The sequence below is a fragment of the Lygodium microphyllum genome, chromosome 17 (assembly GCF_053477565.2).
Source record: "Lygodium microphyllum isolate KBCC chromosome 17, Lygodium_microphyllum_v1.1.10, whole genome shotgun sequence".
Classification (NCBI taxonomy): domain Eukaryota; kingdom Viridiplantae; phylum Streptophyta; class Polypodiopsida; order Schizaeales; family Lygodiaceae; genus Lygodium; species Lygodium microphyllum.
The window spans coordinates 59,111,205-59,183,293 of NC_141151.1; the positions used below are offsets into that span (position 1 = coordinate 59,111,205).

Here is a 72,089-nt window from a genome sequence, read left to right on the forward strand (position 1 = left end):
GCCTGTCTTGTGAGGTTTTAGGGTTTCTCGCTGAGTTGTCTTATCCGTTTTAGGTTTGTTCAGGGTCTTTGGCTCAACTAGCTATCGCTAGGACTCTGGGTCTCGTAATAGCCTACTTGTTGGGGTAAAAGGCCTTTGGATCTACCCGTGTATACTGTGACCGCCCATTCTTTATTTATATATAATATGATAGTGCAATAAGGCTGTCAGTTCAGTTAAACAACACCTACATTGTGTGTGCTTTTCTCTCTCGCATCTTTCTCTTCTCCTTCTCCACTACCATTGCATCCCGTTCAACTGGTATCAAAGCGGGTCTTCAAGAGCTCATCACGGCCTTCCACACGAGGTATGAGATCTTCATTTTCACTCTATTTTCAGCTCAACATGATTTTCACAGGTTGTGGGCAGCCATAGCTCACACCTCTTGGAGCTTCCTTCACCTGTATCTTGCTTCCAACCTATCAAGGCTTGCTAAGGCTTGGTGTAGGCCTTCTTTGGCCCCCATTTGTGCCCCCTTTGGGCCCCATTGTTAACACGTAGGACAGTAGACCACCCCAGCCAGCTCACGTTTTTTTTTTCACTTGTTTCAAAATTTGGCTCAAAAATCACTCTTTTTGCCATATCTTGGGCATTTGGAACCCGATTCAGGCAAGATAAGCGTCTAAGTTGGGGTTTTGGCATGCTCCAAATGCGATGGTGATGTCGGATTTGCCAAAATTTGATGATAGAATATTTTGCAACAGATTTCTGATCTGAGACAGCATGTATTTGTATGCCTATGGTATATGTGATGCTTCTACTGATGTCTATTGATACCGGATCACTTGTGGATGTTATGCCTCTTATAAAAGACGCATTTGGAGCTGATTTAGCTCAGCCATTGACTGTTTTGAACAATCCCAGATCTGTCCAAAACAGGGCAGCCACTTGTTAATTCAATTTTATGCTTACAGGTCTTGGCATTTGATGCCCGATTATGCCCGGTTGGTGCCTATACATACGGGAATGTATGCCTATGGTTTGCCTATGGATTTGAGCTTGGATTGAGCACTGATTTGCTCAATTTATAGAGGTTATATGCTACTGGAAACTTCAAGGCTGAAGCTATTTATGCTACAATTGGGTTATGCCTATTGGTCACGGGGTGCTCCCAGCTCCTCGATATGATGTCATGATGTATTTGGACTGAGATTAGAGCTTGATTTGGGTTTGACTGTCACTTCTTTGTAGCTGACATTTCATCTATGACATGGTTTATGCCTAGGCTACCTAGTACGGGTTATGATGTCTTAGTGAATGCTTTATGCTTTGGCTGTGGATGGCAGTTGTTTGAGCTCGTCTCGACATTCATTCATTTGAGTATTCCCTTGAGTAGTTGGACATTGAATTGGCTTTTTCTGTTACGACTTGGCTTTTTCCGTTACGACCTTGGATGCTATATGGGATTTGATGCTCCAATTATGGATCTTGGCCATTACTTGGATGCACTTACAGGTATTGAGCAGTGAGCTGCTCCCTTGTTTTGGCAGTTGCCTATTGAGCTGTGATTGCTTGTTTGCATTTGATGTGTGGGATACTTACTGATTAGTGGACTTGGATAGTGCTTGGGATTTACAGTTATGGCTTTCTTGCTCCTCTGTTGTCTAGCTTCTATGCTAGTTGGGCTCCTATTGCCCGTCCATGTTAAAGAGCAGATGCTATGTATGCTTACCCGTCTATGCACATGGTCTATTGTTGTATTCCCTACAGAGCCACTTATTTGGATGTTGTTGTATAGATGTTTGGGCTTCACCTGGAGCTTTACTCTTGCAGGATGCTTTGCCACCACTTATTGGTCTTTACTTGACTTGGATGTTCCTTGGTGGCATGATGTACTGCAGAGCTATGCATATGCATATGGTTATGGGCTGATTTCATGGTTGAATATCATATGCTCTTATGACAGATGTCTTATGCTTTACTGTATTGTGGTTGGTTATGTCATGCAGAGCATTTGTGTCCTTGATTGATGCCTTTATGTCCTCCCATCCATTGAGGCTTCATGAGCATTTGCAGCATGCTTCTACCATTGATGTACTAGTAGATGATTGTCTTTATGAGCACGTTCCCTATGTTGGGACAACCCTCGACTACTTGAGCTCCGTGGATGCTATGGATAGCCCTATTCATGATGACTTGGATTCCTTGTCATATTCTATAGGTTCTTCTACTTCAGGTGTTGTTTGCTTCCATTGTGGGAAGCTTGGGCATGTTCAAAGAAAATGCTTTAGACAGATCAGAGAGTAGTAGAGACAGAGACGGACTCGACATGAGCAAAGAGTCAGTGATGCAGCAGGTATTACCACTCTTTCTAGTGGTGAGATACATGCAGTTACCCATGATGATGCAGTTGAGTATGTCCTCATGTCATCTAGTTTCCCTACAGCTTACTTGCTCACTGATCAAGGCCCATGCCTTTGATTGGCTTTTCGACTCTATGGCATCTTGTCATGTTACCCCTCATAGAGCATGGTTCTCTTCTTACAGGGAGGTTGATGGATGTATTGATCTGGGCCTTGAGCAGACTTATACTATTGTTGGTACAGGGAACATACACCTAGCTTTGCCTAATGGGACTTCTCTTATGCTCAAGGATGTTCTATATGTTCCCATGCTCAGTAAGAGCCTGATTTTTGTCTGTCAGTTTTTGCATGATGCAGGTTACTCTATTTCTCTTCAGGATAGGTCATGGAAGATCTGTCATGGTTGCTTGGTTTTGGCCAGAGGTTCTCGAGTTGGTTCTCATTACCCAGTGCATGTCTCTCATGTGGGAGATTCTATGGTTGTAGTTATCCGGATACCACATGCATTGTTATGGCATTATCGCCTAGGCCATATGCACCACAGAGAGATGGAGATCTTGTCTTGTTCAGACTCATTGCTACCTCCTATGTCACTTACAAATCTTGATGCTTGCCCTGATTGTAGTCTGGGTCCTTACAAAGCCCCCTTGGCTTATGGTGATCATATGAGGCATGCTCCTCTAGATCTTGTCGATTATGTAGTATATGGACCTATGCCTTCCCAGTCACTTGGTGGAGCGTCGTACTTTGTGACCTTTGTTGATCATGCTGCCCATCATGTTTGGGCTTTTCCCTTGGTGTAGATTGAGGATGCTGCAGTTATGCTTAACAGGTTTATGGATTCTACTGGTAGCAAGCCCAGGTGCTTGCAGATGGATTATGAGAGTCATGCTCTCTCTCCCAGCTTTCGGACCTCTTGTCAACAGTATGGCATTGATTCCTTGTGCCCACAGTATTATGGGATTGCTCATGGCATGTGTCTGAACTTACAGGCAAAGGTTGCTTCTATGCTTACCACAGCTAGGCTGTCTTATGGCTTTTGGGCTGAGGCCCTTATGACAACAGTCTATTTCGTTAATAGGACGTCGTGCTTGACCTTGAATGATATTACACCCCATGAGGCATGGAGTGGCATGCAACCCTCCTATGATTACTTGAGGATGTTTGGTTGTACGTATGCCACATGAGCCTATGTCACATAGATGTATCCTCCTTGGTTATGGAGATGGTGACTTTAAGGCCTACAAATTATAGGATTTGGATGCCCAGCAGGTCATACACAGCCATCATCATGTCTTCTATGAGACGCAGACACCTCTTAGCCCTCTTGATGAGTGTTCAGTATGCTTTATGGCTGATTTTACAACAGTTACAGTGTGATTACAGCAAGCTATTTATGCTAAAAATGAGACACTTATTGACCCAGATGACATAGCTATGCATAGCAGTCAGGGTCAAGATGTTGGTGGTCAGTTGCTAGACCCCTTGTTGCAGGCTCATGAGAGCCATTTTCTTGTAGTTTTGCAAGCTAGACAGCTAGCCATATGTCATTCTTCTGCTTCACTGAGGCCACATGTAGTCTTGAGACCCCGTTGGACGAGTGTCCGGGATGTTGGCCCTCTTTTAGTGATTGACTCTGGAGAGTTTGACTGCTCTCCGTTGTCTTATATGCGCCACGCTAATGCTATACGCGACTCTAATGCTTTACAGCCGTGCACTGATGAGTTGTGCTTGCTTCATGAGAAGCATTCTTGGATTGCTCCATTGCATGGAGCTGCGGGATTGCTTATCTCCTGGATGTCATGGACTCGGGGATGCTTGACTCTTCTTCTGCAGAGGTTCCCAACACTTCTTGCACAGCTCGCTTTCCAATTGGGCGTTGGGTGAGATGTTATGATTCCTCACCTTGTCTTTTCTTTTCTTTTCTTTGTTTTCACTCCCTAGCCACATTGGCCTTTTAGTGGAAGGTTGTTGGGGTAAAAGGCCTCGGGGCCTACCCGTGTATTCTTTGTTTTCACTCCCTAGCCACATTGGCCTTTTAGTGGAAGGTTGTTGGGGTAAAAGGCCTCTGGGCCTACCCGTGTATACTTTGACCGCCCATTCTTTATTCATATATAATACGATAGTGCAATAAGGCTGTTAGTTCAGTTGGACAGCACCTACATTGTGTGTGCTCTTCTCTCCCGCATCTTCCTCTTCTCCTTCTCCACTGCCATTGCATCCCCTTCACTACTCAAGCTGCTAAAGTGGTTGCATCCTACGAATTTGCCTCTTCCCTATGCCAGAATCAAGTTATACGCATCGGGAGGACTCACGAAGGTTTACACGGCCGAACTCTAACCTCGCCTAATTTCCTGAAAATTTGGAAAAATCTTGACTCGGTCCAACTCGTCCGAATTGCAGGGGCCGAGTGATGGATTCGGACGAGCCGAGGGTCAAATGGAAATTTGGGCCGAGTGTGTCGCTCGGACGGGCCAATTTGTTGTGGCCGAGGGCCGAATGGGAAGCTCGGTCAGGGTGACTCGAACGAGGTGATTTGAACGGGCCGAGGAGATTCACTCAAATGGGCCGAGGGGGTCTATTCAGATGGACTGAGGCACCCCGGACCGAGGGCCAAGTTTCGATATGGCCGATATGGCTCACGCTCAACTGCCTATACCCACTAACCTCTTATTGTTCCAAGCGTTTCAAGGGAGCTCTCATGGCTATCTCTCACCTAGCCAATGCGCCGTCAATCCTCTCAGGGTGTAGTGAGCTTACCTTGATGCCAAAATGAGTTGCCTCCTCTCTCACTCACGCTGGTAGCTCCACGATCCTAGATGCTAGCTCAAGCATCCTCAAGCCTCCTCCATCTCCAAGCTCCATCCACCATAGCCACGCGCATGAGAAAAGAGAAGAGAAGAGAAGAGAGAAGTAGAGAGAATAGGAGATGGTGAAGAGCTTCACCCTCTTGATCCCTCACTCCGACACACTCACTCACTCCCTTACACTCTCACACTCCCTCTCTCAAGAGCACACACACAAGCAAGGTGAAGAGAAGAAGAAAGAAGAGAGGACACTTGTTAGCCACACACCAAAGAATGAGCTTCCACTTACTTTTTGAACTTTATATACAAAACCCTAAATCCCTTTTGGGCGGAGAGTGTTTAGAGTCTTTTGAGGTGCCTTTCATTTAAAATTGTGATTTTTGCCTCAGCTTAGCTTTAGAGGCCGCCTCTACGCCTTTGCTCTTTTTCCACTTTTTCCTTCATTTTTCCTCCATCTCGAATTGAGGTTAACAAGGATAATGAGGCTAAGATTTTAGCCACCATAGTGGATCATGAATCCCATGTATTGTTTTTCAAAATCCTTTGTAGAGGAATTGTATGAGGGTGAATGGCTACAAATTGATCGATACCTAAGTACATTGAGCAAGAGAGAGGAATGGATAGAGACAAAGTTCAAGAGAATTAGAAGGAAGGCTTATGGCTACTTCCTAAAAGCTAGGTTCTTGTGGAAGCATCTAAAGAGGAAAAGAGGATCACCATTGAGGGTGTCTGTAGTAGAGATACACACATTCATGTTATGAAGGATTTTAATGAAAGCTTGTGGATAGGACACATAAAAGTAAAAGCTATATTTGAGAAGATTAAAGAGCACTACTGGTGGATGTATCAGAGTTTGTAGAGTCTTGCAGAGTGATAGATGTACTCTTTAGTATGGCATAGATATGAGTTACACCCTACATATCCTTTATGCATGCATTGTAAATGGGTTGTTGACCTTGTTACTATTCCTATAGGGTTGTGGAAAGCAAGATACATAGTGCTTGCAAGAGAAGATCTGACTAGCTAGGTTGAAGGGAGAGTATTAAGGACCAAGATTATCAGTGCAGTATGTAAGTTTCTTCTTGAAGATGGTATAAATGTCAACTTATAATCCAAAGGGTAATGGAAAGATATATAGTGCTTGCAAAGAGAAGATCTGACTAGCTAGGTTGAAGGGAGAGTATTAAGGACCAAGATTATCAGTGCAGTATGTAAGTTTCTTCTTGAAGATGGTATAAATGTGGGATTGACTTCAACTTATAATCCAAAGGGTAATGGAAAGAGGAAAAGAGAGCATCATCCCATAGTGAAGGCCTTAGCAAAGGCTTATAGAGAAAGAGTCAGAGAGTGACTATGGTTAATACCTTTTTCTTTATGGCAGATTGTACCGCGCATAGTGCTATCGTAGGTTATATATCAACAGCTAAGCTCATGTATGGGTAGAAGTCAATGATGCCTATAGAGACAGTGACCACTACATGGAGCATGATTCCATGGGAAGAAGGTTTGACCAAAGAAGAGCTCTTAGCTCTTGAGATACGATAGCTAGAGAGGAAACCAAAATATTTTGAAGCTACAATGCAAAGACCAAAGACTATTGAAGAGGGTGTAGAGACTAAAAGAGGCAAGATTGAAGAACAAAGAGAGATTTGATAGGAGAGATAGGTTGAGACTAGAAGATATTGAAGTTGCAATGCAAAGACTAAGAGAGGAAATATTGAAGAAAAAAGAGAGATTTGATAGGAGACATAGGTTGAGACCTTGGGCTATTGAAGAGGGCAACTAGGTGTTGTCATATGATAGTAGTTTGGATAATCTACATAATATATTCAAGAAGGTATCCGAGAGGTGGTTTAGATCATATGTTGTGATGTAGATTTTTGATAATGGTACATATGACTCGTGTAGTTTTAACAATTTGCAAGCAATATCTAGTTTCATATCTAAATTTCTATTTTGCTTTAATACTAGCTGTAAGGTGCCTATCTAACAAATCATGATGGCATGTATTTTTGCTAGTCCATCAAGAGATAATCAGAGTAACTTTTGTTTGAAACTCCCTTAGAATAACCAAACATAGGTAACCTCAAACTACTCGAATCCATCTCACAAGGGAAGCTCCACCTCAACCTTACAAGGATTAACCTAAAACAAGGCCAAAATTAGTATTAAGGTCTCCTATCACCATTATCTAGTGTTAGTTTCAAGGTGACTCCTTTGTTATCATCCCTCAAATCCGAGTGAACCATTGTTCCACCCAGCTCAAAGAGTGAGAAACGAAGGGGAGCAATGCGCGACAGCCTCTCTACCCATAAGGTATTCCAATCATGGGCACTAACAAAATAAGACTAGACATTGGAAACGAGACCAGATAATTGGTATAACCCTAAAATAGCATTGGTCAAGATCCAGGATGACACACTAAGACAATCAATATTTCACACTTCCTAACTTGCCCTAAGTATTTGATTTTTATATAAAAACTCTTGACAAACCAAGTTAACTAAGACCACCTTATTATAAGAAAGATTCATCAAATGTCTAACCACCCACTTCCTTCAAAGGAGTAAATTTAGGTTCTTAATGAACCTTACACGATTTAGTCTGACATATAAAACAAGCTCTGTTAATTAGTCCATTAAACAATGTTCCTTCATGTAATAAAGTGTATATGCAAATATAAGAAGAATAATCCTTTTGGGATTTTTTTAAAAAATAGTCCAAATTCATTGCCTTAATTCCTATTACAATCATTGTTCTAGTCCATATGAGGATTCCACCCAAATACTAAAAGGAAATTCACCAACCTAGCCCTCAACTAGATCAAGGCCTTTTGAGGAAAGATCCACCCAAGCTCATTGGACATTAGCTACTCCTAGAATGCACATAAGAACTATAGCCAAAGCTCCTTGGCTCCTTAGCTTCTTCTAGTTGAATGCCAAGTCCCTATGAGCAGACCCCGCATGTTTAGTGTCGGTCCTAGCATCTCAAGTAGTAAATCTAGCTCCTTGGTAAATAGCTAATGCAATTAACCTTAGGAGAGGTCTAATGTGCACATCCAAGAGTTAAATTGTAGCATTGGATAAGTTATTTCTTAGAATCTACAAATACTTCAGACATTCCTTTCAATGGCACAAGTAGTATGATAAGTAGACCGATGCAGAGATGTTTCTATTTCAAGAACCGAAGGTTTCCTCTTTAGAAATATCAAAGTTATCTTTTTGTTTCAATTTCATCAAAATTTAGTTTTCTATTCGAGAGTGAAATACTCATCAAGATACCTTGTTAGACAAATTTTCTAGTAAAAAGGGTTTATGTTTTTCTAACCATTACTGGCTTGAGAGGTCAATCTCTCCCTGTTAGCTAGTCTTTAGCCAATGTCCTTAGTTATATTAACATCCTTTCATTTTCTTCGAAACAAAAGCTAACTTTTGGTTGCAAAAAAAATTCTTGATCAATCATTTCATCATCATAATATAAACATCTAATTGTTTAGAAAGTTACAAGCATGGACTAGGTACCATTATTCCAATTGAAAATTTCTCCTAATAAGCACCTATGTTTTTTAATCCATCTACTAGATTCTCAAGGGTCCACAAGGATCCTGGGACTCAGGTAGATGTCATCTATGTTGTTGTCATTAATTAAACTCATATTTATATTTTACTATATCAAAAATACTTTTCAAAATACAATGGAGATCCCTAGACTTGAGTTGGCATAATGGAAACATAGCTTGTATGCCATACTTCTCGTCCAACTCCAATGTTTCTTCATTTTGGGGCCATCTTGTGCACACCAATTCCTCCTAGCACATCCCTTGTCTCCCTTCTCTTTTGAACCTTTAATAGATTTCAACGCTTTGTGCATCCTTGAGTCAGGGCTGAAGGATAATCTCCAAGGAGTGTATAGAGTTTAAGTTGGGCAAGAAAAAAGCATTAACATATGAGTAAGCTTTGGTAGTAAGACACATAAAGGAGGTATAACAGATTGGAAGTTCATTAGAGGTCGTTGATGTAATTTTGAGTAGATTTAGGATGGAGAATAGGAGATGTCAAAAGGATAAAATAGTAATTGGACAAAACATTGAGATAGGGAATGGATAGGGAGTTAGTATTTAGTGACAATTGATTTGGATAGAGCGAGGAGAGTGATTCACAAAGCAAGGTGCTTTGTGAGGAGGAGGAGGATGAAGGAAGTAGCTCGATTTATTAAGAACTTGGCGTGTCCTTCTCTTCTCTCTCTCTCTCTCTCTCCCCTGCCTCACATGTCTCTCTTTACCTTCTTTCTCTCTCTATATCTCTATATGTGTATATATATTTCTCCCTCTCCCTCCCTCCCTCCCTCCCTCCCTCTCTCTCTATCTCTCCATCTTCTCATACACTTTTTATCTCTCTCTATCTATCTTCACACACACACACATTCTCTCTCTCTCTCTCTCTCTCCATCTTCTCACACACTCTTTTTATCTCTCTCTATCTATCTTCACACACACACACACACATTCTCTCTCCCTCCCTCTCTCTCTCTCTCTCTCTCTCCATCTTCTCACACATTTTCTATATCTCTCTTGCTCTATCTTCACACACACACACACACACACACACACACACACACTCTCTCTCTCTCTCTCTCTCTCTCTCTCTCTCTCTCTCTCTCTCTCTCTCTCTCTCTCTCTCTCTCTCTCTCTCTCTCTCTCTCTCTCTCTCTCTCTCTCTCTCTCTCTCTCTCTCTCTCTCTCTCTCTCAATGATAAGTTTTACACAGCCTTCAAGCCTTAGAGGCAAGGCTTTGTATAGCCTTATAGCCAACATTGCTTTCTCCCCCTCTCTACATATTTTAAGATGACACATCTAACTTTGCTTCTCTCTATTTAATAGGGAGCCTACAGAGAAACCAAGAAGAAAGAGGGCATGGATCATTGAAAATTTTTACTTTGGATGTATACAATGTCTACTCCAATGTGCTCAAATTCAAGGGCAAGGTAGTCTTGGTCTTCTTTACTAGTCAACCTCTGGAGCCCATGGAGATGGCAACATGGTTTAATGCAATCCTTCATGATGTTGGTGAAGTGGTTGATTAGATCTACTATGGTGGTAAAGGTTTCTTTGAGGCAATCTTCAGCACTAAAGATGTAGCTAGGAAGGTATAATCTCAGGGATATATTTATGGGGTCTTGATCTTGTATACATTATGCCTTGGGAAACCTATTGATATTTGTACAGATAGCCTCAAGCATGACTTCCTAGTGTGGGTTGAACTCGTCAACCTTCCAAGATATTTGTGGAATATGCTACCTAACATTGCTAAGGGCTTGGGGAAACCCTTATATATTATACCACTAGCCAACCCTTTTAGGAACTATATGCGTCTTCTTTGGAACATTGGTGAACAACAACCTGAATCCTTGAGTGTGGAGGTGTCCTATGTTGGGGAGCTATGATTCAAAATCTAATGGAGTAAGTTTGTTGGTTCTTGTCATAGTTGCGGCCAATGGGGCCATTTTTTTGTGAATGTCCTAATGCTTGTAATGATAAAGGAGAAGTCAATTAGGAAGGGGGGGAAGCATCATGAGTTGAAGTTGCCAAAACTAATAAAATAATAGCACCAAATAATGTTGAAGCAAAAGAGAATGTAGAGAAAAGGTGGGAGACTGTTAGAAAAATAAAAAAGGAAAAGAAATGTCTAATATTGTAGTCCCTAAAAGTACATGGGCCACCCCAATTTAGGAATTTTTAGAATTGCATGGTTGTACCTAAGTCTAGGTGAAACAAAGCCAATGCTTTCACCAATATTAGCAAAATACACCTTCCCTCATATGTCTCTTGTTTCTCTCTATCTATCTCTATATGTGTATATTTTTCCCTCCCTCCCTCTCTCTCTCTCTCTCTCTCTCTCTCTCTCTCTCTCTCTCTCTCTCTCTCTCTCTCTCTCTCTCTCTCTCTCTCTCTCTCTCTCTCTCTCAATGATAAGTTTTACACAGCCTTCAAGCCTTAGAGGCAAGGCTTTGTATAGCCTTATAGCCAACATTGCTTTCTCCCCCTCTCTACATATTTTAAGATGACACATCTAACTTTGCTTCTCTCTATTTAATAGGGAGCCTACAGAGAAACCAAGAAGAAAGAGGGCATGGATCATTGAAAATTTTTACTTTGGATGTATACAATGTCTACTCCAATGTGCTCAAATTCAAGGGCAAGGTAGTCTTGGTCTTCTTTACTAGTCAACCTCTGGAGCCCATGGAGATGGCAACATGGTTTAATGCAATCCTTCATGATGTTGGTGAAGTGGTTGATTAGATCTACTATGGTGGTAAAGGTTTCTTTGAGGCAATCTTCAGCACTAAAGATGTAGCTAGGAAGGTATAATCTCAGGGATATATTTATGGGGTCTTGATCTTGTATACATTATGCCTTGGGAAACCTATTGATATTTGTACAGATAGCCTCAAGCATGACTTCCTAGTGTGGGTTGAACTCGTCAACCTTCCAAGATATTTGTGGAATATGCTACCTAACATTGCTAAGGGCTTGGGGAAACCCTTATATATTATACCACTAGCCAACCCTTTTAGGAACTATATGCGTCTTCTTTGGAACATTGGTGAACAACAACCTGAATCCTTGAGTGTGGAGGTGTCCTATGTTGGGGAGCTATGATTCAAAATCTAATGGAGTAAGTTTGTTGGTTCTTGTCATAGTTGCGGCCAATGGGGCCATTTTTTTGTGAATGTCCTAATGCTTGTAATGATAAAGGAGAAGTCAATTAGGAAGGGGGGGAAGCATCATGAGTTGAAGTTGCCAAAACTAATAAAATAATAGCACCAAATAATGTTGAAGCAAAAGAGAATGTAGAGAAAAGGTGGGAGACTGTTAGAAAAATAAAAAAGGAAAAGAAATGTCTAATATTGTAGTCCCTAAAAGTACATGGGCCACCCCAATTTAGGAATTTTTAGAATTGCATGGTTGTACCTAAGTCTAGGTGAAACAAAGCCAATGCTTTCACCAATATTAGCAAAATACACCTTCCCTCATATGTCTCTTGTTTCTCTCTATCTATCTCTATATGTGTATATTTTTCCCTCCCTCCTCTCTCTCTCTCTCTCTCTCTCTCTCTCTCTCTCTCTCTCTCTCTCTCTCTCTCTCTCTCTCTCTCTCTCTCTCTCTCTCTCTCTCTCTCAATGATAAGTTTTACACAGCCTTCAAGCCTTAGAGGCAAGGCTTTGTATAGCCTTATAGCCAACATTGCTTTCTCCCCCTCTCTACATATTTTAAGATGACTCATCTAACTTTGCTTCTCTCTATTTAATAGGGAGCCTACAGAGAAACCAAGAAGAAAGAGGGCATGGATCATTGAAAATTTTTACTTTGGATGTATACAATGTCTACTCCAATGTGCTCAAATTCAAGGGCAAGGTAGTCTTGGTCTTCTTTACTAGTCAACCTCTGGAGCCCATGGAGATGGCAACATGGTTTAATGCAATCCTTCATGATGTTGGTGAAGTGGTTGATTAGATCTACTATGGTGGTAAAGGTTTCTTTGAGGCAATCTTCAGCACTAAAGATGTAGCTAGGAAGGTATAATCTCAGGGATATATTTATGGGGTCTTGATCTTGTATACATTATGCCTTGGGAAACCTATTGATATTTGTACAGATAGCCTCAAGCATGACTTCCTAGTGTGGGTTGAACTCGTCAACCTTCCAAGATATTTGTGGAATATGCTACCTAACATTGCTAAGGGCTTGGGGAAACCCTTATATATTATACCACTAGCCAACCCTTTTAGGAACTATATGCGTCTTCTTTGGAACATTGGTGAACAACAACCTGAATCCTTGAGTGTGGAGGTGTCCTATGTTGGGGAGCTATGATTCAAAATCTAATGGAGTAAGTTTGTTGGTTCTTGTCATAGTTGCGGCCAATGGGGCCATTTTTTTGTGAATGTCCTAATGCTTGTAATGATAAAGGAGAAGTCAATTAGGAAGGGGGGGAAGCATCATGAGTTGAAGTTGCCAAAACTAATAAAATAATAGCACCAAATAATGTTGAAGCAAAAGAGAATGTAGAGAAAAGGTGGGAGACTGTTAGAAAAATAAAAAAGGAAAAGAAATGTCTAATATTGTAGTCCCTAAAAGTACATGGGCCACCCCAATTTAGGAATTTTTAGAATTGCATGGTTGTACCTAAGTCTAGGTGAAACAAAGCCAATGCTTTCACCAATATTAGCAAAATACACCTTCCCTCATATGTCTCTTGTTTCTCTCTATCTATCTCTATATGTGTATATTTTTCCCTCCCTCCCTCTCTCTCTCTCTCTCTCTCTCTCTCTCTCTCTCTCTCTCTCTCTCTCTCTCTCTCTCTCTCTCTCTCTCTCTCTCTCTCTCTCTCTCAATGATAAGTTTTACACAGCCTTCAAGCCTTAGAGGCAAGGCTTTGTATAGCCTTATAGCCAACATTGCTTTCTCCCCCTCTCTACATATTTTAAGATGACACATCTAACTTTGCTTCTCTCTATTTAATAGGGAGCCTACAGAGAAACCAAGAAGAAAGAGGGCATGGATCATTGAAAATTTTTACTTTGGATGTATACAATGTCTACTCCAATGTGCTCAAATTCAAGGGCAAGGTAGTCTTGGTCTTCTTTACTAGTCAACCTCTGGAGCCCATGGAGATGGCAACATGGTTTAATGCAATCCTTCATGATGTTGGTGAAGTGGTTGATTAGATCTACTATGGTGGTAAAGGTTTCTTTGAGGCAATCTTCAGCACTAAAGATGTAGCTAGGAAGGTATAATCTCAGGGATATATTTATGGGGTCTTGATCTTGTATACATTATGCCTTGGGAAACCTATTGATATTTGTACAGATAGCCTCAAGCATGACTTCCTAGTGTGGGTTGAACTCGTCAACCTTCCAAGATATTTGTGGAATATGCTACCTAACATTGCTAAGGGCTTGGGGAAACCCTTATATATTATACCACTAGCCAACCCTTTTAGGAACTATATGCGTCTTCTTTGGAACATTGGTGAACAACAACCTGAATCCTTGAGTGTGGAGGTGTCCTATGTTGGGGAGCTATGATTCAAAATCTAATGGAGTAAGTTTGTTGGTTCTTGTCATAGTTGCGGCCAATGGGGCCATTTTTTTGTGAATGTCCTAATGCTTGTAATGATAAAGGAGAAGTCAATTAGGAAGGGGGGGAAGCATCATGAGTTGAAGTTGCCAAAACTAATAAAATAATAGCACCAAATAATGTTGAAGCAAAAGAGAATGTAGAGAAAAGGTGGGAGACTGTTAGAAAAATAAAAAAGGAAAAGAAATGTCTAATATTGTAGTCCCTAAAAGTACATGGGCCACCCCAATTTAGGAATTTTTAGAATTGCATGGTTGTACCTAAGTCTAGGTGAAACAAAGCCAATGCTTTCACCAATATTAGCAAAATACACCTTCCCTCATATGTCTCTTGTTTCTCTCTATCTATCTCTATATGTGTATATTTTTCCCTCCCTCCTCTCTCTCTCTCTCTCTCTCTCTCTCTCTCTCTCTCTCTCTCTCTCTCTCTCTCTCTCTCTCTCTCTCTCTCTCTCTCTCTCTCTCTCTCTCTCTCTCTCTCTCTCAATGATAAGTTTTACACAGCCTTCAAGCCTTAGAGGCAAGGCTTTGTATAGCCTTATAGCCAACATTGCTTTCTCCCCCTCTCTACATATTTTAAGATGACACATCTAACTTTGCTTCTCTCTATTTAATAGGGAGCCTACAGAGAAACCAAGAAGAAAGAGGGCATGGATCATTGAAAATTTTTACTTTGGATGTATACAATGTCTACTCCAATGTGCTCAAATTCAAGGGCAAGGTAGTCTTGGTCTTCTTTACTAGTCAACCTCTGGAGCCCATGGAGATGGCAACATGGTTTAATGCAATCCTTCATGATGTTGGTGAAGTGGTTGATTAGATCTACTATGGTGGTAAAGGTTTCTTTGAGGCAATCTTCAGCACTAAAGATGTAGCTAGGAAGGTATAATCTCAGGGATATATTTATGGGGTCTTGATCTTGTATACATTATGCCTTGGGAAACCTATTGATATTTGTACAGATAGCCTCAAGCATGACTTCCTAGTGTGGGTTGAACTCGTCAACCTTCCAAGATATTTGTGGAATATGCTACCTAACATTGCTAAGGGCTTGGGGAAACCCTTATATATTATACCACTAGCCAACCCTTTTAGGAACTATATGCGTCTTCTTTGGAACATTGGTGAACAACAACCTGAATCCTTGAGTGTGGAGGTGTCCTATGTTGGGGAGCTATGATTCAAAATCTAATGGAGTAAGTTTGTTGGTTCTTGTCATAGTTGCGGCCAATGGGGCCATTTTTTTGTGAATGTCCTAATGCTTGTAATGATAAAGGAGAAGTCAATTAGGAAGGGGGGGAAGCATCATGAGTTGAAGTTGCCAAAACTAATAAAATAATAGCACCAAATAATGTTGAAGCAAAAGAGAATGTAGAGAAAAGGTGGGAGACTGTTAGAAAAATAAAAAAGGAAAAGAAATGTCTAATATTGTAGTCCCTAAAAGTACATGGGCCACCCCAATTTAGGAATTTTTAGAATTGCATGGTTGTACCTAAGTCTAGGTGAAACAAAGCCAATGCTTTCACCAATATTAGCAAAATACACCTTCCCTCATATGTCTCTTGTTTCTCTCTATCTATCTCTATATGTGTATATTTTTCCCTCCCTCCCTCTCTCTCTCTCTCTCTCTCTCTCTCTCTCTCTCTCTCTCTCTCTCTCTCTCTCTCTCTCTCTCTCTCTCTCTCTCTCTCAATGATAAGTTTTACACAGCCTTCAAGCCTTAGAGGCAAGGCTTTGTATAGCCTTATAGCCAACATTGCTTTCTCCCCCTCTCTACATATTTTAAGATGACTCATCTAACTTTGCTTCTCTCTATTTAATAGGGAGCCTACAGAGAAACCAAGAAGAAAGAGGGCATGGATCATTGAAAATTTTTACTTTGGATGTATACAATGTCTACTCCAATGTGCTCAAATTCAAGGGCAAGGTAGTCTTGGTCTTCTTTACTAGTCAACCTCTGGAGCCCATGGAGATGGCAACATGGTTTAATGCAATCCTTCATGATGTTGGTGAAGTGGTTGATTAGATCTACTATGGTGGTAAAGGTTTCTTTGAGGCAATCTTCAGCACTAAAGATGTAGCTAGGAAGGTATAATCTCAGGGATATATTTATGGGGTCTTGATCTTGTATACATTATGCCTTGGGAAACCTATTGATATTTGTACAGATAGCCTCAAGCATGACTTCCTAGTGTGGGTTGAACTCGTCAACCTTCCAAGATATTTGTGGAATATGCTACCTAACATTGCTAAGGGCTTGGGGAAACCCTTATATATTATACCACTAGCCAACCCTTTTAGGAACTATATGCGTCTTCTTTGGAACATTGGTGAACAACAACCTGAATCCTTGAGTGTGGAGGTGTCCTATGTTGGGGAGCTATGATTCAAAATCTAATGGAGTAAGTTTGTTGGTTCTTGTCATAGTTGCGGCCAATGGGGCCATTTTTTTGTGAATGTCCTAATGCTTGTAATGATAAAGGAGAAGTCAATTAGGAAGGGGGGGAAGCATCATGAGTTGAAGTTGCCAAAACTAATAAAATAATAGCACCAAATAATGTTGAAGCAAAAGAGAATGTAGAGAAAAGGTGGGAGACTGTTAGAAAAATAAAAAAGGAAAAGAAATGTCTAATATTGTAGTCCCTAAAAGTACATGGGCCACCCCAATTTAGGAATTTTTAGAATTGCATGGTTGTACCTAAGTCTAGGTGAAACAAAGCCAATGCTTTCACCAATATTAGCAAAATACACCTTCCCTCATATGTCTCTTGTTTCTCTCTATCTATCTCTATATGTGTATATTTTTCCCTCCCTCCCTCTCTCTCTCTCTCTCTCTCTCTCTCTCTCTCTCTCTCTCTCTCTCTCTCTCTCTCTCTCTCTCTCTCTCTCTCTCTCTCTCTCTCTCTCTCTCTCTCTCTCTCTCAATGATAAGTTTTACACAGCCTTCAAGCCTTAGAGGCAAGGCTTTGTATAGCCTTATAGCCAACATTGCTTTCTCCCCCTCTCTACATATTTTAAGATGACACATCTAACTTTGCTTCTCTCTATTTAATAGGGAGCCTACAGAGAAACCAAGAAGAAAGAGGGCATGGATCATTGAAAATTTTTACTTTGGATGTATACAATGTCTACTCCAATGTGCTCAAATTCAAGGGCAAGGTAGTCTTGGTCTTCTTTACTAGTCAACCTCTGGAGCCCATGGAGATGGCAACATGGTTTAATGCAATCCTTCATGATGTTGGTGAAGTGGTTGATTAGATCTACTATGGTGGTAAAGGTTTCTTTGAGGCAATCTTCAGCACTAAAGATGTAGCTAGGAAGGTATAATCTCAGGGATATATTTATGGGGTCTTGATCTTGTATACATTATGCCTTGGGAAACCTATTGATATTTGTACAGATAGCCTCAAGCATGACTTCCTAGTGTGGGTTGAACTCGTCAACCTTCCAAGATATTTGTGGAATATGCTACCTAACATTGCTAAGGGCTTGGGGAAACCCTTATATATTATACCACTAGCCAACCCTTTTAGGAACTATATGCGTCTTCTTTGGAACATTGGTGAACAACAACCTGAATCCTTGAGTGTGGAGGTGTCCTATGTTGGGGAGCTATGATTCAAAATCTAATGGAGTAAGTTTGTTGGTTCTTGTCATAGTTGCGGCCAATGGGGCCATTTTTTTGTGAATGTCCTAATGCTTGTAATGATAAAGGAGAAGTCAATTAGGAAGGGGGGGAAGCATCATGAGTTGAAGTTGCCAAAACTAATAAAATAATAGCACCAAATAATGTTGAAGCAAAAGAGAATGTAGAGAAAAGGTGGGAGACTGTTAGAAAAATAAAAAAGGAAAAGAAATGTCTAATATTGTAGTCCCTAAAAGTACATGGGCCACCCCAATTTAGGAATTTTTAGAATTGCATGGTTGTACCTAAGTCTAGGTGAAACAAAGCCAATGCTTTCACCAATATTAGCAAAATACACCTTCCCTCATATGTCTCTTGTTTCTCTCTATCTATCTCTATATGTGTATATTTTTCCCTCCCTCCCTCTCTCTCTCTCTCTCTCTCTCTCTCTCTCTCTCTCTCTCTCTCTCTCTCTCTCTCTCTCTCTCTCTCTCTCTCTCTCTCTCTCTCTCTCTCTCTCTCTCTCTCTCTCTCTCTCTCTCTCAATGATAAGTTTTACACAGCCTTCAAGCCTTAGAGGCAAGGCTTTGTATAGCCTTATAGCCAACATTGCTTTCTCCCCCTCTCTACATATTTTAAGATGACACATCTAACTTTGCTTCTCTCTATTTAATAGGGAGCCTACAGAGAAACCAAGAAGAAAGAGGGCATGGATCATTGAAAATTTTTACTTTGGATGTATACAATGTCTACTCCAATGTGCTCAAATTCAAGGGCAAGGTAGTCTTGGTCTTCTTTACTAGTCAACCTCTGGAGCCCATGGAGATGGCAACATGGTTTAATGCAATCCTTCATGATGTTGGTGAAGTGGTTGATTAGATCTACTATGGTGGTAAAGGTTTCTTTGAGGCAATCTTCAGCACTAAAGATGTAGCTAGGAAGGTATAATCTCAGGGATATATTTATGGGGTCTTGATCTTGTATACATTATGCCTTGGGAAACCTATTGATATTTGTACAGATAGCCTCAAGCATGACTTCCTAGTGTGGGTTGAACTCGTCAACCTTCCAAGATATTTGTGGAATATGCTACCTAACATTGCTAAGGGCTTGGGGAAACCCTTATATATTATACCACTAGCCAACCCTTTTAGGAACTATATGCGTCTTCTTTGGAACATTGGTGAACAACAACCTGAATCCTTGAGTGTGGAGGTGTCCTATGTTGGGGAGCTATGATTCAAAATCTAATGGAGTAAGTTTGTTGGTTCTTGTCATAGTTGCGGCCAATGGGGCCATTTTTTTGTGAATGTCCTAATGCTTGTAATGATAAAGGAGAAGTCAATTAGGAAGGGGGGGAAGCATCATGAGTTGAAGTTGCCAAAACCAATAAAATAATAGCACCAAATAATGTTGAAGCAAAAGAGAATGTAGAGAAAAGGTGGGAGACTGTTAGAAAAATAAAAAAGGAAAAGAAATGTCTAATATTGTAGTCCCTAAAAGTACATGGGCCACCCCAATTTAGGAATTTTTAGAATTGCATGGTTGTACCTAAGTCTAGGTGAAACAAAGCCAATGCTTTCACCAATATTAGCAAAATACACCTTCCCTCATATGTCTCTTGTTTCTCTCTATCTATCTCTATATGTGTATATTTTTCCCTCCCTCCCTCCCTCCCTCTCTCTCTCTCTCTCTCTCTCTCTCTCTCTCTCTCTCTCTCTCTCTCTCTCTCTCTCTCTCTCTCTCTCTCTCTCTCTCTCTCTCTCTCTCTCTCTCTCTCTCTCTCTCGGAAGTTCGACATGCATGACTAAAATACAATAGATATGGGCATCAAACCTTGAGGTATGTACTTACAAGATGGGCACTATGGTAGCATGCACCCTAGATCAATGATAGGACTTAGGATTGTAGCCCAAATACACTTGGAACTATGGTGGATTGAGAATACACCCCTAGCATGGTGGAGCTCATATGCACATGAAGTTATGGTGGATTGGAACCTTAGATCAATGACAATACTTAGGACTACATGCCAAACACACTTGGAGATATGGTATATTGAGAATACACCCTTAGCATGGCGGAGCTCATATGCACTTGAAGCTATGGTAGATTAAGAATACACCCCTAGCATGGTAGAGCTCATATGCACTTGAAGCTATGCTAGATGGAAGTAGCCAAGCTCATATGCATCTAAAGCTGCAATGGATGGTACTAACCAAGGATAGTATTAAAGAGGTGTTCCAAGTTCACAAAGATTTCTTTATTACGTCTAGGTTGATGGTTAGTGTTGGAGAGACAAAAGTAGTCTATCTCTCTTTTCATCTAATCCTTGCATGGGTGGAGGTGCTAGCTTTCAAAATCATTAAAGTTGGCACGATATTCCAATACCTTGATTGCCCAAATTGACTTGGGATCTCTATGTCTTAGCAAATTGAGTGACTACTAGAAAGAATAAAGGAAAGATGATAAGGTGGAAGGGACAAACTTGGATTATAATAGGTTGTTGGTAGTCAAAACAATATTTGTATGGGGCAATATTGCCTTTTTCCAAGGCTCATTGGAGTAGTATGGAAAGAATTTTCAAATCCTACACACGATCCTCTAGGATGGGATGCTATAGCATGGGAACAAGGCATTGCAAGAGGATTGGTTCTAGAGGGTCTTCAACACAAGTCCAACATGCTTGTATTCTCCCTACTATGGAGAATGCATGTGATCCAACTCTAGGATAATATTTTCAAATTTTCATCTCTATAAACTAGGTGCAATTCAATAGGAGTAATAGTTTATCGTGGGAGGACAAGGTTTTTACAACAAAGCTAAAATTGATGATTAATAGCTCTAGTGGTATTGATGCGATTATTGCTTGTTAGAGATCTTTGCTAAAAGAGGCCATATAGTTTGGAAATGAGAGGGCTGATCCTTCCCTACTACTCTCAACATGGGTTCAAGATGTGGTCTTTGTGGGTGGTTTATTCCGATCAAAGATCATCCAAGTTTGCCTACAAGCATGCTTGATAAGGGGCTTCAAGTGGGTGCATGTATATGGGATTGCCATACTCTAGATTGTATAGCCTTGAATATGATTAGAGAGGACGAATGAGCTATAATGGCTATTGGAGGTGACATAAAAGAGTAAAGAGGAGTAGTCTACCTTAACTGGGGAACCTATAGGTCACCCCTTATGGTGTTGCTTGTCACACACTAGAACTAAATTGTTGAAAGCCAAGGGAAGGAAACACTTTCAGAAGGTGGATAAAAAATTTATGCTCAAATTGCAAACTATTAGATGGAGTAGTTCCAAAATGATTCACTAATGCTTGGAGGAGGAAAAATAAGAGAGGTTGGAAATCTATGCCTTCAAGCAAAAAGCAAACTTCTTCCTACGGAAGTTGTCTACGAAGGAGCAACTAGCAGATTCAACTTTTATAGAAGAAAGGAGAGCGTGCAATATGTATTTTGGGAGTGTGGGCATGTGAGGGAGACTCTAGAAAAAGTTTGAGAACACCATGAATGAGGTAAGATTGTGTAGTGTCATTGGCTGCAAGTAGGCTTTGTTTGGTGATAGAGGCAATATGCAATGAGGTCTCAAGCAAAGTTTGGGCAATCATAAGAGCAATGGTACTGAAGAGGATATAGTTCATAGAATTGCTCGGGCAAGTGGCACCTGATCATAAACTCTGTAGATGAAAATGAAAAGATTAAGGCGTGCACATGGACCAATGAGTCAAAGGACATGGTGCAGTTTCACTTTGGCCTAGTTATACACAACATCTCCATGTAGTAATCGAGTAGACCCCCTAGTTATACACATCTCCCTGTAGTAATCGAGGAGACCCCAATTTGACTCGGAGATGCTTGCCATATCAACAAACGTCTTTCTCTCTTTCCTTTTTGGGATGGCCAATGTCTCATGTGTGAAGCCTACCAAATTTGAGGAGGAGGACATACCTAGATAGTGTCTTTGAGCTGCGTCTTAAGATTCCGGGACCCTAAAGGCTAAAGCGTTTTAAAGCCTTTCCGAAGGTAGTTACCTAAGCTGACCAGTCTCTCTAGGTTGCTTATAGGTAAGGCATCCCTTACGGGAGTTAGATTTCGTTTACGGAAATATAATTTGAGTGTCCATTTAAAACTACAAACAGAGAGGAGGGAGCCTACCTACATAGTAAGCAGTCTTTTCTACACGTCCAAATCTCCCCCTGCAATCGTCCTCTTCTTATTACAACACACACCCCCACTCTCTCTCTCTCTCTCTCTGACCACCCGCCTATCTACGTATAGCGATCAGTCGTTTCTTCGCGTCTCTTCCATCGCTCTCCTTCTTCTTCCTCTTATAATGTCTCTCTTTCTCCACCGCTCTCCAATCTTTTTCACATTGTAGATCAGGCCTGCGCCATACGGATCCGGGAGCTAGCTCGGCTTCCCCGTAGACCTTGATGTGGCCATTGCCCCGTGAATGGAAACGAGGAACTGGTCGATTGGATCGCAAATCGGTGCTGCCGTTTTCTTCCGCAGGAACAATAGTTCACGTTCTTGATCATGAGAAGCCGGTGGCCGTAGCTGAAAGCGGCACGCACTGTCTCTTCTTTGGAGCCGCAGTGGCTTACATTTCCAATCAGGAAGAAGGCGGCCATAGCTGAAGGCTGCACAGAACAGAGAAATATTGGACCGGCAGAAGGAGGAAAAAGAAAAAAGAAAAAAAATATCGGTCAACATTTGCGCCTTTTTTTTCAAACGATGTTTGTTTAGTATAGCAATTTCCAAATACCGAAATACAGAGAGACACAGATATCTCTTTCATAGTCCGACTTCGACGTGTGAGAATGGCAATTCAACGGTGGCACTTCGTTATTGCAAAGGCTGAACGCAGATGATGTTGTCTGCCATTGTGCCTTCTGTCTGTACTTTGAGCTCATGAAACCTGCACAGACCGCCATGAGAGGAAGGGCTAACAATGGTGCGGGTCGAGGTGGATTCACCACCTTCACCCTGTTGTTTGTCTCGTGCCTTGCCTCCCTGTATGTGGCTGGCAGGTACAGATCCTCTACTGTAATGCTCTTGTTTGCTCAAATATTCTGCAAAAGTGAACTCTACCAATGTTGCCTGCACATACAGGTTGTGGCAGGATTCAGAGAGGCGTTTGATCCTTCGCAACATGCTAGAGCAAACAAAGGGAGGGGTAAGCCTCATTTGTTTTGCTAATTGGATGTGCTTTTTGTGATGGCTTATTACTGAGTTTGAACATGGAACATGTGTCACAATGGTCGCATATTCTAATAGTAGGAGGCATTGATGGATTTCTGTAAACTGTTCGGAAACAGTCTTCACGTGCACTCTGTGTCAGGTTGTTCAGACACTAATTTGCACATCCATTGCTATTACCAGTCCATTCTGCTGGTTTGAACACCTCGAATATTTGTTATGACAGGCAAACAAACCAGTTACTGTGGAGGATAAGCTGCAAATTTTGGGTTGCAGGTATGAAAATAAATTTCATTTTTTGGATGTGGAGAAGATAGATTTGATACCATTGTTTCCTCTTCCAGTGACCTACCATTGGAGGTCTAAGAACTGTTTTTATTGGGCAGGGATCTACAGGGGAAATTGGAAGAAGCTGAACTAGAGTTGGCTGCTGCCAAAAAAGAGGGTTTTACTCGCAATTGGCTCACTGCCAAGAACTCAAGTGATACTAACAACAGGCTTAAAGCTGTCATAGGCATCTATACTGAGTTTGGCAATCGTCTAAAGAGGGATGCTATCCGCAAGAAATGGATGCCCACAGGTCACTTTTGTATACCTATTGATATCTGCGCACTGATAGCATGTGGCTCTGTTGTTTCACCTCACTCAGCGTACATGTGTGTAGGCTCACAAAAGAATGTGCTTGTGTATATGTTGAGAAATTGTGGTACCTCGATGTCAGGCTGAAATGGGATCACTTTGTATGCTGTAATTTGCTGATGTGGTTTGTCCATTTATGAATGAGGTTTTGAATGCTAGACAAATACTTGAGTCGTGTTTATCTTATTTTGGATGCCTGTGACCCTATCTCACTTGAGGAATCGTTGCGAGGAGGAGTTTGGTCATGTTATTGAAAAGCTTGGTAAATGGAAGTTGCATGGTCGGGATGTTCTTGCTGTTGAACTTTATCAAATTTTCTGGTATGCTTTAAACACACTTCATTCTTTGTGGTTAATGATGCATGACAGAGAGAATAGCTACTACCTTTCCAGAAAGGAGCTCTTATGAAGTTGTTTCTTAAAAAGAGCAATCAGCTCTCATATTGGCTGACTGGCAGCCTATCACTTTTATGCTAAAATTATTGCTGACAGACTAAAGGAAGTCCTTCATATTTGATAATATTGAGTTGTCATCTTTCTACAAAGGTCTCATACAGCTGTTTCTCAAAAAGCAGCTAGCTGGGATATCAGCTGACCGGCAGCCTATCACTCTTATGTAAAAGGCATATAAACTTGTTACCAAAAGGATTTCCAGCAGCCTAAGGGAGTCCTACATACTCAATTGCATTGGGCTCAACAAGGTTGCCTTCCTAGAAGGCCGACTTTTGAAAACATGACAGTTATTTATTTGCCATATTGAGTATGCTAAGCATACCAATCAACTTACTGCAACTTGATGTAGAGAAGGCCTTTGATTTGGTGTGTTTAGACTTCATTGCTCAAATGACAGCATAATTGGGCTGCAAATGTTGAGTGTGTGCAACAAAAACATAAGAACATTGAGAGAAGAGGAGAGTATGAGAAGCTGAAACACGAGAAAACCAAAGTAATATCATCTGATCTGAGTGCAAACACAGTCTGCAAACAGTCAGCCCTTGCACATGCATGCACTATGTCAGTGAGCACGCCTGACTGATGGCAGATGATGAAGATGATGGAGGTGATGATGTGACAGTTGAGGTGAAATGCTGCTGCGTAAGCAGGACTGATAGTGTTTGCCTTGAATAGGCAAGGGAATAAAAAACAGGCTGTGACCTCATGCCATAAGCATCAGCTGACTTGGTAAGAATGAAGCTAGCTAAGGCAGATAACTGGCTGCCCGTAAATGCGTTGAAATATTAGAGTGGGAGCATGAAAATGTGTGCATGAGAGGGAGAAGAGAGCTCAAGTATAAGAAATAGATCTTGCTTAGTAAGCTGCTGATGTACAACTAAGGTACATTGTCTCATCTACTTGAGAGTGACCTTTAGGCTGTTTATATAGCCTCATTGTGGGCTAGGGTTAGGGTTTCCCTTGCTGCTATATTTCTAACACCCCTCCTCAATGCCAAATTGGCATTGGATTACATAGCATGTAAATGGTTCCTCCCCTTAATGAATCAGTGGTTTGCCTTTATAAAATAGGCTACAAGGATGTTTATGGAAAGTTGATACAACATAGACAAAAAAAGACAGTAATCAGATGCTTTGGAGACATCGCTGGTTTCCAAGCGAACAATAGATGCGGAAGCAAATGAATGATGTTTAAACTAAGTAAATAGTAGTGTGAAAATAACGGATGTGTAATCAACCAAATAAGACGAGATGAAGAGATGAAAATGGTTAATGTGTTTATATCTGACATATAGCCTTGCAATAGCCAAGTAAGATGATGATAGTTAAGCACTTGATGAATATGCTTAGGACCTAAAAATCTTCAGATTGTTGAGATTAACCAGCAAGCAATGATCAATAGTTTGATCAGCAATGTTCAAAAACACTAGTATCCAAGCTTAGTGAAGTGTTTGTGTTGGAGTTTGGTTGAATATCGGCCTGAGAGTCACCTTTAGGGCAAGAAGCTCTAAGTTTTGAGCTTCCAAATTTGCAATGGACTTGGATCTTGCTCATTTAGTGATTAGAATCATTGTTCATGACTTTAGTAAGAAGAAAACTAAAGAAAACCAAGCTTCAAGCTTTTTGGCTATGGCTGCCAAATAGGGTGACAGTTAGGGTTTTGCCACAATGGCCAGCAGAGGAGGAATTTTGGGAAACCCTTTTAGGGTTAGATAGCCTACTTGGGGGGACTAACAAAGCTACAACGCGTGGGAACTGTATGAAGTTGTTGATGTCCAAATTGCGCTTGAACTAGGAAGAATGGTAATGCTGAGCTCTTGCGTGCGTGATGTTAACTAGAGATATGATGAGTAGTTGCACCTTGAGTAGAGGGAGAAGTCTCCAGAAGAGAGCAAGCTAAGATATGCCCTCTTTTCGCCACACCAGCTCCTCCAAGGTTTGTAGGTCCAGATTGGCTATGGAGGCTAAGAGATATGGTTGAGAAATGAACTTCTCATGTGCACGTAGGTTGAGATATGGATAGGGGAAGCTCAATGGATCAGAGGTGGCTCTGATACCATGCTGAAATATTAGAGTGGGAGCATGAAAATGTGTGCACAAGAGAGAGAAGAGAGCTCAAGTACAAGGAAAAGATATTGCGTAGAAAATTGCTCAAGTACAACTAAGGTACACTCTCTCATCTACTTGAGAGTGACCTTTAGGTTGTTTATGTAGCTTCACTATGGGCCAGGGTTAGGGTTTCCCTTGTTCTTACAGTCCATTCACACCTCACCTTTCCTCATGCCCCCTTGCTTACATAGGGTTTCCAAGCTATACTTCTAACAAAATGTGTATCCTATTGCCTAGGTTGCTATGTGGAAAAATTGAAATGCATCTCATAGATCAAGCTGTATATAGTGTGAATAGATTGAAACAAGCAATAAATGGTGAATTCTAATGCATGCACATGCAATGACATGTTAGAGATTCTCTCTTTGCGAGGTTGTAACAGAGCTCACAACCAAGAGATGATAACAGAACACAGAGAATACTAACACCCCCTCTTAGATCCTTAGAGTGGTTGAAGACCAAGGAGATGCATATGATGGAGCATAGAAGGCAATGGAAGGGCCTTCTTGTTGGGGATAAAGACGTCTCCGCCTAGCCGCCTGTGTATTAGTACACTAACAGTATCCGCCATTGCACACTGCAGGTGGCGGGCGCCCGTCACAGTCACTTATTCTTTATTCTTTTAGTGGCAGTTTGAATAAAGGAAGGCCCAGCCACACATTGTGGTTGTTGGAGTTTCCACTTTTGTGCGTGTCTCTCTCTCTTGGCTCTTGCTCTCCATCCGCCATAGCTCTTACTGCCAAGCTTCTTCCTCTTGGGTTCTACTTTCCTTTCAATTGGTATCAAAGCGAAGGCATTGGAGCTTGCTCGGCATTCTCTTCAGTCCGGATTTGAAGAGCTTTAACTCAAGCTTCAATGGCAGCCATGGCACCTTTATTTGTAGGTATGTTTTGATCTCCTGTCTCCTCCTCGAGCTTTCGGACCTTCAACGGCTTCTTCTCGGGCTGTATCGAAGCTCCCTCGTCATTGCCAAGTGCCCTTGAGGGCTGTAGGAGATTCCCTAGCCCCCAGGAGCAGCCAACGCAAAATGCGGCGGATTTTTAGGGGGGTTGGGCTGATCCCCTCCTGGCATTTTCAGCTCCTTCCTCGGCTTCCCGGCATTGTTTGCAACCTTCCCGACATTCTTCGAACTCCCCAGCATTGGATCTTGGCTTTCGATGATCGATTCGAGTACTTCCTCTTTAGCCCTTTGCTATATACACAGTCCCAGGACTGTCAAACCAGGGCAGCACTTGACATTTATTGTTTAATGCTTCTTGGTATTGCCCATTTGATGCCTATTGATGCTCGGTGATGCTCCGATGTTCTGGGATGCTATGTCTATGCTTTGGGACTGATTTGGAGTAGATTGGAGCACTGTTTGAGCTTCATATAACAATAAATTGCTTGCTGTAATACAGTGGACTGAAGCTCATTTACTTGGTGTATGCATTGGTTTATGGATACGGGGTACTCACTGGAGGTTTGAATGATCATACCGATGTATTTGGAGGTTGTCAAATGCTTCTTTTTGGTTTTGGAATGCTTTTGAGCTTGTATTAAGCTCCGACTTGGTTGTTCTTCAATTGGCATGCTTTGGACCAGTCTATGCCTATTGTCACTGCTTGACATTTAGGCTTTTTGCATTTATGCTTTGGTTAAATATGGATGTCACTTGGTTTGCCCATGCTTGACAGTTGCTTGGAGCTTCATCTTTCGATGTATTTGAGTATTTTGGATCTACTGGGTATTACATTTGGTTGTCAGTTACATGCTCTTTGAATGCTTTCAAGCTTATGCTTTATGGGTCTGAGATAGCTTGGGATTTATGCTCTGGATGTACCCTATTGAGATTTGGTATGTTTGATGCTATGTATTTGATGTATTAGAGCGTTGCTTGCTCTCTTTGCATCTGACTTAACTTCCAGTGGGAGCCTCTTGGTATATTCAGATGTACACAGAGTCTTATTTACAGATGAGCTTGAGCTTGTGGGATAGTTACATGCATTTGCTCTCTTGAAAGCTTTATGTCTGCAGTCTGTCTACAGTGGGCTGATTTGATACGACTATTGGGACAGACACCTATCTCTGTCACAGGTTTGTCAGTTTATATGCATCTTGGATGGTTATGTATTGAGCTTCTTGCTCTATTAGTTGTGCTTGTGCTCGGTCTCTTCTCTTACCTCAAGACCCATTACATGCATAATTTTTGGACCTATGAGATGTCTCTTGCCTGACAGGTTATTGGTTTGATAGTTCTTGGTATCCTCTTGCCCCTGGAAACTCACTGTTGGATGTATCTTGTTACCTGGCGGTTGGAGTGACATATGTATCATTGATTGCTTCATTTTGGAACAGTTTTACATATTGTTGTCATTCATTACAACAAGCTGAAATCTGCAGATTTTGAGCACTTTTACGAGGGTAATGCTTTCTATTTGATGTTATCTTGGTCATATTTGGTGGATAGCTGCTTCTCTTGGTAAAATCCACTCTTTCAGCTAGTTTTAGCAGTGGTTTTAGTGCATTTTCTGCTAATTACAGCAACCTGCAATCTTATTGTTTTGCATTGATTTGGGACAGTATGGTTGGTCATTTGAAAGATACAGCTCTCTTTAACATTGCCAAGTTGGATGGTACCAACTATGGGTATTGGAAGTTTCAAATATGGCAGGTTTTAGTGTAGAAATTGCATATTAAACCCTTGTGTTTCAAGGGTGTCAAACTTGAAGATATGGATGATGATGTTTGGATGTAAGTTGATGAGCTATGCAAGTCTAGCATTATTTTGTCACTCTTAGAAGAGGTCCATCATAATGTTGTTGAAGATGAGAGTTAGAGTGGATGGGACTTATCGAAGAAAATTCAGGAGCTTTATGTGCAGCAGAGTCCTGTGTCACAGATGTATTGACTGAAGCAGTTAATGGATCTTCGCATGAAGGAGGGGTTATCTCTATCATCTCATTTCAATCAGTTTCATGCTATCATGAAGAATCTGTTGTCACAGGGTATTGAGTTCAACGATAACTTACACGCGTTATTTTTGCTTGGCATCCTTCCTGAATCATGGGATGTATTTCGTACTGCTATATGGACGAACAAGCTTGATGGGTTGAAAATCAAAGATGTTGAGAGTGCTTTATTAACTAAGGAAACATGAGAAACAATGAGGCTTTCCTCTCTTCACATGCATTGACCGTTAGAGGTGGCATAAATGGTAGGTATGACAATGATCATAAGGGCAGGGACTCTCAGAAGTCCAGGTCCAAGTCATGTGGTCGCAGTAAGTCCCGTGGACGGAAGTCTGATCTTACCTGTCATTATTGTGGGAAAGCAGGACATGTTAGGCGGCAGTGCCATAAAATGCATGATGATAAGCGCAATGAAAATGGAAAAGATAAAGTGCAAGAAAAGTCTTTTGAGCGCAGCATAGTACCTGTAAAGTCTAGTGTGAAGATAGAAGAGGTTAATGTCACGCAGGCCACTGATTCAGATGACGATTATATACTTGCAGCTTCTTCATGCAATGCCTTAACAGACTTTTGAGATACACTCTATGTATGCGCAGTGTTGGCTCTTGGATTCGGGTGCGTCATTTTATGTGACACCCTGTAGAGATTGGTTTCATACCTATCTTACCATGTTTGGTTTTGTGCGTCTTGGTGATGACATGTCTCTTGACATTGTGGGCATTGGAGATGTTAGGCTGTAGTTTCCTTCTGGCAGTTCTTTTATTTTGCATGATGTACGCCATGTACTTGCGTTGACTCGTAGCCTTATGTTAGCTGGACAACTTGATGATGCAGGGTATTTTGTGTCTTTTGGAGACTTTGCATGGAAGATTACTCGTGGCAGGCTTGTGCTTGCAAGAGGTGCCAAGTCTGGGAGCTTCTATCCCTTGTATCTGAAGCTACATTGGTTCATGTTTTGTCTGTGGGTTCTATTTTTCATATATCCCTTAGGGATGTTCGTTTGGGGTATATGTCTCTTAAAGGAATGAAAATGCTCCATTCTTTGGCAGTATATTCCGCCTTTTGACTCTTCGTATTTTGATTCTTGTGATTATTGTTTGTATGGCAGGCAGACTAGAAATATGCATAAAAAGTTTGGTAAGAAACGTATGGGTGAGCCCTTGGCTCTTGTATACTTAGATGTATGTGGACCCATGTCTTGTTAGTCACTTGGTAGAGCAAAATACTTTGTTACTTTCATAGATGATTACTCACGTAAGGTTTGGGCTTATTCTATAAAGAGAAAATCTAATGTCGTAGACACCTTTTAGTGTTGGCTTGCATTGGCAAAAAACCAATTTGAGAAACGACTAAAATGCCTAAGGTCAGATAATGGGGGTGAGTATGTATCACGTGCTTTTGAGCAGTTTTGTGATGAGCGGGGTATTAAGTGTCAGTTTACCGCCCCTTACACCCCACCCCAGAATGGTATGGTTGAGCGCATGAACATAACCATTCAGGAAAGGGTTTGTAGCATGCTTAGCAAGATTGGCTTACCGCAATACTCTTGGGTTGAGGCAATTACTACTGCAGTGCATCTCATTAATAGGTTGCCTAGTAGTGGCATTGACTTTCAGGTTGCAGAGGAGGTATGGGCAGGTAAGCCCCCCTCTTATGATCATTTGTGTGTCTTTGGATGTGAGGCATTTTGCCACGTGCCCAAGGACAAACGCAATAAGCTAGATTCTAAAAGTGTCAAATGCATTTTCATTGGCTATGGAGATGCAGGAGAGATGGGTTATTGTCTATGGGATCCGCAGGCGCGGAAAGTGATCCGCAGCCATGATGTCATCTTTCATGAGGACAAAATGCATATGCAGCCTGAGAAAGTGGTTGAGGTATGCAGGATTATCTTTCAGGAGGAGCTACCTACTCCCGTTCAGCTCGCTTCACGTGATGTTATGAGGATACAGTGTGAAAAAGTATGGAATGCATCATCATCCGACTTCTTTATTGATCTAGAGAGTCAATGTGATTTGAGCCATTAGTACTAGTGCGAGTTGCATGGATTATCCAAAAATACTAGATTTTTGGATAATTTTAGTCTATTTTTTATATGATTTATTGTAAAAATTCGAAAAAGTTAAAAAAAGCTTTTAGATTAGGATGGCATGCAAAAAGCTAGTTGCTTTTTCAGCCAGTTAGGAGATTTGTAATAAAAAAGACAGATTGACGAAATCGTGCGCATTGCGATCGCTGTAAACAGGCTGAAAACTACAGATTGAATAAAAAGAAGAAGGAGACTTCTGCATATCTCCCTTTCCAAAATTCAAAGCAAGAGGTAATCCTGTTTCTTGTGCATGGATCTTGCCATCTTTCCAAAAGATAAGCTGTCATACCAAGGCCTCCTGATAGGCAACACAATCCTTTCTCTCATGCTACAAACTGTCACACCACATACATCTTTTTCCAAGTTTAGGGGCTGCTGCCCGTCCCCTTTTCTCGTCCTTTTTCGTCCAATTTTGCAACCTTCAATTGAAGATCCTGCATTTCTTTGACTAATTCATCCTTTGACCAATTCATCCAAGACATCTTCCCTAACAGAGCAAATAATAGCAGGTACAACCATAGGGTTAGCCACAGAAGCGAGTGGCTTACTGGATACTTCAACTGTTTTGCCCGTAACAGTGGGCAAGCTAGAGACATGCAATCTTTCTCTTTTTCTATGCTTCTTCACAAGTGCTGTAACAGCTTCCTTGACATGTCTTCACTCTGTTTTCAGACCTGTCTCTGTAGTCTGATCCTCCAGCAAATCATCAGACTTCTCTTGAAGCTCAGGATCAGCTACGTGTAGAAACAATTTAATTTTCTGACTTACAAAAGCTTGTTGTTCTGCAAGATCCAACTGTTCAAATCGACTTTCAAATTCTCTTAATAATTATGTTGCCACAAGACCCTTATTGGGTTGTAAAACCCACTCTTGAAAAGTCTTGCGCGTAATCAAACTGGTGTCCTCAATGTAAAATTCTTCCCTGAGTGTCTTCTTGAAGGCTACCTAGACTATATCCTGCAAGTATAATTCAGTAATCCGTGCTTTCAGTTCATGAACAGTAACACATACAAAATATCGGCTCCATGCAGATTGAGCCACTCCAAAGAATTCCATCTTCTGAGCATAGGTATGTACATATGCAGATACATTACTGCCATTGAATAACTTCACCTCACGCTCAACTGCTTGCAAAGCATTCATCACAACACTTTCTATTTGAGTTGAAGCTTGCATCACCTGTTGTACCTGCATAAGCATATTCATATTTGGAAGACTTGGCTGTCCGAAATGCTTATGCGGCAGTACATGCTTTTACTTTTGGTTTACAGTTGGATAGAATGCATGGCCAAGTGATGGTTGGTCCAAAAGCTGAAATATGGACACATGCTTTACATGCAACTGAAAAGAGAAAGGTCATTGATAGTGAAATGTCTCATGCAGGGCAAGACATTCGTGGCATAATTGGTTGGGAATCATCGGTAGATGCATATTCAATGTATGCATATTTAGCAAAGGTACAAAACACGGATGTACTTGTGGAAGAAAAATGAAAAAGAGATGAAGATATTGCAAGGACATCTAAAAGAATGACAAGAAGAAGTGTGGATCAGCCTAAAGCTGCAAATCAGCCACCTTCCGAGCATGTTATGGAAGAGGTCAGTCAGGAGCAAAAACACTAGGGGGCATATAATCGAACAAATACAACTAGACCTCAGACCACATGCGGAGCACACTTAGAGTGGAGAAGGCAGTCAGAGACACAAGGAATGCGATGGAACTTGGTTGGAGCACATAGGTGCAATTGACTACAAGCAGGCAGGCCTAGATTTGCCCAAATGATACACCAATGCTGCGAACGGACTCACCTTTTGAGCTATGATTGCCAAGGGAGAGCCCCTCTTCACTAGAAGAGGGAGAGTTCGATTCCAAATCAGAAGTCAGCTTAGATAGTGATCCTGAAATACCTCGACCTCCCAAGACTAGACATACCAAGGGGGACCTACCCATCCACCTAAGACACCAACGGCTGAGGGAGGAATGATGGAATCCGACAACGGTCAGCTAGACACTGCGCAACATCACCTAATGCTCATGGCCCAAATGTTAGACATGCTGATGTTAGACATGATGTTGGTCATGCAGTAGAGCTTGGATTGAAACGTTCTACTAGAGATAGACGACCTCCTAACTGTTTTGCGTCCTCTATGGATTATGTACTGGTTACAGATGCAAGAGAGCCTCTTACTTATGATGAGGCTATGCGCAGGGGTGATTGTCACTCTTGGGAGATGGCTATGTAGTCTGAGCTTGACTCATTGCATAAGAATAAGACTTGGGATTTGATTTCCTTGTCTTAGGGTAAAAAGGCCTTGTCATCCAAGTGGGCGTACAAGCTGAAAAGTACCCCTGGACACCCCAATCTGGCATACAAGGCTCGATTGGTTGCTAAGGGTTTTAAGCAGGAGCATGGTGTTGACTTTGATGAAGTCTTTTCTCCTGTGGTCAAAATGACCACCCTACGCTTAGTCCTGTCCTTGGTTGCACAACTTGACCTGGACTTGTATCAGATGGATGTCAAGACGGCTTTTTTACATGGGGACTTGCATGATGAGATTTACATGGAGCAGCCTAAGGGCTTTGCAGACCCTGGCAGGGAACACCTAGTGTGCAAACTAAAAAAGAGTCTATATGGCTTGAAGCAGGCACGTAGGGAATGGTACCATAAGTTTGATGCATTCATGCAGTCACAGGGCTACAACCGCAGTGCTATGGATCCATGCTTGTATACGAAGAAAGCCCGTGATGGTTCTTTACCGATTTTGGTACTCTATGTGGATGACATGCTTCTAGCAAGGATAGCTCATGAGGAGCTAGATGCTCTTAAGGCTCAGCTCAAGAAGAGCTTTGAGATGAAAGATCTAGGACAGGCCTGTTATATACTTGGTATGCGCATTACGCGCGATAGATCTCAGGGACTACTCTATTTGTCACAGAGGGAGTACATTCATAAAGTCCTTGAGCGCTTCCACATGCAGGATGTTAAGCCTATTGGCTATTCATTACCTTCTCATGTGAAGGTTTCACAGGCCGATTGTCCGCAGACAGTTGAGCAGAGGGCCGAAATGGCCAAGATTCCCTATGCCTCAGTCGTGGGCAGTCTTATGTATGCCATGATAGCCACCCATCCAGTTATTACTTTTGCAGTTGGGGTTGTGGTACGTTATATGGCTACACCTGGCAAGAAACATTGGGATGCCGTGAAGGGTATCATGAGGTACCTGAAGGGCACAACAGATATGTGTCTTTGTTATGGCAGCCAGGATACAGGAGTCGTGGGGTACATTGACTTTGATTATGTAGGACATGCAGATAGTAGGAAGTCCACTTCTGGCTATGTGTTCACTTATGTTGGAGGGGCTATTTCTTGGATGTCCAGGGCGCAGAAGTGTACGGCTCTTTTTACTACAGAGGCCGAGTATATTGCAGCCATAGAGACTTGCAAGGAGGCTATCTGGTTAGGCCGTTTGATTGCAGACCTTGGTATGACAGATGCTATGCCTACACTGCATTCAGATTCTATGAGTGCCATTCAATTGGCCAAGAATCCGGTCTTCCATGCAAAGACGAAACATATTGAGGTGAGGTATCACTTCATTTGTGAGGTCGTTGAGGACAGGTGTGTTGACCTTGTTAAGATTCCGACTGAGCAGAATCCTGTAGACTTGCTCATGAAAAGCCTCACTATCGAGTGCTTTGCCTTCCTCAGGAGATTGATGGGCATTGGATGAGATGACGTATTTTTCCTCATCTTGATGTACATGTGTATATGTTGTACTGCCTTTTTTTTTTCTCTCTCATTGGGGCAGATTCGCCTTTAAGTGGGAGGTTGTTGGGGGTAAAAGCGCCTCCGCCTAGCCGCCCGTGTATTATTACATTGACAGTACCCGCCACTGCACATTGCAGATGGCGGGCGCCCGCCACAATCACTTATTCATTATTCTTTTAGTGATACTTTGAATAAAGGAAGGCCCGGCCACACATTGTGGTTGTAGTTTTCACTTTTGCGTGTCTCTCTCTCTCTCTCTCTCTCTCTCTCTCGGCTCTTGCTCTCTATCCGCCATACCTCTCACCACCAAGCTTCCTCCTCTTGGGTTCTACTTCCCTTTCACTTCTTGGGAATGTCCACAAGATTGTCCTTCGTGTGACAATAGACCAACTCTAGCTCGCTATCCAATACGCACTCTTGAACGTAATGATATTGGACCTTAATGTATGTCTTATAAACACGAAACATTGGGTCCTTTACGAGAGCCAGAGTGCTTCAATTATTGACTTGAAGAAGAGTAGGTCCATCCTATGGAAATCCAATGTCTATTAACATTTCCTAAAGCTTGATTGCCTCTTGAGCAATGGAGCACATTGCATGATACTTTGTCCTTGTCAAAGAAAGGGCAATGGCAGGCTGCTTCTTATTTGCTGTAGGGAATGGCATTGAATCCAATGTAAATACTAAAAGATACAACATGTGGATTTATGGGTGTTGATGTTGCAAGCCCTATTTGATGGAGCACACATTGGTTGGCCTTCAATCAAAAGTAAAGGTTGGGGTCTTGATTTAATATGTACAAGCCACATTGAAGAAAAAGCAATCAATCCATTGGTATTGAGGCTTAGGATTAACATATATCTCCTCATGGGACATTGCTAAGGAAAGTGAATTTGATGTCCATTTGGTACCTTGGCAATGATAATGGGCAGTAAGAGATTAGACCATCCAAATGGTAGACATTTGAGCGTTAATAGGAAATGTCTTTGAGTAGATTTGGTTGAGCAATCAAAATCAAGGTTAGTATTTATATGTAATTAATGTGTGTTTGGGCTCGACTATTGCCCCGAGTCTCAAAAGATTTATTTATAATTAGAAGACTTATATTTGCACAAAAGGGCAAATGTGGCTTGCCTTGAAACAACCTATAAAAGGGCATGTTGTGGGCATCCCATTGCTACTTTCTTAGGCTATTGACACCTTCAATCATTCTCTTAGCTATACTCTCTCTTCTTTGAGTGCTTGCCTCCTCTTCTTGCATGTGCTTCGTGAATGCTATTAGAGTGAAGTTGTTGTTGCCGTATTTGAAGCATCTTGGTGCTATGCCATCTTAGGTTGCCTTTGCTCGTTCTTGTTGACGCGTTGGCCACCTGCGCTTTGCATTTGGAGGTTTCAATCATTGCCAATTGCTGCATCTTTGCATGTGATGTATCTATAGGTTGTTGGCTTCTTGCTTCTAGCAGCCCTCCATGTCATCATTTCTACCTTTAGCCACACCTTGTGTTTTTGCATGTTGGGTACTGTTTGAGCTGGTGCTTGATGTAAATGCCCTAAACAATTAACACAATTATAATATTTGCTTGTTTTCAAGACTTACTATTTTAAGAAAATGGAGAAAAACAAATACTTAAAGTTGAGTACGACAATTAATGAGAAAATTATAGCCATGGAAATGTAAAAGAATGGAGACAAGGTTGAGGGTTGCCACACAAGGTTGCTCAATCCAAGTCCCTCGGGGAAGAGCTCAGGGGAGGAGCTCATTCAACTTGAGAGTGAGAAAAAACATTTCTCACTTTCAAAAGATCATATAAAAAATGTACATGCCACATGTATCACTTGCTATGCAATAGAACAAGTAAATTCTTTACAAAGTGAGATTAGGAAGAGAGATAAAATTAGCTCTTCTTCATGGTGGATCAACTATGCATCGCTATGACTTTCTTTTTGATCTTGAGATGGAAGAGAGCTCAAGAAGGAGGTGCTGTAATGAATTTGCATGTGTGTTGTCCCGCAAAATAACAATGAAAGATGAGGGAATATTGAGATATTTGATGATGATGGAGTGGAGAATAATGACAGTGATGGTTGAGACTAACTTTGGACTATCTTCAATTGTACACGAGTTTACGACAAGGAAAATTGATGTAGGAGGAGGAAATAAGCTCTTTTGATAAGGGAAAGGGAGATGCAAAGAGATAAAGTGGAGTAGCACAAGACAAGTATCTAGCTACATGTCATGAGACGTGACAAGTGGTGGGATACTTGAAAGCTTGTGTGTCAAGTGTCTTGATACTTGTCTTTTCTTTACGCTTTTCTTTTTAGATTGAGAATTGTCAAAAATAGAAACATCCAAATTTAGCAAGTAGTGCTAGAATATAACACTTATTATTCTTATAATATCATTCCTATTGTTTAGGAGTAGTATTTTAGGCTAATCTAAGGCTCCTAAAATTTAGGGATCCCTTTAAATTTAGGGAACCCCTAGTATGGGTATGATGCAAAAGCTCTTTTTGAGTACATTACAAAAGCAACGTTGGAATTTTCTATGCAAAAATGTGTGTATTCTAAACATTTAGCCTACATAGGTACATTGTACAAACTTTTCGTGATAATCCCATCTTGCTAATTGTAATTGTTTGTTTGATGGATCTAGTCCACACTTCAAGGCATTCCTTTTTGTATGCGAGTTTGATTGTAATATGCTTGAGTTCTTGTCACAAGCGCCCAATCGGGTTATATGGTTGGAAGTGTGTACCATCTTTTTTCTTACCCATTGCGTGGGTCCACTATAACTTGTGACCATTCATTAGTAGTTATCTCTAATGCACTGTTCTAGATATCTACTCTTCTAGTAATTAAACATGCAAATCACCGAGAGGATACAATTTTTTGTTCTATTGTGTTGTGACACTTGATTATTTAAATTGTCCACAATCTTATCTACAAGAGAATACTTGTATGTTTTAGATTGAGTATCATACTCGGTTTTGTAGTTGTTGCTTGGTAGTTTTGATAGGTTTTTTATCATTTTAGGGAGTTTTCTTTTTGGCAAAGTTAGATTTGTTGGCCCAGGTGTGGAGTAATTGCATGATTAATCGATAGAGAATGAAATGTAATGAATAGATTAATCAATGCACAATAACTCAATCTCAAAATGAGGAGCGATGTATTAATAAATCTTATTCATAGGTGTTGCCACCTAATTAGCGAGGATAGTGCTGTCATCTTGAGCCATCACATCAACTCTAGACTCCATGATTTAGGCCTCAGCCCTGGTCCCAAAGACATAGAGGCCAGGGGTCCCCATTATTGTTCATCATAGGCTTCATGGTTCAGGCCTCAGTCACGGTCCCAAAGGCAGAGGCCAGGGGTTCCTGTTTTGTGATTTCTGACTTCACTCACTCTTCATGTTTGCTGTACATTCTGTTGTCTCCACTGTGAACACAATCATTTCTTTGCCTTCTCTCAAAGCGTTCTTATGGTTCCCCTTTGTTTTCTTCACATGGTATCCTAGTAGAGTTGCCCAAAGCTCTAAATATCCTCATTCTTTGTGAGCTGTGCACATTGCAGAGAGCGACAAGGACCATTCCAAATTCCTTCACTCCATTCGGTTGCCATGCTAAGGATGATTGGATTTTGCTCCCTCCTGTTCGATTACAGGTTTGCTGCATAATGCATTGGTGCTATGGCTTCTTCCCTATAGGATGGAGAATGGACTGAATCTTGCATACATGGTTTTCTTGTCTATAGAATATGCATGTTGCCTTGTCTAGATCAAACTGCTGCTCAGCTCCAACAGTCCCAAACCACGAATTTTTCATAAACCAAGATTTCAATGCATAGTAACATTGGATGGGGATGGAGGAGTGGGATGACATACATGTACCATAACATTGTAAATTTAATATTCGTTAGACATATGCATGTGATGTGTTGGGTGGAGGTGCACTACCACAGAATGTGTGTGTGCATCCATGCACATGCACGTTCTCCATTGTGGTAAAAACTCTTTGCATGTGTGATGTGGGCTAATTTAGGACAATGGTTTGTTGATATTGTATGTGTGGGAACAAGGGAAGAACAAAGATAATTGACATACTAAATTTACTGGACATAAAAGCTGAAGGATGAAGAATGCTGTAAAATAACTAACTGTTCCCTGTCAGTCATCTTTGATGAGGAGATGGTAGGGGACAGCTACAATGGGGGCAATGATTATTGGGGATGGGATAGCGGATGTTCCCTGTCCAAATTTGGCATCCCATCTACCAGGCTTGTTTAGGATGGCGTCCTAGGGGTTGGGATGGCTTGTCCCTTGTTACTATCATTGTGCAGTACTTGTGTTCGAACGCCTGCTAAGAAAGATGAGGAGAGAGTGATGAAGATTGATGTTGTTGAAGAGAAGTTGTTTTAAACTCGACCAATACACTGTTTGACCAATCTGATTATTATTATTATTATTTTTTTGGCTTCAATTTTGAGACCTGCTTGAGAGACAACTAGTTTGAAATAGTTGACATCAAGCCCATTAGATTGTTCTCCCTACTAGCACTCTAGGTGTTTCTAGATGCATATTGACTTGGTGCTATGCGTCTTGTTGGACCCAAGCCAAGGCAAAGATTATTGTGAAAGTGAGACTCATCCTATACACTACCTCTGCATTGGCTAACCCTTGAAGTTAAGCAAATATTGGAGTAGCTTTTTTGCTATACCTGTCTTGTACGGATGATGTAGCACTTGGTCTTGGCATTACGAACTTTTGAAGGCTGTCAACATCCGTTAACTATGGCTTATTCTGTGAGAGTGCGCAGCGAAAGAAGAACACGAACACAGAGGAGAGGAGAGAGGAAGCAGAGAATGAAGGAAGAAAGTCTGCACTGACTGAGATGAATGCTGAATACACTGGAATGGACAGAACAGTCCCTGCACGCAGCCCGGAGCGTCAGTGAGGGAACCAGGACAGACTGGAAGCAGAGGCAGCACCAATGCTGGAGACGGAGACGGAGGGAGCAGTGCTGTACCTGCAGAGAGTGAATGCTGGACTGACTGGGGGGGCTGCTATAAATAGCCCCCAGCAAGCAAACTGGCCGACCTGGCCAGATTTGGCCGACCAGCCAGATCTGGCCGACTATGGCCAGATCTGGTCCGACTGCCCAGAACTGGTCCGACTGCCCAGAAAAATGGGCAGTTAGGGCAAAAAACAGCCCAGTTTGGGCTGGAACAAACCCAGGACTGTATGCTGCCTAGAGCAGCCACAAAACTGTCCTGACAGAGCTCCTCTATCTCCTGTCAGACTCTGACAGGAGCTCACAACCAAGAGATGACAGACTGAGACTGAAGAAGAGCAGGCTAACACCCCCTCTCAACTCCTGGGAGAGACTGAAGACCCAAGAACCGCATGTGATGAAGCAAAGAAGCCTGAGGCAACGGCTTCGTAAAGAGATCAGCTGCATTGGCCGCCGTAGGACAATAGACCACCACCAGCTCCGAATCCACGATCCACTCTCGAACATAGTGATACTGAACCTCAATGTGCTTCGTACGAGCATGAAACACCGGGTTCTTGGCCAGAGCAAGAGCACTCTGGTTATCCACGTGCAGCTCCGTAGGTCCGGTCTGGGAAAAGCCAATCTCCGCGAGTAAGCGATGGAGCCAAACTGCCTCCATAGTGGTCGAACATAGGGCCCGATACTCGGCCTTTGTAGAAGAAAGTGCCACAGTAGGCTGCTTCTTGCTGCTCCAAGAGACAGCACCAGATCCAAGGGTGAAAGCATAACCTGTAGTGGATCGTCGCGAATCCACATCACCTGCCCAATCAGAATCACTCCATCCAGAAAGGGTAATTCCATCTCCATACATGATCCCAAAGGATCGAGTCCCCTGCAAATAGCGAAGAACCCGCAAGGCCGCCTGCCAGTGATCCTGGGTAGGAGTCTGCATAAAGGAAGACGATAAAGCCACCACAAAAGAGATATTTGGCCAAGTGTGAAGCAGCCAGATAAGAGAGCCGACAAGGCACCTGTAACGGGTGGGATCGGTAAGAGGAACTCCAACTGTCAAAAGCTTGGACTCAGGGTCCATAGGGCATGAGATAGGCCGACACTCAGCCATATCAAACTTCGAAAGAAGCTCGGAGATGTACCGGTGCTGCGAGATAAAAATGCCCTGTGCCATCTGATAGATCTCCAGACCTAGAAAGAAGTGAAGGATCCCTAGATCCGTCATGTCAAACTCCTGCTGTAGAATGGACCGTGTATGCTCCACCTGCTGAGTGTCGCTCCCTGTAATGATAAGATCATCCACATACAAGATGAGGAACACTGAAAGAGAATCCACAACTCGTAAGTAGAGGTTGGGATCATAAGCGGAGCGCGCAAAGCCACTCTGTAGAAAGAAGCGGTCAATCCGTTGGTACCAAGCACGAGGAGCCTGCTTTAGGCCATAAAGAGCCTTCCGCAGCCTGTAGACATGATCCTCCTTCCCCTGCACAAGAAAACCAGGAGGCTGTGAAACATAAATCTCCTCCTCAAGAACGCCATTCAGAAAAGCAGACTTGACGTCCATCTGGTAGACAGGCCAACGGTGGTGAGCAGCAAGAGCCAAAAGCACTCGGATGGTGGACATCCTAGCTGTAGGAGCAAAAGTCTCAAAGTAATCCAACCCTGCACGTTGGGCAAAACCCTTGGCAACAAGCCTAGCTTTATGCTTGTCCAAGGAGCCATCTGCAAGATATTTGGTCTTAAAGACCCATTTCACACCAATCACCTTCCGTTTCGCGGGACGCGGAACAAGCTCCCACGAATGGTTTCGCTCGATGGAATCGAGCTCGGCCTGCATAGCCTGTCTCCAAATATCCTGTGCAAGAGCCTCCTCCACAATGGAAGGCTCGGAATCCTGAAGAATCTGTGACATAAGAGCATAGTTCACACATAGTGAACTGTCCCGCTGGGCCTGTAAACGGGCTGATCGACGTGGACTTGTAGAAGAAGCAGGAAAGTGAGTAACACTTGAATCCTGCATGAGCCGGCGATACCATAAAGGAATCCTGAGAGACTCCTGCTGCTGTGAGGGAGACCGGGGGGTCTCCGGAACCTGTAAAGCACCCAAATCGGAGAGGGACTTCCCCTCACCGAGTGAAGGGAGATCCTCCGCATCTGAAGAAGGCTGTATATCCCGTGAAGATCCCGAAGTGACGGTAGAAGAGCTCGTAGAAGACGAAGGCACATCCACCAAAGGGGAAAGGGAAGCCGAAGGAGGAGGAATAGGGGGGGTGCTAAGAGGCATCCTGGAAGGAAGTGAAGGGAGAGAAGGTGGGGGGGGGTCCGTCGATGATGAAGAAACATCTAAAATAGAACCATCAATCGGATCCTCAGAGGCCGAAGCCTCATCAAAGATCACATCCCTGCTCACCTCAACCTGCCGCGTCGTCGGGTCGTAGAGCCGATATCCCTTCGTGGTCGTACTATAACCAACGAAGATAAGCTTTCTCGACTTAGAGTCGAACTTCGTCTTCCTCTTCTTCTTGTCCACATGGACAAAAGCATCGCACCCAAAGATGCGAAAATGGGACACGAAAGGCTTCTTCCCAAAGAAAGCCTCATATGGAGTCATGTCCTGTAATGCCGAAGTTGGAGAGCGGTTGCGTATATGCACCGCTGTAGCCACCGCCTCACCCCAAAGGAAATGAGGAAGACTCCTATGCTCCAGCATAGATCGGGCCATCTCAATCATGGTCCGATTCGCACGCTCCACCACACCATTCTCTGATGGTGTGTTCGGATGGGAATACTCCACTCGAATACCATGATCCCTGCAAAACTGAGAGAAAAGGTGAGAAGTGAACTCTCCACCGTGATCAGCTCGAACACCACGAACCTTGGAAGTTGTTTGGGTCTCCACAAACACCTGCCACTCACAGAAACGGGAGTACGCCTCGCTCTTGTACTCCAAGAAATAAGGCCACATATAACGACTAAAGTCGTCCACAATCAGCATCAAATACTTGGCCTTCCCAAGGGAGGCCGTGCCCATAGGTCCGCAAAGGTCGGTATGAACCAACTCAAGCGGAGAAGTAGCCCGCCTAGAAGCAACCTGCGGGTGAGGCTGCCGGTGCTGCTTGCCCCTCAAGCAGCTAGGGCACAAAGTGTGAAGAGGAGGGAAGTCAGGAAGTCCCTCCACCATCTTCCTCCTAGAAGCCCGGCGAAGAGAATCGAGGTTCAAATGACCATACCGAGCATGCCAGAGCAGCCCAAGCTCATGGGAAGTCCGCGCAGCCAAGGCTGTGAGCATATAAAGCCCACCCTCCTGTGTACCTGTCCAAAGAGCATCACCTGTAGAAGCATCCTCCACTGTGACTGCATCCTGTGTAAAAATGACTCGGGTACCTAACTGAGTAAGACCATGCACAAATAAGAGGTTAAAACCCAAATCAGGCACATAGAGAACTTTGGCGGAGGAAGACCGCCTGTCAGAAAACATAGGTAAAGTCCCCACTCCTCGAACAGGAACTGTAGAATTGTCACCAATGGTGACTGTATCCCCTCTGGAACAAAGATCCTGAAGCCAATCCTGACGGAAGGTCATGTGTGAAGATGCTTCACTGTCGACGAGCCAAGGCTTCTCCTGTGTGGTAGAAGCTAGGGCAGTGTCTTCCTCAACAAAGAGATGCACAAATGCAGATTCTGTTGTGGCTAGGGCCGCCTTCGAGTCCTTCTCCTTAGGCTTCAAATGGGGATACTTCTGCCAACACTTCTCCTCGGGATGAGTGCCCTGCCCACAATGGGGACACTTGGGCTTCTTCTCCTTCGCATCCTTCTTGTCCTCCTCCTTCTTGTCCTTGGCCTTCTCCTTCTTTTGTTTCTTCTTCTTGCCACCACCTGTGCCAGCCGTAAATGCCTTGGTGGAGCCACTGGCTCCCACCTCTTTGAGTCGCTTGTCATGCTCCAAGACAAGCGGGGAAAGCTCCTCCCATAGGAGAGTCTCACGGGTCCTCGAAGTGATGAGGCTGGTGTAGAAGACATCATAACGGGGTGATGGCAGCTGAGTCAACAGAATCATCGCCATATCCTCAGACGATATCAGACGACCAAGAGAGGCTAGCTCCTCGCATATCCTCCATCTTTGTGATGTGCTCCTTCGTGGAAGAAGAACCATCAAGACTGAGCATCCGCAACTACTTCTCCAGGGAAATCTTGTGGGCAAATGTCTTGTGCTGATACAAAGACGCAAGCTTTGTCCATACTTCCGCCGTGGTCTTTAACCTGTGAACATGTACAAGAACAGAATCATGGAGACTCATAAAAAGAAAGGAACGGGCTCGAGAGTTGAGCCTATCCCATAAGGCTGCACGGTCCATAGAGGTGCCATCGGACGAATCCACGGGGGGTCGGTCGATGGGCGAAGAAACAAGCTCCCAAAGATCAAAGGTATCAAGGATGCAAGCCACCTTGCATGACCATAGGGAGTAGTTGGAACCATCCAACTTATCTTCCTTCGGAAAGGAAGGGAGAATCGGCACCTGGATAGAGGGAATCAAGGAAGGCATCCGCACATCTGATGCAGTCTTCATTGAAGAAACCTTCGCAGTAGATGGAACCCTCTGAGATGCATGGACTGAAGAAGGACGAGTGCGAGGAGGGTCTTCCCGATGTCGAACTTCACGCTAGTCCCGCCTCTGCTCAGAGGAATGATGAGAAAGAAGCTCATCCTCTGAGTCTTCGAAGCCTGAAAACTGGTAAGACATCTTCCAATCTGCAAAATACCAAAGAAAGTTGTGCCGCTGACGAAATAGGACCAGCAATGTGGTCACCAACCACCAAGACGCAGGCAGAGAGTGCCTACAATCACCTGGATCTGCAAAACGCAAATAGATCTGATGTCGGACACCAGAAAAGAGACCACCAGCACCAGGAAACAGCCCGGACAGAGGTCGCCAGCAGGAAAGGAGCAGCCTGGGGTGGAAGCGATCTGCAGAGCAGCAAAACGCAGCTTGTAGGAAGGTCGCCCAGCAGTAGGAGAAGCCGCCTGGCTGCAAACGCAGGGATGCTGCGTCGCTGGATGACGTGGCAGCCCCTGCAGTCAGCGTGGACAGCAAACGCAGGCTGAACAGCCTCCTGATGCAGTCGCCTGGCTGTTGTGGATCTGTTGGCAGCCTCCTGAAGCAGTCGCCTGGCTGTTGTGGATCTGTTGGCAGCAGCAGTAAGGTATATCTCTCCTGAAGGTATGTCCTCCGTGCTCTCAATCAGGCGATGATACCATGTGAGAGTGCGCAGCGAAAGAAGAACACGAACACAGAGGAGAGGAGAGAGGAAGCAGAGAATGAAGGAAGAAAGTCTGCACTGACTGAGATGAATGCTGAATACACTGGAATGGACAGAACAGTCCCTGCACGCAGCCCGGAGCATCAGTGAGGGAACCAGGACAGACTGGAAGCAGAGGCAGCACCAATGCCGGAGACGGAGACGGAGGGAGCAGTGCTGTACCTGCAGAGAGTGAATGCTGGACTGACTGGGGGGGCTGCTATAAATAGCCCCCAGCCAGCAAACTGGCCGACCAGCCAAACTGGCCGACCTGGCCAGATTTGGCCGACCAGCCAGATCTGGCCGACTATGGCCAGATCTGGTCCGACTGCCCAGAAAAATGTGCAGTCAGGGCAAAAAACAGCCCAGTTTGGGCTGGAACAAACCCAGGACTGTATGCTGCCTAGAGCAGCCACAAAACTGTCCTGACAGAGCTCCTCTGTCTCCTGTCAGACTTTGACAGGAGCTCACAACCAGGAGATGACAGACTGAGACTGAAGAAGAGCAGGCTAACATATTCGATTAGGGGTTGCAGTAGGAATAGGACCATGGTACTCTGCATTATCACATATATGATTTCTTGGATACTTTTATCATTTAGAGGGTACTCCAATTTATAGATCAAGCCAATCAGGTTCTTAATGGTGCAAAAAGGCCCCTTCTTTGTTGGGAGCTGACTTGGGTGGTAGTTCCCAGTTGTTGCTTTTGTATCTTGAGATACCACTATTAGCCCTTGCAGAAGATCAACTCATATTGATGCTAATCAGCCTCCTTGTGATAGGTCATGTCCATTAGCTTGTCATTAGTGTGGAAAGACACCCTTTGTGGAGCTAACTTGGTGAGGACTCCCCCAACTGCTGCTTTTGTATCTTGAGATAGCATTAGAAAACCTTTCAAGTTGATACTTATCATTGCACTTGCTTTGCTATTTCTATGCTTATGCATATTCTTCCAAACCTGTTTCAGTTCATGTCCTTGGTCAGCTGATCCGCCATATAATTATGTGCAGAAGTCTCTAATGCTTTGTTGAAGCTATTGCTGACTGCATGCTGGAGACTTTCGAACAGCATCCACTTGGCGGAAAGTGAACCATATCATTGATTGCACCCTTGACCACTGATGTGTACTTGACCCATGCTGCTTGATAATCCTAGCAACAGCAACACATTGGATAGTAATCATAGTGTGCTGTAATTCCCTACAGTTCCCCTTTGTCTGAAATTGAATGCCGTGGAAAATTGAACTGTGTGCCATGGCCCTAGAAGAATGCCTGTGATGGCATCCATTGGTGAACTTAGAATCTCTCGTACACGATCCTCTTGCCATGCTTTCTGAAGTCGAAATTGAACCTGAAATAGCAGTTGGTTGAAGTGCTCAGCCTTTGAAGTTTAAAACTAGTCCTCTGATTGATCTTAAATTTTGGTATATAGGAGATGCATTAAAGAAGCTTGAGGTGGAGAAAGGAATAGTTGTGCGGTTTGTGATCGGAAGAAGGTATACTTCATTTTGAGCCATTTGTATGCCTTATGTTGTATATGCATCAGTATATTTAGTCGTAGGTCAAGTACTAATCTAATTTTAGGATGACTGATATATTGAGTTATTCAGTGCAAACAAGGGGGATAGCTCTGATCGGCGCATTGATGCAGAGAACCAAGATACAAATGATTTTCTTATAGTGGTAGGCTCTCTTTTACCGGCTGCATTTGAAGTGGATGTAAGTCTGGAGTTCCAGTTTGTCGTGCATTGTTTGAAGTTGTTTCTGTTCTAGTTTATGATTTGTTGTTTCATTAAAAGATGGTGCTATGATTTGCAAAATTTATGACAGGCTGGACTCTTTGATTGTGAGACTTGAGTGATTGTTGACATGTTATAGGACAAGCATGTTGAGATGTCAGAGGAGTATGCAAACAAAGCAAAATATTTTTTCAGTTTGGCCGTTGAAACATGGGATGCTGATTTTTACATAAAAGTTGATGATGATATTCTTGTGAATCTTGGTAAGCCTTTCAAAATTTTAATTTGAAATTAAGTATAGCTGTAATAAGGATGAAGTGCATTCCTAGAATGCAGAGAGAACAGATTTCAACAGTTGCAGGAGAATTGTGTTAGGAAACTTTACACAAATGGCTGCCATAACATGAATACAGATGAGCTAGGGAAGCTACTTGAAAGCCACAGCAGTAAAACAAGAATGTATGCAGGCTGCATGAAATCTGGAGATGTCATCTCTGAAGAGTAAGATTTTAATTTTAATGCACATAGGGCTTATATGTACTTTTATCAACGTGTGAAACAATCTTCTCAATGGAGTCAATTTGTGTATTCTTGATGTGGGTGCAGAAGTCAACGGTGGTATGAGAAGGAGTGGTGGAAATTTGGTGATGGAAAGTCGTAAGTTCTTGCTATTCAAGTTTTCACTCCATTATGATCATGGATAATCAATACATAGGGATGGATCATTTGCCTTAGAACTCCGGCATTCAGTTCTTCTTGTTGGGATTATAGACACGAGTGTCCTATGGGCCTTCAACTAGCGTATTCTTGATCCTGTCGAATGTGAAACCACAGTTATCACTGAAATTACAATAACAACCCCCTAACTGGCAATGCAGTATAAATATTTAAATGCCTAATACGTCCTTGATTTATGTTTTGACATTGCTTTTAACCAGACAATTGACAGAGATGGTATTGTCAGCATTAAATTATTGCTTCTGTTGCTTGGGGTGAGAATTTGTGAAACTGGTTCTGTGAATCTTCATGTTGTTCTTGAGCACAAATCTCCTTTGTCTGTCCAGGTACTATCGTCATGCTGGTGGGCAGTTTTACATACTTTCTAGAGCTGTCGCTCAGTATATTCATATAAATAGGTAATCAAGACTAACTTTTCAAGTGAACTCATTATTTCTACAGTTAGTGTGAGGTGAGTTTTTAAAATAAATGTGGGTCTGATTGTGCAGGGACTTTCTGCATGCGTATGCTCATGAGGACATCTCTGTTGGTGCTTGGATGCTGGGCTTAGATGTTGAGCATGTTGACGAGAAGCGTACTTGCTGTGGAAATCCTCCAAAAGGTATCTTTCATTTTTCGTTCTCACAGACACAAAATGTGCACACTCTATCCTCCTCTCTCCCTCCCTGCCTCCCACACACCCCCAAAAGAAAGGATGCATTGCTCATACTGTCCAATCCTAACTAACAACATCTGCACATGCGTACTTGCCAAGGCGTGGGTGTTCAGTTCAGGAAGTTGGACGGATTGGGCCCATGCTAAATGGACATGATGAACCATCATCTGTCATGTGTCTCCATCCTCCACCAAAAAAAAAAAGAGAAGATAAAGAAAGACCCCAAAAAGTCAAGTTGTATTATGTAGGACATAATGCAATTTTAATGTATGGTAGATACTAGAATTGTTGATGAACTTGTGATACTTGTGAGGGTTGGGGTTGAACAACTAACATAAACTCAGGATTAGGATATCTTGCGAGTATGGCTGGTGTGGGTATTTTCAGCATATAGTGAGCCTGATCTTTATCATTTGAAAGGGTGCCTTAAGTGCTTCTTTGGAGATGGGTTTGGATCTCTATGCTGATCGCATAGTTCCTAGATCATAGATACCAAGCTTTTGCAAATTCATCCTTTGTTGTACAATTCTTGTTTGCTAGTATTCTTTGTTGCATGGTTCCTAAAACCTATTTTTATGGTCATCCTCCAAACCTACATCACAATTCTTTCTTTGGTAAGTTGTGATAGAAGGTTTAGTCCTTAATGTGACGCATTAGTGGATCATATAATGAGATTGACACATTGATCGAATTATGGTCAACCTTGAATAGAAACCCATTTTATATAGTTTAAACACACACACACACACACACGCACACACAATGTTTTGCATGTAAGTGTTTCGTAGCTGTAAAGGATAGAAGCTAGGTTAAATACCATGGAGTTGCACATGACATGGAACCAAGTTGCTCATCCTTGTGAGTAGTCTTAGGGTATGTCCTCAAGACTAACAATTGAGGCATATGGAGGGATATTCTATAATGAAATCTCGTGTAACACTAATGATAGATATGCCAAAGCTGCATTGTGAAGCATCTATATCCTGAACCCACGTCATGTACATGTTTCTCTTAGATTACCTCTTTGTTGAAGGCAAACTATGCTTTGGAATTGAAATGCTGTCATCAAGCTCTTTTATTCAATGTACATTGATGTTGCTTGTGTGTGTATTTGCTTTGTATCTAGTTGTTGTTCTCTTGCTCAAAGCGTAGCTGCCCTCAATTGAGTCAATTGCATTGTTTTCTCATTTTGATTCGCAAACCAACAATGAGTTTCTTGAAGAAATGCCACAACGCACCAAGTGTTGGATAGCAAACATACCTTAAACAATTGGCTAGTGCCTTCATACTAGAAGTCTCCAGAATCAAGTGTGACTATTACTTTTGTTGGGCGTAAAGTCTCTTCGGATGTAAAGTCCCTTAATTTTTTGCGTATAAACTTATACGGGTGTGAACATGCCCTTATTTGTACCCTAACATATAAATACATTTTATTCTGTGTACTGTGACTTTTTGGTACACTCATCTTGGGATTCTCTCACTCTCACTCTCAACATTGCTCCTGCTCCATTTTTGTCTCCCATTCCATTGCACACTCATCCCAACAAATTGGTGTTAGAGCTGCAACAAGGTGTGCGTGTTTCTCGAGGCAGGCGATGGTTTGCCAATAGTGTTTCAGGCTTGTTTTTTGCTTGTATAGGTCAGTTTGTCATCTTTCAAATACGTGTACCAGGTGAGGTAGTCGACAGGACTAAGCGGACCAAGTGGGCCAAGTAACAATAGGCGATGGTTAGTTTTGACCAAGCAGACTAGGAGATAGGTCAGGTTGTGTAGGCAACTTCTTTTTAGGCGAGTGGAAGTCAACCGCAAGCAGGTGACGGCCTAGCAAAGACCATGCGATTGCAAGCGACTGCTTAGGGCAAGCCAATGGTTGCTTTTCGTCACATTTTGGGCAGTCTTTTCTTTCGTTAAATTTTTAAAAAAATCTGCAAGCAAGCCCCTTGTTCACTAACAGGGGTTTACGCGTGTAAGCACAATTCCTAAATTTGTGCCTGAAAACTTGGGACTTCTCCCAAATTTGATGTTGTTCATGCATAACAATGACATTAGACTCAGAATTTGCAGAAATTGTACACATTGGCCTTGAAAATTTTGATGTATTAGTGAAATTTTGCTCAGTTGAGCCAAATTTATTGACATTGGTGCACATTTGGACCCGTGAAATTTGGGGCTTTTGTAAAATTTACCTATTTCATGCTCTCAGGAACATGTATTAATGCAATTGGGATAGATTGGTCAGTGAAATATTAGGGCTTTTATTGAAATTTCTGAATTTTGGTAAAATTGATGTGTGAAATGCACATTGGGGACATTGTTAAAGCAATCGTGGTGCTGTAAGCAGTGAAATTCGAGTTTATTATCTCCCACTTGTGAGATTTTGAAGAAATTGCAGATAATTTTGATATTTTGTGTATCGAAGTGCTTTTGGGCACGTGTATATAGTACACATGTTAGGCAGCTCCTATTGAGTTGATGTTTTGCTGAATATTCATGGTGCAGTAGTCTTAGTGATCATTTGTAGATTTGGGATTGTTGCAAATGTATTTTTGGTGATATTGCTGAAGTGGGAGTCGCCTTGCAGTGGTGTACGCATGAAATGTATGCTGAAATCTTAGTTATATTGATGAAAGTCATCCTTTCTACTGCAGTACATGTATTTGGATCAAATCTTGCTCTTATTTCTTGAAATTTTGGGGTGAAATTAGCTGAATATTCAGCTTGTTATTTACTATCATAAAATACAGTATTGGTACTTGGCACTTTGCTGAATGATAGCTACTAATGCTTCTAGCAGCAGTTACACTAAATCCCTTCTTGAAATCAAGAGGTTTGATGGCATTGGCTTTGATTTGTGAAAGGATAGGATGCAAGGCATTTTGTTTCTTAAGGACTGTGATGATATTCTCTTGGAAACCAAGCTTTTAGCTATGGTAGATGAGGATTGGGCTAGACTCAACAAGAAGGCAATTGCATACATTAAAATGGTTGTCTGATGATGTACTCACAGACATTAAGCGTCTTGATACGGCTTATACCATATGGAAAAAGTTGATGGACACTTATGAGAATACAACTCTAGTAAATCAAGTGCATCTCATGCGCAAGCTTGTGAACATGGAGTTGGATGAGTCTAAGCCAGCATCTAAGCATTTGAGTGCTTTCACAAGGATTTTGAGTCAGTTGTAGGATTCTGGTTTGTAGCCCTTTAATGATAAGCTAAAGGGCTTTTGAGTCAGTTGTAGGATTTTGAGTTAGTTGTAGGATTCTGGTTTGCAGCCCTTTAATGATAAGCTAAAGGCTATTTTCTTGTCGATGACTTTGCTTGATAGCTGGGAGTCTTTGATTGTTTCACTAAGCAACAACCCTACTTTAACCTTTGATGGTCCTAAGGGCTCTATTTTCAATGAGGAGATTAAAAGAAAGTCCAGTGGAGAAAGTAATGGTTCAGCCTATCATCTTAGAGACAGATAAAAAAAGAGAGGTAATGTAGGAAATAAAGGTAAAAGCAAGAGTAAAAGCCAAGGACAAAGAATAGGATATTACTTGCTATCAATGTGGTCATAAAGGGCATAAAAAGCTTGATTGTTGGTATTACAAGAAAGATCAAGAAGAAAAGAAACAACAAGGAAAGAAAAAGAAGGATGGCAAGAAAGATGGTGACAACTCTCCCTCAAAAGAAATTGCAAAGGTAAATGTTGTATCTAGTGTGGTCATTGCAGAGCTCTCTGACACTGGAGAGATACTTGTTGCAACCTCATGCAATGATGTAGATATTATGGCAGCAATAGGTGATATGTACATCACCAAAAAGGAGGTGATTGATATCTTACTTTCAGCTCATGATGGGTTGTCCCAATCATGGATAGTGGACAGTGATGTCTCTCTTCATGTTACTCCCTCTTTGGAGTCATTTTTTTAATACACTGCAGGTTGCGTAGGCAAGGTCTACTCGGGCAGTAACTATGCATGTGAGATAGAGGGTGTAGGTTCCATTCACTTAGCCCTTGAAAACGGCCAAGAATTGATTTTACAGGATGTTAGATATGTACCTGGCATAAAGAAAAGTCTATTGTCAATTGGGCAGCTTGATGTAAGAGGTTATTTTACTACCTTTGGTGATGGATCTTGGAAGGTCCACAAGGGCTCTACGTTGATTGTTAAAGGCAGCAAAAGGAGACTTTGTACTATTTGCATTGTAAAGCATTACATGGCAAGTTTTTGGCTATGGTTGAAGTTCATTCACAGATGGAACTTTGGCACAAAAGACTTGGTCATATGAGCAAGAAAGGCCTTCAGGCTCTCTCCTCTTTAGGGAGATTTGATGTAAAAGGCTCTGATCTCAAATTTTGTAATGATTGCATATATGGAAAACATGTAAAGTCTACTTATTACTCCAGTGTTGTTAAGAAGTCCAATGCTCTTGATTAGTACTCTGATGTGTACACTATGCTTGTTAATTCACATGGGGGTGCACAATACTTTGTTACTTTATCGATGATTTCAGTAGAAAGTCATGGGTGTATGGGTTAAAGAGCAAAAAGGAAGTGTTACATTCCTTTAAAAGGTTTCATTTTGTTACCACACATAAAGGGCTTAAGTTAAAAGCCATAAGAACAAATAATGGGGACGAGTATATTTTTAATGAGTTCAAAAAGTTTTGTGAGATGCATGGCATTAAGAGAGAGTTGACAGCCCCTTATAATCCTGCATGAAATCGCGTGGCTAAAAGATATAATCACATACTTTGTGAGACAATCAAATGCATACTATCCACAACTAATCTTCCACAACAGTTTTGGGGAGAGGCTCTTAAAACTGTAGTTCATGTATGCAATCGCTCTCCCAATCTTGCATTGAAAAATGGCATTCTTGAAGAGATTTGGTCTGGCAAACGTGCTTTGTATAACCATTTGTGTGTCTTTGGTTGTGATGCTTTGTGCATGTTATTGTAAATCAGAGAACTAAACTAGACATGAAATCCATCAAGGGCATCTTCATGGGATATGGAGATGAGGGAGAGATGGGTTATAGAGTTTGGCTTTCTCAAGAAAGGAAGATAGTACGTAGCAGTATTTAATGAGGTAAAGTTGCTGAAAAATTTTGCACAGGTTGACTTTGACAAAAAGAAGGTGAAGTTTTAGCATTAACAGCCAGCCATTCCGCAGCCATTAGCTGAAGATTTAGTTCCTTTTGATGTTGAAAATAAGTAGCAACCTATTATGCTACAGATAGTGGACAACAAATAGATGTATAAGATGGAATAGGACAGCAAGAAGACATGCTGAAAACAGGTTATAGCAACAAGAAAATATTGAAAATCAGCCACCAGGTGATGGTGTGCACATAGCTGAGGATGTAGGCCCATTGGCTAACAATACAAATTATTGGGTAAGAAGGTCTACACATGTCAAAATGCAGCCACAGAGGTGCAATTTATTAACTGATGAAGGTAAGCCTTTGACATTTAGAGGCGCAACCATGTGAAAACAAGAGAAAGTGAGAGTTTTCTATAAAGGAAGAGATGAAGTCTCTATATGCAAATAACACATGGGAGTTTGCATCTATCTAGAGTGCAATATGTTTGGCTAAGAATGCCATGTTTCGTGCATTTATCAAACACATAGATGTTCGGTTACCACTTCATTCAACAGGTCTTGGATGATGGTCTTGTCACACTGACTAAGGTCAAAACCCAAGATAACCCTGCAGATGTTCTCAGTAAGAGTCTTACAAAGGCTTAGCATGAGCATTGCATCGGATTAGTGGGAGTTGGCTAGCTTAAAGATACCCCTTTGGGCCTTTAAGTGGGAGGTTGTTGGGTGTAAAGTCCTTTAATCTTCGTGTGTATAAACTTATATGGGTGTGAACATACCCTTATTTGTACCCTAACATATAAATACATTTTATTCTTTGTGTACTGTGACTTTCTAGTACACTCATCTTGGGATTCTCTCACTCTCACTGTCAACACTGCTCTTGCTCCATTTCTGTCTCGCATTCCATTGCACACTCATCCCAACAAACATCCGTTGCTAGCCATCTTTGGTTTGGTTGAAAAATGCATTAGCAAGGCTGCCACTTAGCAACACTTTTCTATCCAATTGAAGGGAAGGTTGTTGGAGGTTCATCCCAGCTTGGTGGAGGCCTCTAGAGAGGGAGGAGAGGCTGATCTGTTGTTCGTGCCAGTTTTGGGAGCTGTTCCAGCCTTTTGGGAGTTGGAGTAATGCTGGTGACAACATTTTCTATGGCCTATAGGAGCTGGCAACAGCTTGCAAGATCAGGTGTAAGCAAGTTTTACACTGTGGGGCAGGCAACAGCATTTTGGGTCTGTGTGCGGGTTGGGCTGTAGCTAATGAGCCATACACAGCAGGGCAGTAGGAGGTTCTAGCCTATTTTGGTAGTAGATGTCTGAAATTTCTCTCCTCTCAGCTTTCTCTCTCATATTTCTTAAAGTTCCTCAGCAAATCTCAGCCACTACCTCTATTGGAGGTGCTGAATTCAAGAGTTTGCTGTTGTAAACCCTAACTTACAGCATAAATTAGGGTTTAGCAGCCATCTTGGGTCATGTGCTAGGAAATCGAAGGCTTAGTACTTGGAATCAGCAGCTGGAATTGGAGGAATTGCTTGAGATTTCAAGAAGCTAGCTATCCCAATTGGATTTAGGGTTCATTTTGACCAGGCAAGGACTAGCCAAGGATCAATTGGAGGTCAATCCCTTGTTAGATCAAGGGGCAAATCAGATTGAAGGCTTGCTAGTCATCTTTGACAGTAGGAGACATGGATAGTGAAGGAGATTGGAGTCAAATGTCAATGTACTTAATCCAATTTCTATAGAAGCTAAAGAAATACCACAAAGGGTGTTAATTTTATGGCTATTTGGGAGTCTATTGTCCAAGTTTAATTGGCAACATTCGTATTTTCAGTTTATGTGAATTTTATGCTTGTTGTAATCAATGCTTAATTGGGTCACTACCACTCTTTCGAAGAGGGAAGGTTGCTTTCACACACACACACACACACACACACACACACATTCTCTCTCTCTCTCTATATATATATGTGTATGTATGTATGTATGTATGTGCAATTTCCCCCTGATAATGGACCTCTACTCAATCGCTCAACATGACACAAAAAAGGTAACATGATATGTGAGAGCAAGGTATACTCTCTCTCTGCGTCTCCCAAATACTTTGTCATGACAGGATAATTTGTCATGACAGGATAATTTAAAAAGGTAACACATACTTTGTCATGACAGGATAATTTAAAAAGAGTACAACATACATAGCAACATGTAACCAACCAGCACCTCATGCACATGAGACGACACATGACTCTTAGGCGAAACACATTTCATTGGCCATGAAACATTTTGCTGATATGTGGAATGGCTTGAATGAAAAGGCTGATTGAATCATCATTTTAAAATGAAAAACAATGGTTCTAAAAAAATTGAGGGTATTTGCACACATATTTCTGGGAAACAGTGCTAATTCATCTTGTTCAGTTAAAGAGGATGCATAATAGCCTTGTATTTAAACATTTAAGCCTTCATTAGTGTTGACATGTCACCAACAGCTAGCATTGAAACCTTTAAGTTAGAGATAAATGCCCGATCTCACCCTAGTGGATATGTTACCAAGATGAGGATGAAAAGCAAGAAAATCCCTTATGTTTCAAGAATCTTATATGTTGATGCTTGATGCCTACACTTGCGCTTTGCAGCTCTACTTTAATGTACACATGTACACTCTGCATTTAGGCACCGAGTAAAAAAAAAGACATCATTTGTTGAAGCATTTGCATCAATATGTTTCACACTTGTGTACATATTCATGTTTTGGTTAGAAAATCCCTTATGTTTCAAGAATCTTATATGTTGATGCTTGATGCCTATACTTGTGCTTTGCAGCTCTACTTTAATGTACACATGTACACTCCTGCATTTAGGCACCCAGTAAAAAAAAAGACATCATTTGTTGAAGCATTTGTATCAATATGTTTCACACTTGTGTACATATTCATGTTTTTGTTAAGCCTTTCATTAAGTCCTTGACCAAAGGTGGAAGCACCCTATTTCGAGGATGAACATCTTGGGGCTAACAGGTTCGTGGTCATGCTGCATGTGACACCACCAAATATTTCGATAGATTACTCCAATCTAAGATGCCTCGATTGTTTGCTTTTGAAACATGAATAGAGACTGCTACATGCATGGAGCTAGAGATCCTAGCCTTAAATCACCTGCTAGAGATTCTTTAGGCTTATGAATGAGGGACACCCTTATCCTCACTTATTATCCAACTTTGAGAGCCTTAAACGTAGAGGCTTCTAGGAGAGACTACCATGAAACTAAATTTGAGTTAGAGCATAGTAATATGCAATGGCCATTTTCTAGCTCTTTGTCCTAGTCCCATCCAGATTCCTCACAAAGTCCCAGTCTTGTTCGCATGTTAAAGCCGCCTTTCATCGTGACAGGGAATGGCAATTGTTGTTTGATACACTTTTTGGTTCCCTTGTCCTTAGGACAAGACACATGGTAGGAAATAGGTGACGAGATGTTTTGGCTGTTTTTGGCCCATTACTGATGTATTGTAGACCTGTTTTTGGCTGTGTGTGGCACAATGCTTGTTTTGTTTATCTCAGCTCACCCTGCCCATTGTCGCCACTCACATCCTCTCATCTCAGCCCATTTCAGCCCCATCTTGGACATGCATTCACGTAAATGGCTTATTTTATATGTCATCCCACCTCTGTCCCTGTCACCATATCTAGAGCTTCTTACTTGAGGGGGAAACATGTGTTTTATATGTTGTCCCACCTTTGTCCCTGTCACCATACTAGAGCGTCTTACCCGAGGGGGAAAACATGCATAATCACTCTTTCAGTACAGCACAGCCAATTTTCTCAAGGGTTTTCGGAGACTCTCATGAATTGAGTCTGTCTCTGAGAGAGCATGTCACACGATCTCATTTGGCTGAAGTGTATGCATCATTCTGTTGTATAAGATTTGTTCTTTATTAGTGCCAACCTGCATATGAATGGAAGTCAATACCTTTGTGAGTGAGGAGAGCAGGAGGACCATGTTAGAAGCTTGGAGCCGATGCAAACTAGTAGTATGGTCATGAAACCTAAGAGAACTTGTGAAGATGGCTTTGAAATTTGGAAGTACCATGCAAGAATATATTTTGGTATGTAGGACTCAAATCCAAGATGCCTTCTCTTCAAGACACGAGCTTTGCTACAGTGAATGCAAGATATTCAATATGAAACAGTTAAACGAGGAAGTGTTTGTGCTAAAGTTTTATGGAAGCGCTACTATAGTATATTCAGGTTCAGTGAAAGGCTGGCCCTCCTAGGCAAATTCGAAGTGACTCCTTACAGAGAGGGTTCAAACAAACAAAAAGTATGTGCAGTGTGAAACTGCCATGCTGCAAATAGAACAAATTAGCCTGATGAAAGTATCTATACTCTTGGGTGCATGCTGTGGGGGCATTTGAAACTGTGCAGCTCTATGCACGGAGCACATTCTTTTCTTAACTTTCTCGTTTTCTTCTTCAGGTGTATAAATTGGTCTTAAAAGGCACGTTCTGCCATTAGTCATACTTTTGTCGATAAAAGCTCTTGTAGCACTTGACTGTTCCCGACTAGCATATCCAACCCTGATTAGGGCCGTCTGCTGGTTTCTTCATTACCAACACAAACTTGTGGATGTTCAAAATGTCTAGAATAGCATTAAGCAATTTCATACTCACTGATTTATCTGCAGAGTCCTGTAATGGCTCATGCTGTCGATCTAAAAAGAATGCTATGTCTGGCGTACAACTAGAATTGTCAGGAGGCAAAAGATTGTTCGTGAATAACAGCCTAAATCTCACTTATGTAGCCGTTGCTTTATTTATGTGTCAAATTCTTCCCTTTGCTTTCCTTTCTATGGCTAGCAGGATGAAAGCTAAATTTAGCCGTTGAACTCGGATGATTGCAGGTTCAGCATGCTCGAGCATGTAAGACAGATTCACATGTCAGTCTGAATCAGAGACTGAATAGCAGACAAGGAGCGGGTCGCTGATGGATTATCCTTCAGTCTTTGATATGAAGCCAGTTGTGATTTTCTTATCGATTGCTCAAGCTAAAATGCGAGTTTATGGATGAGCCGCTCTTACCTACTGTTAGTTTTTGTAACTTAAGATGAGCTGCAGGAAAAGTGCGTGAGCTTGGAAGTTTTGGAAAGTGAGTGTAGAAATCACTTCACCTCAGGAGTGTGTGCAAGTACGAAAGCATAAACCCCAGGCTCCGTTGGTGGCAGGAAAGGGGGGCAAGATATGCGGGAACATGTAAAACACTGGCAGAATGCATGTGTCTGAATCTTCATGGCAGGACCACGAGGCGTTTTCAATGGCGCCTGCTCGACTCCTGTGAAGGTTCGTTCTTGGCAGTGCCTTCTGACTCTCTCTCGACATGGAAAAGTTTGCACTGAAGTTTTCCTCCACAACTAGGAACCATGGTTTCGCACAAATATGACTGTCAATTCATTGTAAAATCCTTCGGCGAATATATTTAGCCACCTTTTTTCTCGCAAAAAAATTATGATCCACTTCAATTGTCACTGTCCAAGCGATGTACGAGAATATGGCATTTATTAATTATCCCTCGACTTCACAGTTGCATTGTGCATGTACGTCAAATCTCTCTCCATTCTCTGACTCAATTTTAAATTGAAATATTTACAACCCCACCCCCACCTACCCACAATGTGTAAAATTCGTAAGGTCATGATGCCAACCAAGCGTGGATGCATGCATGTATATGTATGTGCGCGATGCATGGAGTTTACATATACTCGCATTTGATTAAGCATTTCATGTTTTACCAATGCATATACATAACTTGAGCTTCGGCATTGTTCTCATTTCCAAATTCAACACACTTCAATAGATGATCTTGCATGCCCAGATAATTCTTCTATTTTACTTTGTTGGGATAGCCATTGCTCAGCCATAGGTATGGTATCCTATTGTTGTGAGTACAAACGATGAAATAGATGAGTTGAAGTGCTATTTTCATTCATTCCTAACGTCTTATTGCAAATGGGAAGCAAATCTTAAAGCTCTATGGCGTGGCTTGCACTGTAAAAAGGTCAACATGAATGAATCAAGGCTTTCAAATTGGTGGAAACGTATCTATACGCCCATATACATTTGTCATCCCATGCCAACCTACCATAGACAAACTGAATAGAACTAAGAGGTACATTATGGCTTGTTTACTAGAATTGAGACCAATTGAATGAGTTTTAAGTCTCACTCGTTATATTTGACTATCATGTTTGTATAGATGCAACGCAATCAAACAATCTTGTGTGCATGTCAATGTTTTAGAAAGTTAGACAGCCCAACGTGTATGTTTATCTTGAAAATCCTCTCATAAATTTTGATTCTGTAATATGAATTCCAAGTTGCCCACAAAAGAGAATCCAATACATGAGCTTGAAACAAAGGACCTTAGTATCGAAGGATATTACATTGTAGCAGCAAGAGTTAAGACGTCCTACCTAAAATTATCACATTGTTCTTGGTGCTCTAAACATAAAAATGAATTGCTTATAAAGACATGAAAGAATCTTTAGTTGCTTCATAGAAAGTTCTTCACAGCCCTAGTTGAAGCTCGTCTTTTGACTTTGTAACTATTGTACTCTAAATCTTATTTGTTAAGGGATGATCTAGGTCTTTAAAATATATACAATGATATTGCATCATGTGTTCTTAGTGCTTAAGCATGAAAACCAAGTACCAACAAAGCTAAAGAGACTAGTTGTGACTTCCTCTCCTTTCCCCACATTTGTAGAAAAAGTTTTCCACACAAATGGAAGCTTAGATTTTTGGCTTTGTAACTATCATCCTCTAAATTTGTGCAAGGATAATCAAGGACCTTAGAATGTATCCAAACATATTACGTTCCAAAAGGCAAAAGTGAAGACATGCTATTTGACATTGCACATTGTTCTTAGTGCTTCAAGCATGAAAATGAATTACTAACAAATATCTAAGAGAACTATTAGAATCTTCTTTGCTCTCCTTTTCCCCAATTATAGAACATGTTTTTTATTGCCTCTAAGGCTAGTCTTCTTTGTTTAGTTACCTTAGTTTGCTAACTTTGTAACTACCTCAACTTGAAATGTGCAATTTGTGAACATAATTCAAAAGTTAGGTTTCATATTTGCCTTTGCAAGACAAAATTAAAACTCATAATGGTAGCTAAGATGGCTTCAAAACCCACAAACATCCCTATAGCTACTTTGATAGTAGTAATTAGGAATGATTGTTTTTGAGTGTCCATTTATTGAGCTTGACATCTCGAAAACAATCATCCCTAGTTGGCCTTGACATCTCCATAGGGGACAATTATCATAAATTAACAATGGGTTAAGGTACGTTGCTGTTCTTAGTTATCCTTTGATGTGAAGTCTTAAGCCCTTCAATTCTTACAAAACCAGTTTAAACATGTTATGAGTTGCAAAAACTCATTGCACCCAAGTTCCGCAATAGACTTCAATTCTTTGCACTTGGAGCCAAAACCTCAAAATTGTTGCTCTCCTACTTCGTCTTCCATCTCTTCTTTTGGAGTGTGAGTGGACAGCAGCATCAATCCTTCAAACGTGCGATGACAGGACTCATAATGAAGCTATGTGAAGGAACTAAAGGTAGCGAATGATGCCTTCATTAAGGAAGATGCAAGGGAATCTATCATAATTTGAGATGATGGACAAGAAACTTGTGATTTTTTGCCTTGTACAAAGTTGAGGCAATTTGATGATTTACGAGAGAAGCACGAAGAGAATCATCTCCACCAAACTAAACATTCCAAGAACCTCATAAAAATTTTCTCAAACTAATGCTTTGGCTCACTTACTTTGGTCTGGTACTTTTAAGAAGTACAAAGAATCTACCTCAGCAATGGTCTCGTGTTCAACAATAAGAACTTCAAAGATCTTTAGGAATATTGGAGTTGCAAGCTATTCAACATCAGTCATAGATTGGTCTTTTCATTTCACTTGGATTTGCAAATCAGCAACAGTTACAATGCAGTGGGAGTGAATTGCAATATCAAAGCTCAGCAACATATATTGTCATGTATGTTTTCAGAGAATTCTTGGATCAAAATAATTCAAAATTGTGAAATCAAAGGGAAGCTTAGCTATTCCTGTGTGTTTTGTTATTGCTGAGTTTCTACAAACCAGCACCCCTGAGATAAATATGAGCTAGGTGATTGCGAGGATATGTCACTGATGATGGCCAGTAATTAAAGCCTTTCGATACTCTTAACGTAAGGTTCACTCACACAATACTGGTCCCTGGCACATTGCTTTACATTTTGTCAACTCTATCAAGAAGAGTAACTCCATGTGCTCAGAATCTTCTCCTCTGTAAGAAAAAAAATCTGTCGTCTTACGAAACATGTACTGAACAGAGAAATTGAAAAGTTTGAAGCAAATGTTAAGAAAACATACATTTGACGTAGCTTGTCGTGTCTGATTAACTCGACTTCTCACATGGACGTTTTCCTTATTTCCAACAGCAGCCAACTTGCGAAGACTTGGCCTGTACAAAACAATGACTCTTCCAACTTTTCCAACTACTTGTGCTTGAGTTGAAGCTTCAATCTTTTTGCTTACTACCTCCACCTCCTCTGGACAATTGTCCAGTATTCTTAGCTGTGGCATTTGGAACCAGGAAGAATCAAATGATTTCCAACAAGCAGAAGTCAACAATGCTGCTAGTAATATGGTACAGCTGTCAAAGCTAAGACTACCATACAGAAACAGGATAACTCTTGCACAAAAGACACTGAAGAAACACGAACCTTTAGAACTTCCCTTGCCTCCAATAGATCGCTTACTGCCTTTGCCAATGCCACAGTGACCCCTGATTTTCCCACCTGCACAACAGAGTAACCAGTGAAACCACTGCAAAGGCATCATATGTTAAAAATAAAAAGTTCTTTTTACAGTGCTGTCGTCATCATGTCCGACTGTACACTATTAAAGATGTGATGGATCAGAATTACTGCTTGCAATCTGCCAGAAACCAACTGGAGATCACCAGATTTGTCGAGTGATGTGCACATAATCCAGGAATGGTCTGGAAAATGGATTCCAGAGCCCAGAAATTCAAGATATCAGAATGATGGATTTGCACTGTGAATCATGCTTTCATGAGAATTGTATGTATGAATTAAATTTATTGGTTTGTGTTGACAATTATACTTGGATTTATTTCTTGGGGTACTTGTAATCAGCATGCTTCAGCTGTTGATGACATGAAAAGGTACCACATGGCAGAAGGATGTGGTGGTGAGGCACATCTGAACTCTTGGGTGAAAGAAAACTGAGAACAGACACTCACACGCTCTCTCAACTCAGATGAGGTTAAAAACAACTTTGAAGGAGAAAATTGTCTCTAATGTGCTGAGATGAAAACGGAATTGATGTGACGTGCATTCGACTAAACATGCCACTTATGAGTCTCATCAGTCAGGTGGCCAACATTACATGTTAGCCTCCCTCACGTGCCAGTAAAACCCTTTTGGAGCCCTGAAAATGAGACAGGCCCAAACATCTCAAATCATGGATAGATGATTGAGTGTATAAAGCATTCTCCATAACAAACTAGATCATCCACATACATTAATCGTACATTAATCTCCCCTTGTACTGCAGCTTTGACATAGCAGTATTTCCCTTAAAAATATCAAAAGGCAAATGTTTTTAAGGGATAGAATAAGCTACAACCATGCCAAAAAGCTTTCTGGGCCATGGATACATAATTGGCCAAAGCTTTGGACGTTCCAAAAGGCTTTAGACTATTGCTTAAATGGTTAAAAAGTGAGATTAAATGATCTGGCTACTGAATTGGAACACATTGAATTACCTTACAAAATTTGGCTATATAAAGTCACACTTGGACCTCCATCTTCAATCAAAAGGTCTTCGGTCTTCCATTGCCATTGGTTAGGCACTCCTACTCATGCATGTGATTGTTTTCAAGCATACGAAAGTTTTGGCACCAGCATAGTAACAAGGGATGGTTGGAATGATCTTGCAGAGGATGGAATTGCCTTGGAACCGATCCTTCCCAAACTAGGGGGACATCCCATGTCCAGTCCTCAACAAGTGGACTACCAAGGGACTGGAAAGGTTATGTGCTCCCCTATTAAGAATAGGAAAGAGACAACCAAGGGACAACTGGAGGATGTTCACACAGGCCCTCTTACAGGATTTCCAAATATTTGATCACCATGCGTGCAACACGCACATGTGCATTGCATGTGTGCAAACACTTTGTACCATATAGACATAAATACGAATATACATACTTAATTCATGATTCTCTTTTAAAAATAAGCCATACACCTTGTCATGTCCCTTACCCAAGACTGAGGAGCTCTATAAAGAGTCCCTCCTTTTATAGGTGTAGGGTGGCTAAAGATCTAGAATCGATGATGCAAGCGCTAAGATGGCATATCTTCTAGAAGGTTCTATGATGACATGGCAAGGGTAAATTAATTCACATGGCTCGAGGATGTCCTCTTAAGGGTGCATTCACATGGGGTGTGGATTCATATGGCATGAGCAAGAATTAATCCGTACACTTGATCATGGCATGTCCGTGACAAGACCTATGGAGCTGTTGCTTACAATTGGGTGTTGTCGCCTTGCAATTGAATGCTGTTGCCAAGATTTTCTCTCTCCTTTGAATGTTGCGTTTGCAATTTCTAGCTGCCGCCTAACATTCTCTCACCTCTAATATCTACGTTTGCATCTAATAGTTGTGCATATTCTCTCTCTTCAGGTATCTGCATTTTTAGTATTTCTCTCTCCTGCACTTATCTACATCAGATCCAACCTTCCTTGGCTGCGTTTGTTGGTGTTCGACACTCGAAGGCTACCTTTGTTGCTATTCGAGATCCGTTCGGAGTACAACACACTCTACAACTCATAACCTTTGCCTTGATACAAGAGATATGAGAGTTCGAGGTTCAGTATTCATGGCATAGTGCGTTTGTTGCATGAGCATTGTATATTTATTATTTATTCATTTTATTATTCATTGTGTTTGTTATCTTTGAAATACCCTAACCCTAACCCTAACTATGTTTTGAGTTTATTAGTCACTGCTTTGTTGTATGATTGGTTTCATGCTTTCTTTTGCGTTTAGAGCATTTCTTCATAGAGGGTTAGTTGCCTTTTCTTTGGGAGGGAAAACCAACAATAGCAAGAACTCACGAGATACGAAGGCAAGCCAAAACAAGGGTGACACCACCTCCTCCAGTAGAAACAAAGAAACATGACTCCTTTTATAGCAAATTCCTAAGAAAAATAGGTTTCGCATACACTGCAAGAGGTCGGGCCATGTGGATGAGGAGTATTGTACCAAGGCCCAAGGTCTTTCACCTAGAAAACCATAGCAAACTGCTGCAATTGCCTCCATTCCAACTAGCCAATCTAGTGGGGCTATGCCTCCTGCTGTTGCGCCACCTACTCCATTTGCCCCAATGGCTACTAAATATGTGGCATGCGAACAATCTCAACAATCTATCTCTCTCACTACTCCTGAAGGATTGGCTAATTGGTCTGCTACTGACTCACCTATTGCACTCTACACATCCATTCCTAGAACATCCACTGCACCTTTTATAGCCACTTCCCCACCTCGCCGTATGCAATAGTGGCCACACACTTAGCCTTTCTCTTTTTAGACTTCCGCTGCATAGTTACATACTCATTGCATTGCACTTGTTTTTTGGGGCATCTCACTACTTACATCTACGCTTCCAGATTTTCATCTCTTTTGCAAGGTTTTGTATTTCAATATAGACCTAACATACAAGCTTGGACCAATCCTTTCTGAGCTAGAGACAGGAGATGCGTGCCATTCCTTTCATGGTTCCATCTACTTGGAGTTTTGCTCTTCTACCGGCATGGACGTTTCCCCTCCCACAGTGGATCTTTCAACATCTCTCTCAATGCTATCCTGGTGGTAACTTCTATCCTTGCCCTTCCAGTAGGGATGCTTCATCATTTTCATCCACATGGTTCTCAGCCCCACATGAAGACCAACATCCTCGAGCTCCTCTTTCTTCTTCGACATCGACATCCAAGTTGAGAGGGGGTTCCTATCCTTCTTGATATTCTACAAGTTTCACCAATTATCTTCGATATCTGCCTTTTTTTCCCTGTTGTACCTTCCCCTATACATTGCATGATTTCATCATCTTTGTACTAGGGCGCTTGGGCAAGCAAACAATTTTCCCACAAGGGACATTGCTCAAGTGCCACTTGCTACATGAGCATTCTTCAGCATGTACCATTGTGTAGAGCATTGCTAGACGGATCCTAAGCTGTTTCCATCGGCGGATTACACCACCATTCTTCTTCATATGACGCACTTTTCGGATGACTAGCCACACTGGGATTGAGATATGGCCCAAACTCTGCCGAGAGGCAGCAGTGGGAAATCTTGGACAATGGGCGAAAGCTTGATCCAACAATATCGCATGGGTGAGTGAAGAACGTCGCAAATGCAAGGAATGGCAATATCGCTTGTAAAACCCTTTCGTCAAGTGTGCGATGGTGACAAAACTTAAAGAAGAAGCCCCAGCAAACTCCGTGCTAACAGCCGCGGTAAGACCACTGCGGCGGGGAGCGCAAGTGTTATTTGGAATGACTTGGCATAAAGGGCACGTAGGTGGTAAGTTAGGTTGAAGATTAATGACGCTAGCCCAACTGGCGGAATGCTTACGAAACCAATTTACTTGAGTGAGATAGAGAAGAGTGAAATTTCGTGTGTAGGGATAGAATCTAGAGATACACGAAGGAACGCCGAAGTAGCGAAGGCAGCCCTTTGAGGGGCTACTGACGCTAAGGTGCAAAAGCTTGGGGAGCAAACGGGATTAGATACCCTGGTAGTCCATGCCGTAAACGATGAGTGTTCGTTTTTTGTCTGTGGATCGGAAGCTCAACTAACACGTTAAACAATTCGCCTGGGGAATACGGTCGCAAGACTAAAACTCCAAGGAATTGATGGGGGATTGTACAAGAGATGGAGCATGTGGTTTAATTCGATACAACGTGCAAAACCTTACTAGCTCTTGACATAGAAACACTTGGCATATGCACATTTGACATATGAACTAGTGTACTTGTTCTTAACGGGATAAGAGAAAAATTCGTACAAGTCTTAACGAGATAAGAGAAAAATTCGTACAAGTGTTGCATGGCTATCATCAACTCGTGCCGTGAGACGTTTTAGTTAACTCCTATAACGATCGAAACCCTTGTTTCATATTGCTGAGACATGTTTACAAAGGATCCATGCCGTCTTTCATCGACTGCCGTACAGCTCAATGGTTGCTTGAGATCGTTGGTATTCTTTTTATTGGGTGTTGCATTCATGAAAAACTACTCGTAGTTTTACTATGGAGGAAGATCTAGATGGATCCTAAGTTGCTTCCACCGACGGATTACACCACCATTCTTGTTCACATGATGCACAAAAGGATGAGGCTGAATGGTGGGCATGCAGTCTATTTATAGATGTTGAAAGGTGTCCCAAAGAATTAGGGTTTTTGGGAAACACTGAAACTCTCTTGAACTATGCACCAAATTTGCGTTTTTAATTAATTAAGCATGTTTTGGAGTTGTTGAAAAATGCTAATCAAGTATAAAGTGTATTTTAGCACAATACCCCCTCTTAGGCCCAAAATTGAGCCTAAAAGGGAAGGCTTTGTTAGAGCCTAACGCAGAGCTGAGTTTGAACGCGACAGATAACACATACAGAGAGTAGAGAGTAGTCAGTAGAAAGGAGAGTGAGTATGACACCTTTCTTATTCGGTACACTCCTTAGGTTTTAGATAGATATATATGAAAGTACAAATGTGCTAAGGGTGTGTTCACACCCATACACATATAAAAGGCACGACGGCCCTTTATTCCCAATAACCTCCCACGTAAAGGCAATGTGTCTTAAGAGGAGAAAAGAATCAACTAAGTCTAGGTATGTACAAAGCTAAAATACATATACCTATCCAACTCCCATCATCTATCGACAATGAGTAAATCGCTCTACTGGAAGACCCTTCGTGAGAAGGTCTGCAAGATTATCATCTGTATGCACTTTGACAAGCTCAATGCTCTTGCTATCAAGTACATCTCTAATGAAGTGATACTTCACCTGTATGTGCTTAGTCTTTGCATGAAAGACGAGATTCCGTGCTAACATGATAGTACTCTAACTATCACCATGCAGAACAGGTAACTCTGTAGTGCCAAGCTCTCCCACCAGACGTGAAATCCATAAAGCCTCCTTGCATGCCTCAGTGGGACCCACATACTCTGCCTCGATAGTAGACAATGCAACACACTTTTATAGCCTGGAGATCCAAGAGACTGGAAGGTAAACACATACCCAAAAGTGGACTTTCTGCAGTCCGCATGACCAGCATAGTCTGCATCCGTAAAGCCAACGACAGATGCCTTCTACTTTCCAAAGTAGATGCACAAATCCTTTGTGCCTTTGAGGTATCTCATAATACCTTTCACTACTTCCCAATGCTTTTTAACAAGGTTTGCCATGTATCTACTAACCACTCCCACTGCAAAGGCAATGTCAGGACGTGTAGCAACCATAGCATACATCAAACTGCCAACAACTAAAGTATATGGTATCTTGGCCATTTCAACCTTCTCATCATCAGATGTAGGGCTGTCCTTTGCACTAAGTTTCACATATGGAGGCATTGGAATTCCAATTGTTTTCCCCCCTCCATTTTGAAACACTACAAAACCTTGAAGATACACTCTTGTTGAGATAGATAGAGTAATCCTTTTGACCTATCTCTGAGTATTTGCATGCTAAGAATGTGATTTGCATCACCAAGATCCTTCATGTCAAGGCTGCCATAAAGACTTTGCTTCAACGAGTCCAAGGCATGAGTATCCCTACCAACAATCAACATGTTATCAACATACAGAACCAAGATAATCAGGCTGCCATTTGCTGCCTTCTTGGTGTACAAGTAATGATCTACTTGACTTCTATGAAAACCTTGAGACTGCATAAATGTATCAAACTTATGATACCATTCTCTTGGTGCTTGTTTCAGCCCATACAAACTTCTTTTGAGTTTGCATATCATCTTCTCTTTTCCTTTTGCCACAAACCCTTCAAGCTGCTACATATATATGTCTTCATGCAAATCACCATGTAAGAATACAATCTTTACATCCATCCATATGAGCTCCATATCTTTAGCTGCAACCAAGCCCAAAATGGTTCTCAATGTAGTCATCTTGACTACAGGGGAGAATATCTCATTAAAGTCAACTCCATGTTCCTGCTTGTACCCCTTCGCAACCAATCTTGCTTTGTACTTTGGCGAGGAACCAAAAGTGACCATCTTGTAAATCCATTTGCATGGAAGGGTTTTCTACCCTTTAGGCAACTGCACCAAGTCCCAAGTGTCATTTTTCTCAAGAGATTCCACCTCTGACAACATGGCTTTATACCATTTCTTGTTGTCCTATCTGTCCATTGCTTCTTGAAAGCAAGACGGTTCACCAGTCTGTCAACATGACATAATCAGCCACATTGTTTGCACCAAGAATGAATCTATCAGGTTGTCCAGTAGCCCTAGACGATTTTCTAAACCAATGATCATTGTTTACTAGCTGTTGAGCCTGCAAATTTCCATTTTCAGCTTGCTGTCCTGGCATTTCAGCCTGCAAAGTAGCATTAAGCAGGTTCATTTACAGCATGTATTTGCTGCTGTACACAGCGGGCATTCTTTGTTGTCCAAAATGTATTTCTTCCCGGAATACAACCCTACGGACCTCCTCAGTCTTTTCTGGCTGTTTATGCATGCGATTTTCCCGGAAGATAACATCATTACTGTGTACTACTTTTCTTTTCTCAGGATCCCATAATCTATACCTCATTTTACCTTCATCACCATATCCTAGGAAAATACATTTACAGGACTTTGGCTCAAGTTTGATGCGTTCTTCCTTACGTATGTGTACAAATGCTTTGCAGCCAAACACTTTCAAGTGTGCATACGAAGATAGCTCGCCCGACCACGCTTCTTGGGAAACTCCCCTCCCCCCCCCAAGACCTATTTAGTGACCAATTAATCAAGTGTACCGCTGTCATTATAGCCTCTGCCCAAACCATGGGATAATGCAGCATATGAGACAGCATCCTACGGACCTTATCCTGTATGGTTCGATTCATATGCTCTGCAACTCCATTTTGGGATGGATTATGAGAAGCAGTGAGCTCCCTCTTTATCCCTTTGCTATCACAAAATGCCTGCAAGGCCTTGGACACATATTCCCCACCATTGTTAGAGCGAAGACACTTAAGTGTCTTATCAGTCTAATTTTCAACTAATGCCAATAGTTTTTTAAACTTGCCAAGCACTTCGTCCTTGCTACGAATAGGGTAAACCCATACCTTCCATGTAGCATCATCGACAAAGGTGACAAAGTATTTCTTTCCCCCTAAAGATAACCCTGGCATTTGACATACATCAAAATGTACTAACTTTAGAGAAGAAGATTTCAATGAAAGAGACTTCTTATGAAACGTCTGTGCATGTTTACCATAAACACAATGATCACAACGCTCAAAATCAACATAACGAAGACAAGACACGTAACCCAAACGAGAAAGCACTTTCATTCCAGTTTGACTCATGTGTCCCAACCAGCCATGCCACAAAGAAACACTTGGCTGCTCGGTCACGACAACGACATGGTCACGTACACTAGATACATGGAGAGGATACAAGGTATCACTTTTACAACCTTTCGCAATCACTCTAGATCCCTTACAAATCTTCCATTTCCCATCACCAAAGATGGTATGAAATCCATCGTCATCTAGCTACCCTGTGTTAGTCAAGCTTTTCTTAAGCTAAGGTACATGCCATACATACTGAAGTGTGAAGACAAAACCATGCTGAAACTGCAACTACACACTTCCAATATCTGCAATGTCACATGCATAGTTGTCCCCAAGATGGACAACACCATGTCAATCCCCTGTATAGTCAGAAAACCACTCATGATGAGGGATGACATGAAAGGAAGCACTTGAATCTAGAATCCAAGTATGCATGTCATCATCCATATTTCCAAGTAAAGCATGTGTACTAAAGTGAAAAGAGACAAAGAGTACGTCATTCCCACTGTCACTGTCATGAGTGACTACATTTCCCTCTTCGATTTTGACACTGCTCTTCTTAGGCTGACTCTCTTTCTTCTCTTCCTTGCTATCATCTTTCTTGCCCTTTCCTTTCTCTTTTTTCCATTTGTAGCAATCACATTTAAAGTGACCCTTCTTGCAATAATGATGGCATTCAATATCCTTACCACGTGATTTACTTCGTCCCTTGCTACCAGATTTGCCTTTTTGCTGTGATCTGTCCCTAGTATGTAAAGCACTGGAAGACTTACTGGATGCATTGTCCTACCGATTTATTTCTTCGATGAGTAGAGCACTCTCTACATCAGCATACAAAAGGATCGCATTAGAATTGCTCATAGCAGTCCTAAATGTATCCCAACTCTCTAACAGAGCGCAAAAAGCAAGAAATGTAGCTTTAAATTCTTCATCAATCATGAGCTTCAAGGCAACCAACTAGCTGAAAATGGAGTTAACTCACTCAAGTGAGTAGACATTCATGTACCCTCTTTCATACGCAAATCCATAAGCTTTTTCAGCCAATAGACTTTGCTTGCGGCACTCTTCTGTGCATACAGTTTTTTCAATCTAGTCCAAATAGCATAGGGAAAATCCAAATCTTCAATGTTGAATAGCAAGGTATCAGAAATCGATAGCTCGATAGTTGAGCGTGCAAGCTCATTTAACTCATCTCAGTCTTCTTGTTCCATATCCGTGGGCTTTGCCCCTTTGGTCTTAATCGACTTTGCCTGCTTCTTCTGCAACAAAATATTATAGCACTGTTTTTGCCAGACTGCAAAGTTATGTGCTTCTTCAAGCTTCTTAATGTGCATGAGATGACTGCTGTCACTATTGCTAGCCATGATTTTCAGCCTAAATGTGACAAAAAAATTCAGCGAATGCAGGCCCAAACTGTCGCACAAGTGACCAAGGTATAAACAAGTACCAACCAACAATAAATAACCATGTAAATGCAAAAATTTCAGATCTGCAAATAAATTTTCAGAAGCATCAAACCTTGTGCTACAGCACTCCACAACTGATTACAGCTGTTCCAAGGACAAATACATCACATTACATGAGAAGTCCCAAATTTTAGCTGCAATTTCTGTTGTACATGCACCCACGGGCATGTACAAGTGACCAAGGTACAAACAAATACCAACCAACAATAAATAACCATGTAAATGCAAAAATTTCAGATCTGCAAATAAATTTTCAGAAGCATCAAACCTTGTGCTACAGCACTCCACAACTGATTACAGCTGTTCCAAGGACAAATACATCACATT

The 72,089-nt window shown here is 41.7% G+C and overlaps 2 protein-coding genes across 2 annotated transcripts in view; one reads left to right on the forward strand and one right to left on the reverse strand.

Moving 5' to 3' along the window:
- Positions 1-22,129: 22,129 nt before the first annotated feature.
- On the forward strand, positions 22,130-59,223 carry LOC148021929 (hydroxyproline O-galactosyltransferase HPGT3-like). The gene is made up of 12 exons (XM_087697478.1): positions 22,130-22,948; positions 23,031-23,094; positions 23,344-23,393; positions 23,504-23,697; positions 46,854-46,917; positions 47,032-47,104; positions 47,300-47,423; positions 47,574-47,661; positions 47,767-47,817; positions 48,225-48,296; positions 48,387-48,499; positions 58,542-59,223. Exons 1-12 carry the CDS (start codon positions 22,830-22,832, stop codon positions 58,562-58,564), a joined length of 1,035 nt encoding a protein of 344 aa, XP_087553604.1. The 5' UTR covers positions 22,130-22,829; the 3' UTR covers positions 58,565-59,223.
- Positions 59,224-61,551: 2,328 nt separating this feature from the next.
- Positions 61,552-72,089, reverse strand: part of LOC148021930 (uncharacterized) — a 20,187-nt gene continuing 9,649 nt past the window's right edge. The window contains exons 2-4 of the mRNA XM_087696677.1: positions 62,417-62,491; positions 62,064-62,267; positions 61,552-61,977 (exon numbers count right to left, since the gene is read on the reverse strand). Coding sequence (XP_087552803.1) covers positions 61,963-61,977; positions 62,064-62,267; positions 62,417-62,491 — 294 coding nt within the window. The 3' untranslated portion in view covers positions 61,552-61,962. The remainder of the gene's footprint in view (positions 61,978-62,063; positions 62,268-62,416; positions 62,492-72,089) is intronic.

What these genes read in the sequence shown, in the direction of transcription:
- LOC148021929 (XM_087697478.1), top strand. Translation starts at nt 22,830, where the DNA reads ATGAAACCTGCACAGACCGCCATGAGAGGAAGGGCTAACAATGGTGCG. An exon ending in TGATATTCTTGTGAATCTTG is followed by an intron (nt 47,424 to 47,573) that starts GTAAGCCTTTCA and finishes ACATGAATACAG; the next exon opens with ATGAGCTAGGGAAGCTACTT. An exon ending in CTGTGGAAATCCTCCAAAAG is followed by an intron (nt 48,500 to 58,541) that starts GTATCTTTCATT and finishes GGATGATTGCAG; the next exon opens with GTTCAGCATGCTCGAGCATG.